Source organism: Thamnophis elegans, chromosome 2 (genome assembly GCF_009769535.1).
Source record: "Thamnophis elegans isolate rThaEle1 chromosome 2, rThaEle1.pri, whole genome shotgun sequence".
In the NCBI taxonomy this organism is placed as follows: Eukaryota; Metazoa; Chordata; class Lepidosauria; order Squamata; family Colubridae; genus Thamnophis; species Thamnophis elegans.
The window spans coordinates 9054325-9126100 of NC_045542.1; the positions used below are offsets into that span (position 1 = coordinate 9054325).

General features: G+C 45.9%; 1 protein-coding gene across 1 annotated transcript; it reads left to right on the forward strand.

The window, feature by feature from the left end:
• Window positions 1-10051: 10051 nt before the first annotated feature.
• On the forward strand, window positions 10052-49041 carry SLC6A8 (solute carrier family 6 member 8). Its single transcript, XM_032209949.1, has 13 exons — window positions 10052-10870; window positions 18714-18845; window positions 19542-19794; window positions 19941-20073; window positions 25238-25372; window positions 26407-26510; window positions 29429-29553; window positions 31024-31136; window positions 31284-31421; window positions 35679-35781; window positions 40296-40396; window positions 45476-45646; window positions 48633-49041. Exons 1-13 carry the CDS (start codon window positions 10570-10572, stop codon window positions 48768-48770), a joined length of 1947 nt encoding a protein of 648 aa, XP_032065840.1. The 5' UTR covers window positions 10052-10569; the 3' UTR covers window positions 48771-49041.
• Window positions 49042-71776: the final 22735 nt, after the last annotated feature.

The window sequence follows — 71776 nt, forward strand, 5'->3', positions numbered from 1 at the left end:
CAGCAGATAAAAAACAAAATACTTCTTTTGCAATATATTTAATTTTACAGATTACTTCCCTGAAATGTCGTAATGGCCCCTAGCTTAAAATAGTTTTTTAAAAACAGGATTGGACACATTCAGTGTGATTAAACCTATTAAAAACTGGAAGTTTTTGTATGTGGCCAAAGCTCACATAAAATAGAATTACGATCCGAATTCATCCCAAAATTTATGTTCCTAAGTGAAACATTGAAATGAGTTTTATATTTTACGACCTTTCTCGCCGTGGCTGTTAAGTGAATCACTGCAGGTATTAAGTCAGTATCACGGTTGTTAAGTGAATCTGGCTTTCCCATTGACTTGTCAGAAGGTCACAAAAAGTGATCACATGACCCCCCCCCCCCAAGCAAATGCAACCACCATAAGTATGAATCAGTGACCAAGCATCCAAATTTTGATCAGATGACCATGGGGATGGGGCAATGGTCATAAGTGTGAAAAGCGGTTGTAAGTCACTTTTCCAGTGCCATTGTAACTTCGAACAGTTACTAAACCAACCGTTGTAAGATGAGTACTACCTGTATTCAATCTGCTCCAAGAAAACTGAGTTGGAGAACATCAAAATATCTCACTTCTGCTCTTACGTAGATGGCCAACTTTCTGGAACCCAGAAGATTGCAGAGGGTGGCCCTGGACTCCTAGGCCAGGGGTGGGAAACAGAACCTGGGAAACTCCCACACAAGCAGAGCTGATGAAGATTTGAGAGGCTGCCACAAAGAGTAGGGGGCCAACTTATTCTCCAAAGCAGTGGTCTCCATCCTTGGCAACTTTAAGACCTGTGGACTTCAACTCCCAGAGTTCCTCAGCCAGCTTGTGGTCTCCATCCTTGGCAACTTTAAGACCTGTGGACTTCAACTCCCAGAGTTCCTCAGCCAGCTTTGTGGTCTCCATCCTTGGCAACTTTAAGACCTGTGGACTTCAACTCCCAGAGTTCCTCAAACAGCTTTGCTGGCTGAGAAACTCAGGGAGTTGAAGTCCACAAGTCTTAAAGTTGCCAAGGAGGGAGAACATTGCTCCAAAGCGTCAGAGGGCAGGACAAAAAAAAACAATGGATGGAATCTAATCAAGGAGAGAAGCAACTTGGAATTAAGGAGAAACTTCCTAATAGTGAGAACAATTAAATCAGTGTAACAGCTTGCCTCCAGAAGTTGTGAATGCTTCATCGCAGGAAGTTTTTAAGAAGAGACTGGACAGCCGCTTGTCTGAAATAGCGTAGGGCCGTGATGGCAAACCTAAGGCACTCATGCCAGGGGTGGTCCGCAGACCCCTCTCTGTGGGCACGCATGCTGTTGCCAGCTGCTCTTCCGGTTTCCGTCGCTCACCAACCAGCTGCTCTTCGTGTGCGCCGGAGCACTGGAAATCCAAAGACCAGCAGAATGCGCACCGGCCACCTGGTCTTTGAGTTCTGGCGCTCCGTCACATATGAAGATCAGGTGGCCGATGCGCATGTGCCCCCCCGAAACCCAAAAATTCAGCTGGTCTTCAGGTTTCTGGCACACACGCACGCATGTGAGTGTCCTGATTTGGACATTCGGTGCTGGAAAGGTTCGCCATCAGTGGCATAAGGTCTCGTGCTTGAGCAGGGGGTCGGACTAGAGCAGTGGTTCTCATCCTTCCCAATGCCACGACCCTTTAATACAGTTCCTCAACCAGTGGTGGGATTCAGCCAGTTCGCACCCATTCGGGGAGAACCAGTTGTTAACTTTCTAAGCAGTTCGGAGAACCGGTTGTTGGAAGAACAATTTTGTTTTTTTTCCCACTTTACAGGGCTAATCCTGTAAGGAAGGCAGGAAGGAAACATTCTGGTGTTGTTTCTAGCCTCATCTTTATTGCTCTGCTTACAGAAACTGCCTCTCCGGTTAACCCTTATTACCATTGTAACAACTAAGGCGAAGCGCCTATCGACATAAGTGATGTTGAGTTGGCCACGCCCACCCAATCACATGACCTACCCGGTTGGTGATTAGGGCAGAGAACCGGTTGTTAAATTATTTGAATCACACCACTGCCCCCCAACCATAAAATCGGTGTCGCGATTCCTAAAGACCATCGAAAATATGTGTTTCCCGATGGTCTTAGGAGACCCTTGTGAAAGGGTCGTTCGACCCACAAAGGGGTCCCGACCCACCGGTTGAGAACCACTGGACTAGAGGATCTCCAAAGTCCTTTCCAACTCTGTTCCGATTGATTGAAGCTGAGCCTTCGCTCAGCTTCTGTGGCTGGTCTTAGCAGATCCAGGTTAAATCTGGAATGAAGGGGGACGTCAGGGGAGGACAAATGAATGGGGGCGCATTTTCCAAAGCTCCCCAGCCACGTGATCAGGTGGTGGCTATTCCCCACCCATTTGGGTGCAGGAGGACGTGTAGGAAGGAGCATCTAAGGAAGGGTGCTTTACTATTTTTCATGCAACTTCCTGCAAAATCGTCTTGCCGTATGGGGCTGAGTAAGGCAGCCTGGTTCATTTGGAGAGGAAGTGGGAGATTGCGAAGTTCAACAGAGTAGTGAATACTGTACATTCATAACAGCCTACTGATAAAAGAAAACTGATTATGTCACCAACAATTTCATGAACTCTGTTTGCTCAGAGGCACTTTAGGCATTCAGACTGTGCCATATGTGGAAATGCTGGAACAAGTATTACCCTGAATAATTCCAACGTTACTCATAATGTTCGGTTAAAAGTTCAATTATTGTTGCTATTGCATTTTTATCAGGATTATTGTTGGTGAAGGTGATTACAAGTAGCCCTCAACTTAAAACCAGAGGTAGTATGCTGCCGGTTCGCACCGGTTCAAGTGAACCGGTCGTGGCGGCGGCGCGAGGCTCCACCCACCCACCCTGACATCATCACAGACCTTCTGCGCATGAGCAGAAGGTTCTGTGCATACCCAGATGTGCGCGCTCTCGCTACCGAACCGGTAGTGAATAGAATAACATTACTGCTTACAACCATTTGTTTATGGACCATTCAAAGTTACAACGGCACTAAAAAAAGTAACTTGTGACCAGTCCTCAGACTTACGACCATCAGAGTCCCCAAGGTCACATGATCACAATTTGGATGCTTGGAGACCACATGTAGTTACAACTTTTGCAGTACCCCAGGGTCATGTGATTGTCACTTGTGACCTTCCCAGCCAGCCTCTGAGAAGAAAAGTCAGTGGGGGAAGCCAGATTCGCTTAATGACCGTGCAAAAAAAAAAAAAGAGCCGAGGTGGCGCAGTGGTTAGGGTGCAGTACTGCAGGCCACTTCAGCTGACTGTTATCTGCAGTTCAGCGGTTCTAATCTCACTGGCTCAAGGTTGACTCAGCCTTCCATCCTTCCGAGGGGGGTGAAATGAGGACCCAGATTGTTGTTGGGGGCAATATGCTGACTCTGTAAACCGCTTAGAGAGGGCTGAAAGCCCTATGAAGCGGTATATAAGTCTAACTGCTATTGCTATTGCAATTCATTTAATAACTGCAGTGTTTCACTTAACTGTGTCAAATATCATAAAAGAATTCACTTAAAAGTTGCCTTGTTTAGCAACAGAAATTCTAGTCCTAGTTGTAGTTTAAGTCAAGGACTATCTGTATTGCTCTGTAGTAACAGGAGTTAGAAGGCAACAAATATTAAAGCATCAGAACTCAGCACAGTATACCTTAAGAGTTTAGAGAGGTTTTTTTTTCAGTGCCAGAGTTTGGATTTGGGACATAGCAAAGAAAATGCTTTGCGTATATGAAGAATGATTTTGCAGCACTATTACAAGCAGTTTCAATGATGATGTGAAAAGACTTAGCAATTCCAAGCCAGGCAATTCAAACTTGACGTGGATTTGTTTTTTGTTTTGTTTTTTTCATTCACCCAGATCCGGTTCTCAGAGACTGCCTGGACAAGCGGCTGCAATTTTCTTGGCAAGATTTTTTTAGAAATGGTCTGCCATTCCCTTCTTCTTGGGGTTGAGAAAAAGAGGCTGTCCGAAGGTCACCCAGCTGGCTTTTTGTCCAAAGTGGGACTAGAATTCATGGTCTCAATCAGAGGTGGGTTCCTACCAGTTCGCACCAGTTCGGTAGAACCGGTTCGTCAAATCTACCGAACCGGTTAGAAGAGGTTCCACCAGTGGATCCGGAAAGCAGGCCACACCTACAGAAGAGGTTCCAAAATCTTTTGAAACCGACCACTGACACACACACACACACACACACACACACACACACACACACACACACACACCCCAAACAGAGACAGACTCACAAAGAGAGAGAAAGAGAAAGAGAAAGAAAGGAAGGAAGAAAGAAAGAAATAAAAAAAGAAAAAAGAAAGAAAAAGTAAGAGAGAAATGGGGACAGAGATGGGGAAAAAGGGACAGAGACAAAAGGAAGGAGAGAGAGAGAGAGAGAGAGAAAGAAAGAAAGAAAGAAAGAAAGAAAGAAAGAAAGAAAACAAATGGCCAGCAAGCCACTCCCACCAGGTCACATGGCCAGCAAGGGACTCCCATAAAGGAGGCCATACCCACAGAGTAGGTTCGAAAATTTTTTGAAACCCACCACTGGTCTCAATCCACCTGTTGGCATCAGAAGGGTCAAATGGCTTTGGGGTGGCTAGGAGAGGGAATGCAGGGAAGTTCAACACAAGGCCTAAAGACCCACAGAAGTTGAAGGTATTGGCAATTAAGGGGAAGGGGATGGAAAGCATGGGCAAAAGAATTAAGCGTATTTTGTGTTGCTGGTATTTCCTCTCTTTTTAGCACGATAGAAGAGTAATCTGGTTAAAAATCTGCAGTCATGTGTCTTTCATTAGAGTACAGGAACAATGTCTTTCTAAATTAAATTCTAAATTGTGGTTGTGCTGCCAAAGAAATCAAGAACAGAAGTCTCTGCCTTTCGAAAGCTCTCATGCTACTTCTTGATGTCTCTCCGAATGAAGGCGTTCAGTTCGTTTTAGCATTTCAGTTCCTTTTGCTACTTAGCTCAGCCAATATTGTTAAAGGCTAGAAGTCACCACTTGCCAGCAAGCAATATTCTTGTACAGTCATAAAATATCAAACCATTTCATAATGTTTGTGCTTTCCAGCCCTCATCCGCTCATTCTATTCTCACCAAACATGAAAGGATCCAAAATTGCCACGGCCTGGAGACCTTTCTAGTGGTTAGGCTCAAATCTTGAGGAAGCTTAATGAAACTGAAGAAATAGTAAAACCACTAGCCATTTGCAAACCCTAGAAGGGAAGTTGTGCTAGTTAAGTGCAAATAACAAAACAACAGAAGGGTTTGGGGAAAACTGAAAAGACTACAGGGTCGACCTCAACTTACAACCACAATTGGGGCCCAGAATTTCCATCGCTAAGCAAGGAGGTTGTTAAGTGAGTCGTGCCCAATTTTGTGACCATTTTTGCCCTGTTTATTAATTGAATGACAGTTTATTAATTGAATGACACCGCAGTTAAGCATTGATGTTGCTTGTTGGAAGAACAGCTAGGAAGGTTTCAAATGATGATCACATGTTCTCAGGACACGGTAATCATTGTAATCACATGCCGGTTGCCAAGCACGCACATTTTAACTGTGGAGATGCTGCGATGGTCATAAGTGTGAGGACTGGTCATGTCCATTTTTTTCAGTGATGTTGTAATTTGGAGTGACTGCTAAATGAACAGTTGCAAATTGAGGACTACCTGTAATGCACCTGTAAGAGCCGAGGTGGCGCAGTGTTTAGAGTGCAGTACTGCAGCCACTTCAGCTGACTGCTAAACTGCAGTTCGGCGGTTCAAATCTCACCGGCTCAAGGTTGACTCAGCCTTCCATCCTTCCGAGGTGGGTGAAATGAGGACCCAGACTGTGGGGGCGATATGCTGACTCTATAAACCGCTTAGAGAGGGCTGGAAGCCCTATGAAGCGGTATATAAGTCTATATAAGTCTTAACTGCTAACTGCTAGTCGGAAGATTCATAAGCCACAGAGCCCATAAAGTAGCTTCTGTTAGTGTGGGTTCAACTATATATAAGCTTATGGCCATATGTGGCCTATAAATGTTTATGCCATCAAATATTGATTGTAGCACAATCTTCTGTCTGTTCACTTATTTCTCCTATCCATATGCTATCCAGTCCTACTCCGCCTTGTTTCTCCCCCTGCTAGGTTCCACCAATATTGGCTAAAAATAAGGTCCCTAAAAATTGAACAGAACAGATTTCTAGCTAAACAGATGTAGAACTGTAAACCATGTATTCAGGCAATCTTGATACAGCAGCCAGAACAGTGTTTCTCAATCTTGGCAACCTTGGCTGGCTGGGGAATTCAAGGAGTTGAAGTCCACACATTATTTAATTGGTCTAAACACCCTTATAAATATTAGTCATGTTATATAATCAACATACATATATTCTCTGGAACCAAGAAGTTAAACCAGCGGATTTGTTGTTCTGCTTGGATTAGGTATTACTAATTTAGTTTTCTATTTGTTGCATTATCTTTTGTTGCCTTAATCCGATTTGTGCTGCCCAGAGTCACAGCTTTTGAGATGGGCAAACTTATAAATTGTTTAAAAAAAAAAAAGCAAAGATTCATTTCCTTATTGCCTTTTAATCAACTATATTATCTCTCTTGAGTGTATGCTGCAGGGGTGGGGGCACAGAGATGGGGCATAGGCTGGTAACTTAGTCCATGATGGAAGGTACAAGGTGTGATAAGAGGTACAATATATCAACAAGTAATAATACAGAAGGAAGAAATGCTGGTCGTGGCCTGAGTATTTTTCCATTCACATCACTAGTAATAACCACTGTTTACTGCTGGGGCTACAGCTGTCCTCTGGTTCAGTTACTGTGAATTTACTTCAGAGGAAATATGTATAGAATATCCCACTATAGGTTGACTATGGGACAAATCCTCCGCGAGCTGCACTGGCTGCCTATTGGTCTCCGGACACGCTTCAAGGTGCTAGTCGTTACTTTTAAAGCCCTACATCAGGGGTGGGTTTCAACCGGTTCGCGGCGGTCCCCGCGAACCGGTTGGTCGGCGAACCCGGAAGTAAGTAACTTCCGGGAACGGCGAAGGGCCCCCCAGCCCCCCCGCGCTCCTTACCCGGTTTTGACGAGTTCTGCGCTTCCACGCATGCGCAGGACGCATACAGCGCCTGCACGATCCTCCAGGAGCAGCTGGAGCATCGCACAGATGCTAGTACGCATGCGTGCACTGCGCGCGTGCACGAGGACGCCGCTGGCCCCGTTCCAACCGAACCGGTTGGAACGGGGCGAGAAACCCACCCCTGCCCTACATGGTATCGGACCTGGGTACTTGAGAGACCGTCTCCTGCCAGTTACCTCCCAAAGACCTATCAGATCCCACAGACTAGGCCTCCTCCGAATTCCATCCGCCGGCCAATGTCGGCTGGCGACTCCTCGAGGGAGGGCCTTCTCTGTGGCTGCTCCGGCCCTCTGGAACGATCTCCCCATGGAGATCCGGACCCTTACTGCCCTTCCTGCCTTCCGCAAAGCGGTTAAGACCTGGCTGTTCCGGCAGGTCTGGGGCTGTTGAACTATCCAGCCCCATTCGAGGTATGGCTGTTGCAGAGTTTTAAATTGTTGTTATTTTATTTTATTTTTTGTATCCCCTCCCTTTTTATTGTGAGCCGCCCTGAGTCTCTCGGGAATAGGGCGGCATACAAACTCAATAAACTAAACTAAACTAAATCATTATAAGGATTTGCCCACTTTCTACATCTGTGTGTTTAATGCCCCAAATTCCTATAGTTGTTTACATACAATATACCTAGATAAATTCAAAAGAGAAGGAAATTGATTTTTGATTTTGATTTTATTATATTTATATGCTGCCCTTTTCCCCCCGAAGGGGAAATGTTGACAAGACACAAGTTTCAACAGACAAAGCTTCTAAATATATTCATTTAAAAGGAGCTGTACCTTAAACAGCACATCTTTCAATCCAGATGAAGAATATATCTTCAGATGTTATATTTAGCAAGAGGTATCATGTAACAAAGCAGCATTAGGCACAAAGCGGCAAAGAAAACATTTAGTCAAAGGCCTTCTCCTTCAAAACCTGACAGCGAAAGAATAAAATGTTCTGAGAAACAGTGGGTGGCTGGAAGAATATTTCTTTGGTGGGTGCCATCACCAAAAAGGCCCTCCTCCCTTTGTTCTCACCAGTTGAAACCGGAGCAAATGCAGAGGATTTTATCAAAGAAGGCGCTTTGTTGGTTGCAAAAAGTTAAGCATTTTATAAGTTAAATCCAGAATCTTGAACTCAGCTTAGAAACACCAGACACTATACAGTTTCTGGACATTTTCAAGATTATCTCTCCTTCCCTCTACCATAAATTCTACCTTACAGCTTCTGGCTTCCAAATCCAGGAATACAGGTAGTTGACTTACAGTTCATTTAGTGCAAAGTTGGAGTAGGAGAGGTGGGTTCCTACCAGTTCGCACCTGTTCGGTAGAACCGGTTCGTCAAATCTACCGAACCGGTTAGAACAGTGTTTCTCAACCTTGGCAACTTGAAGATGTCTGGACTTCAACTCCCAGAATTCCCCAGCCAGCGAATGCTCCATTGTGGTGTCTGGAGGACCACCTGCATGATAAACATATTTAAAGTTTAAAGTTTAATAACATTTATATGCCGCCCTGTGGCACGACATAACCGCGGTAGACTAAAGCGCGCCGACAACACCGCGATGTCAAAAGCGCGCCCACAACAGCGCGCCGACAACAGCGCGCCCACAGAAGCGTGATTTCACTTAAGGTAAGGTTTAGGGTTAGGTTTAGGGTTAGGATTAGGTTTAGGGTTAGCTTTAGGGTAGGTTTAGGGTAGGTTTAGCGTTAGGTTTAGGGTTAGGTTTAGGGTTATTTTTAGGATTATGTTACAGCGCGCTTCTGTCAGCGCGCTGTTGTCTGCGCGCTGTTGTCGCGCGGTTTTGACGGTGCGGTTTTGTCACCGCGGTTTAGTCACACGCGCTTTAGTCTACCGCGGTTTTGTGGTGGAACCATGCCGCCCAATCCCGTAGGACTCCGGGCGGCTGACAATACAAGAAATCAAAAAGAAGAGAAGAAAAGAAAAGATAGATTTAAAAAACATACCATGCACTCCATTCTGAGTGGGGCTGGACCATATTTAGTGGTTAAATGCAGCACTGCAGGCTACTTCAGCTGACTGCTATCTGCAGTTCGGCGGTTCAAATCTCACCGGCTCAGGGTTGACTCAGTCTTCCATCCTTCCGAGGCGGGTAAAATGAGGACCCGGATTGTTGTTGGGGGCGATATGCTGACTCTGTAAACCGCTTAGAGAGGGCTGAAAGCCCTATGAAGCGGTATATAAGTCGAACTGCTATTGCTATATTTTGGGGTCAACAGCCCCAGGCCTGCCGGAACAGCCAGGTTTTATTTGTATGTGGAGGGGGGGGGTGTCGTGTTAATTGGAGGGTGGGATGGAGATCTTCTCAGCTTGCCCCCCTCCCCAGCTGAAAACGTGACAAGAAAAACGCCCAGCGGCCGCTGACACTTCCGCCTAAGTGCGCGTCTACACAGCGGGTCACGGACCCGGGAGGCACTGCAGCCGAAAGCGGCGCTCTGACTGGAAACCGTGTGAATTGAAACGTGCTTTTTCTCATCAAACTCCGAAGTCGAGTCCAGCCAGGCAAGAGAGCGTTATTGTACAGCAGCAGCAGCACCCAGGGAGGGAACAGGTGCGGGGGGAGGTTTGGAAATTGGGGGGGGGGGAACGGCCGCTGCAATGGAGCCTCCCCCTACATTCCCCCCCCCACCCCACCCGTCTCGCTCCCCCTGCCCGTCTTTCTTTCCCTGCGGCTGGCGGTGCTGGAGCGCGAAGGAGGAGGAAGAGCGAGGGGAGGGGGCAGATGGGGGGGGGGAGCAGTCGGCGAATCCCGGCGACGGCGGCGAGGCGGAGCGGGGAGGGGAGGGAGGGGAGGGCAGGGGGCGGGGCCTGCTGACGTCACGCGGGCTCTCTCCTCCAGCAGCCTCGAAGGGGCGGCGATTGCGAGAAGAGGAGACACAGCGGCAGCACCCGAAGCGGCGAGCCACCAGAAGCGACCGGAGCAGCTCGAAGGCGGCGGACGCGAAGGGATCGGCTCGTCTTCCCCCCCCCCACCTCCGCCCCTACCCCGTGCCCTGCCGTAACTCCGGGCGGGGTGCTGTGGGGGTGTTCCCCCCCCGGCGGATCTCGCCGACCTTCGCCCTCGAGCAACCCCCTTCCCCGAGTCCACTGAACACATGAGGTTTTTCAGGTTGACCTTCAAGTGCTTCGTGGATTGTTTCTGAGTCTCCGCGAAACCCCTGCCCTCCCCTCCGAGCCGGACACCTGCCCCAGCGAGACCCAGCTCCGACTCCACTCTCCGCCGTCTCCCGCTCGCCTCTTGCCAGGGGGGCTTCTGCCTGCAAACCCACCCACCCACTCACCCACCCACCCAAGCCTTCCCCCCCCCCCCCAGCACCCCTTCTCTTCTTTTCTCTGTTGAGCATCATCTCGATCCGTCTGGAAGGGGGCGACCGGGACTCGGGAATCCCCCCAGGCACCATGGCCAAGGGGGCTTCGTCGGAGAGCGGCGGAGGCGGAGGCGGCGGCGGCGGCGGCATCTACAGCGTCTCGGTCGAACCGCAGGACAAAAAGACGGGACCCCCCGCAGCCGCCATGTGCCAAGGAGCCTCAGTCGGGAGCAAAGGGGAGGCCGTGGACTCCTGCAAGCCGAGCCCGGCGCCTCCCCGCGAGAGAGAGACCTGGACCCGGCAGATGGATTTCATCATGTCCTGCGTGGGCTTTGCCGTGGGGCTAGGCAACGTGTGGCGCTTTCCCTACCTGTGTTACAAGAACGGGGGAGGTGAGCAACCGGCGGCCGTGAGAGGCGGGGGGGGGGGGGGTCTGCAGGATCCTTCTACTCTTAAGGGAGGGGGGGCGGATTCCGTGATTGTCCAGAGCAGTGTTTGTCAACCTTGGCCACTTGAAGATGTCCGGACTTCAACTCCCAGAATTCCCCAGCCAGCGAATGCTGGCTGGGGAATTCTGGGAGTTGAAGTCCGGACATCTTCAAGTGGCCAAGGTTGACAAACACTGGTCCAGAGAGTCGGATGGGAACCCTTTTAGGATGCCTAGCTCCGGAGCCTGCACCCTGCACCTTCAGGAAGCTTCAGGATCCAGGCCCCTTGGGAAGAACAAGGCACCTGAGAAAGCCTTGAAACAGTGGCTTGTTGGGCTGACATCCTAAACTCAGGAGTAGTTTGTAAGGCAATCCAGCCTGGATTGCCTTACAAACTAGTCTAGAGTTGGCAGCCGCAAGAGCAGATGCCTAAAGATGCCCTGGAAAGGAAAGGAAAGAAAAAAACTCTAGCCTGCTCCTTTCCCAGAGTGGCATTTTGGCCTTTGGCTTAGCCTCCAGGCTCTTTCCAAAGTTAGGGCTGGGAATGGGGGGTTAATATGCTCTGCTCGGAGGGCCTCCCCTGTCTTCTTCAGTAGGCGCATTCAGTCCAAACGCCTACCTGGAATCTAAAAACCTCAGGCCCGGACCCCCACAGTTTAAAAACAAGACTCGAACGTGAGTCAGATCATCACTTAGTAGGTTGAACAGATGGGGATCCCAGTCGTGAGATTGGAAAGGGAGGGGAAATCTTGGTGGGAGATGTCCTGTGGGAGTTCCCCAAAAACCTCATCCCTCCAGGGGTATTTTTTTTAAAAAAAAATCCCCATAGGAGAAGGTTAAGCTCCTTGGAAGAGGCAAGGGATTTATCCAGACTGAATCATGAGCGAAGGTGAAGATAGGGGAGAAATCCTGCGGGATTCAGTGGGAAGGTTGAGAGGCGGAGAAGGATACAAGTCGTTGGCACCGTGTTGTCACCACACACATCTGTGGCTAGGCAGGGAGCAAAGGGCAGCTGCCAGCTTGCAGAGAGGAGTGTCGCCTGGGCAGAGGATCCTAGCAAAGGTGGGAGGGAATCGTGGCTGCTGTTCTGAAGGGGGATACAATATAAACACCTCCCCATCCTGCTACTTGTGGGTCCAAAAGTCCCTCAGGAGGGGAGCACGTTGAAGGGAAGCGGGGAAAATTTCCCAACCCACTTTGACTGTGGGGGACTCCCCTCTTTCCAGCTGTAGTGTTTTGGGGGTCTTGGACACTCCTACCATAGAGGGACTTGAGAAAACTAGCTTCTTTCCCACTGTCTCTTTCCCACTGCAACAAGTTAAGGAGGCCACACACGGTGGAATGAAGACCCAAGCCTCTTTGAGATTATTTTGGTGCTTTAGTTGACAAACTAGAAAGACGTTGTATACCTGCATATGTACACATGCATGCTTGTGCATGCACGCACACCCACGCACTGATAAGAATGAGCCACATCCACAGAGCATTTCTCCTGGGCCCATCCTGAGTTACCCTGCAGATTCCAAGGTTAGATGCTTCCAAATCTCTCGCTCACTTCCCGCTTATTACAACAACTGAGCCTCCAGAGTTGCATCCGCTTTCAGGGACACCCCAAGTCAGATGCCTCACCCCTTTTCAAAGTTGAAGTTGGGGGGGGGAATAATGACAGGGGAGGACGGGAGACCATGTGGGAACACCAGAGGGGCAAAGAGAAGGCACAGCTGGCTGAAAAGAGGGCCTTTCATGGCAATGGTAGTCCTTCCTGGATGGCAGTCTCAGTGGCAAATCTTGCCTTCCTCCAGTTTTATTCAAATAACGCAAAATAAATTTAGAACAAATTGTGAAAGGGCATTTTATGCGTGAATTGGTCAGAACAGAAACTTCTAGCACCTTTTGGTTGCTGTCCAATCCTCCCCAGGAACTGCTTTGCCCTCTTTATTTTTCTGAATATTGGAAAACATACTCGCAGAAAGCATGTACTTAATCACGTATCGCAATATAACGTATCTGGATGGCATCCAGCTTGAGGATTTAAATGTGACAGGGCAAGTTGGCTGGGGGAGGAGACATGTTGACGTGCTTGCCATCACGTTATTTCTCGCCTTCTTTCCAAATAATTCCTTGGGGCATAGGTGATTGTTGCCTTTCTCCCAATTTACCCCAACAACCCTGAAGGGTAGGACAGGCTAAGAGGAAATGCCTGGCTGAAAAGCATCCAGTGAGCCTCATGGGTGCCTGGAACCTGGATTCATTGGGCCCTCATCTGGCACTGCCCTTGAGTATCACACTTAGCTGGTTTCCTTAAAAATAAGGGCGTCATCCCCCCCTTCCTCCCCATGTTGTCTCGATAACCTCCCCGCTCCTGGAGAAAAGCATTAAGGCCATTGTGGGTTAATAAGCCATAAACATTATATGGAAAGCAGTTGTGTTCTGGCAGGAGCCAGCGTGCACTTGGTGCAGGCATGGCTGCCGAGAACTGCCGAGAAACCCAGGAAACATGATCTTTTTCACCAGACCTGTTTCTATCGTCTCGTCTCCAGGAGGGCTCCTTTTGGCATTCTCCACAGCCCATGTGAGCCATTCTGGGATCTGTCCCTTTCCAATCAATGAATCTTGAGGAAGGATGCAGAGGAGAAACTGAATGAGAAGCCAAGAGGAGCACATTCCCACTCTGATGTGTTTAACTGGTGCGCCACCAAAGGCCACGGGAAGGACAAACCTACTGGGGCCTGGATTGGAGGGAAAAAAAAAGGGAGATGCGTGTCTCCTAGGCTTAAGCTAAGTCCCTTCTCCCAAACTGGAGTTTAATCCCAGAACATAGGAAAAAGAAGAGGGGTATAATACTCTCGGTGTGTCTGTTCAGGGGCACTGCCCCCTCTGTAAGATTATCGTGGCCAATCCCTGCAAATTTAAAGTCCCCAGCTTTCTAGGTTTGCCCCAATCCTCCCCTAGTGTCTCTTTAATTAGCAATGAAATAGGGGGGAAGGGCTCTCCTTCTATTTTAGGATTTTCTGACCTTTATAAACGGGGGTTGGGATCCCACTGTGACTCCTTGTGACTCCCATTTCGATTCATTATCTGTACAGCACAGGACGAAAATTGCTATCTCATTCTCCCTTAAGGATAGGTTGGTTTTCTCCCGGCTGCTTTTAGGAGAGGAGAACAGAAGAGCAATGCTGTTAGGCCTGCCATGGGCTGATGGGATGCACATTGCGTCACGCTCACATGCTGCCTGGCTCTTGGGTAAAACAGCCAGGTCCAGCTGACGCTTCTGCAACTATTTCTCTCTGACAAGTGCTGTTAGTGATACTTGGAGTCTTGGGCTGGTGACTTGGAATACAATCTCCATTCCGATTTGGTGATCTTGGACTAGTACTTATTTTTAACCTTACCAGCTTCAAAAGTCAAGTTAGAATGTGGTGAGAATTAAGTGGGATGTTCACCGTTTCGTTCTTGTTGGAAGAAAAGCGAAGCGAAAACGTACAAAGGCAGTCTTTTAATAGCCAAGGACAAGTGTCTCAATTTAGCAAAACCTGCAAAGGACCAATAATATCTTTATTTTATTTTATTTTTTTTGCAAACCCTGCTATCCAAGGCACCTCCATCACCGATGGTACTCTGCCTTTTCCCCCTTGCATTTATTGATTCAGAATCCTTCCTTGTAATCTGCCCTTTCTGTTTAAGACTGTTGTACGTGCAAATGAAAAGGGGGGGGGGGTGGAAAGTACTTTGGCAGACTACAGAAGAAAGACAAAACTCTCAGCTGCATCCCTGGAGCCAGTTTTCATCTTATATTTGCATGGGACAAATTTAGCAGGTATCAGTCGCCATAAGCCCTAGCTGTTCCTTTTTCAAGACAGAAGAACAGAAAGTGAAAGGAAAAAGAATAAACGACTTGCTCAATCCCGACTTGAGATGAAGCAGTATTTGGTCATTAATCACAATTGAAAAGACAGGATTTCGACAACCCTACTATTTTAAATAGGCGACCTTCTGAGAAAGAGACATTTATTTCCTCTTTCTCCATTGAAAAATTCTGTTGTTCCTGAAAGTTTAGGCATTTCTGGTCAATCTTGTTATGCTAATAAAGAATGGATTCAGTTTGAGCTAACAACCAAAGAGATTGCCAAAACTTTGGACTTGGCAAGTGGGTTAGAGATGCCTGTTTTATGTGTTTTTTGGATTGGCACCTGACTTCTGTCTCCAGAGGTGAATAATCCCCACTGAGATCCAGATCTTATCCAGCAACTGATATGAGGGGTGAGTGGGGAGGAATATTGCTTTCCACCCTCTAGGCCAGTAAGGATAAGCACATAACCTGATTTCATAACCTGGATATCTTGTTTGCCTATCCTCCCTTACAGAGCAGGAGTTTAAACTGCTCTAATAAAGTTTTGAAGCTTCTAAGGAGCTCAGGAAGGATAGAAAAAGTGATCCAAACAATCAGAGGAGCTGGCTGGCCAGAAAAGTTAGATAGGAAAGAGGAAGTTGGAGAAGGCAGTGTTTGGTGATAAAGCATATTTTGAGAATGGCTGGGGGGATAGTCCAGGGTTGAAACAGAGATGCATTCTTCCAATTTCTCCAAACCTCCTGGAGTAAAATCATTTTTTTCTTCTTCTGGGGGAAAGTGCTGAGGCTGAGATAATCGCCTGCCCTCCCCTTTGAGGCCCTGAGAACTTTCCTCTTTTACTTGTCTGACAGCCGGCGAGAAATTTCTTTTGTGTAAAAGCCACAGCATGGCACAGTGCAAGCCACAGCTGCTGGGGGCAAATTCCAGGAGAAAACTCTTGCTTCATTCAGTGCTGTTGAGGGTGGAGGGGGTGGAAGCTTCCCCTATCCGAAGTTGTGTACCCAAACTGGTGCGCTCAGAGCATTGTACCTGGGTACCAGCACATCCAGAAGTGCCGGTGGTCACAGCATTTGGTAGACACGTAGCTGCAGGCCTCGCATGGGTGAGCTGAGATGGAAAGCCAGAATAAAATAAAATCTCTGGGTTTGTCAAGGGGTGTATGAGGAGATCACAAGGAATGAATGATTCAGTCTTTCTGGCTCCGTGCCCTCAAAGGCATCTCAACAGCCAATCTGAAATGGATCGGTAGCCAGGATCGGCAAAAGAAAAATGTCTGTGCTTTCCTTCAAGTGTGAAAAATTGCTGCGGACAGAACAGCGACCACTTCAATTCACGAGATTACATTTTCCCAGTTATCCCCTTGCTTCTCCTTCTAACTCACCAAGAGATTAAAGCATCTCATTCTTCAGGCAGAAGCCAATACTTTATCATTCCTATAAACGTTGGTCTATGAAAATAGGGTGATTCAGAAATGCACTTTGATCGCCTCTATTCCTACCTTGAATTGAGTTACTATATATGCATAAAGGCAACATTGGAGACATATTTATACTGCAGATATCGCTGACAATTTTCTCCAATGTGTGACTATCTTGTATATGGTCACCTGGCTGAGGAAAAGAAGAGCTGTAGCTTAATTCCTGGGGGAAGGCTGTTATATTAATTGCATCATAAATTAATTTTCAAGCCTGAGAACTGCAATTTGGAGAAGATTGCTGAGAATTCTGTCAGCAGTCTCCCTGTCTCCTTTGACAACAAATTCTAAAATTCATTGCACAAATGGAATGATTGTCCAACCAATTTATTTCATGATCTAACCCTGATATTTCCTTTACATTCACTATGCCGTATGGAGTCGATAATGAAAAAGCAGAAAGAGGGAATATGAAAACTGATAAGGAGCCATTTTAGTCTATTTGTTTAATGGAATGAGGCATACATTTTGAGTGTTCTTAGAAGCAGCCTTTACTATGGCATAATCACATATTTCAGACCTTAATTGGTCCTATAAAAGTTGTTCCAAGAAAGGGTAGTTTTTGAATCTGGGCTGATTTATAGGGATAAACGTGTGTCTAGTTGTAGGTATCCGACTGCAAGTGAGAATTTGAGACTGACATGGGTTTTTATACAAAACAAAACAAGATTATGCCAGAATCGCTTCCCATGCATTGATATCTTTTTGCGTGCAGGGATTCAAAAAAAAGAAAAGAAAATGAAATATTGAGTCATATGAAGCCTCGCCAATACTCTGAAATGAATACAATGCAGGTTTGCCATCTGAGTAAATGCTAGATTTCAGATAAATCCACGCACATCTTCACACCCAAACACCCACTTGTAGGTTTCATTCACTTGATATACTCCATCTGGTTATTGCGCTCATCCATGCCCCAAATTTGCACACTCCTTTGAACCTTTAATTAACCGAAACCCCAATATACTCACCTACCCAAATCCCAAGATTAATATTTATCAAACCAAGCCACATTCCAGGAACGCAGTTGCTGCTGTTTTTGCAAGCGATCTGGTTCAATGTGTAAATAGAGGCACAAAATCCCATATCATCTTGGAGTCAGCCTTCGCGCACGCACTCTTGCCTTGCAGCCTTGGTGTAACGTAGCTGCTCCATGCGCGGAGTCACAGATTTACCGCCATTTGCATTTCCTGGATGATAGATGTCCCCGCCTATACGCAGCAATGAATGAATTCCCCAACCATTGCCTTGCTAATCCCCATGGGAAAGAGTTTATATCCCCAAGATTATCCTTTTAACTAGGGATTGGGAGGACGAGAAGCAATACTTCGGCCTTCCCTTAACCCAGGGATCTGTACTATATATAAATAGCCTCTTTGAGATGATTCAAGCTGAGGACCACGTGAACAAATGTATTTGGGAACACACCAGGCCAGCCTGTCCGTCACAGCCATGAGACTGGCACACTTGTTAACAATGGGGGCAGGAAAGTTGAAAGCTGTTTGGGGAAAGCGGGAAACAGATCAAGATCACATGGCAGCGACCAAGTGGACAGTGCAAGGGAGGCCCACAGATCATTTCTAATCTTGGGAGCCTGAAGAAGCATCTATGACTAAATGACCAGAAGATAAAAGTCAGAAGGAAAATAATAGAGGACAACAGAGTCTGCTTTTTATCTCTCTCCTTTCAAGCTCCATAGCAGCTACCTTAGGGATCTGGTCTTCCTCTGGATATTTTGCAGACATTTGCACATGAAGACTTTTGCCAGCAAAATATCTCTAAATGGAGAGCAAGGATGCATTTCAGCTCAGCCGGCTTTCTCCAGCATAGCACCCTTAACATGTCTGTGGAACGTGATCCAGCCAGCAAGGCTGATTCTCAATTGTGCAATCTCAAAATACTTAGAATTTGACAAATTGGAAAAGGGTAAGTTAAGTGGTGGCAACAAATGAAGAAGTCTTAAAGGGGAACTGGGAAGAATTAAAATGCAATGAGTATTACAATTCCAAGTAACCACAGAAGTCACAAATTCAGATACTGATTGGGGGGGGGGGGGAACCCAGATTCTAACCCGAATTTCATTTCATTGGCTCCTCCCCGACCTGCAAAAAACCACCTGAAATTCTTGCCTATTTTAAACATGACATCTGAGGTTAATTTTCAGGGTGTGCCGGTATCTCAGAACTCCAAATCGACTGAATACAATTTCCACTTAAATGATTTCAGTTGACATCCTTGCTCTCTTCTCAAGCCACAAACTGAAACAGAATAAATTATGAAGATGGCATGACATTTTATGGGGCAGGCCTCAGCTTTTCCTAGTGCACGATTTAGATTAAATTGGATTAGATTTAGATGCTGTTTTTAAAAATGTTTTTAGTATAATAAATCTACAAACCATCTGTACTTATGGGAACAGCTGAAGTGGTCTAGAATTGAAGAATGACACTGTTGCTTACTTTGTGTTGCTCACCTGGCTACAGGTGTGTTCCTCATCCCGTACATTCTTATTGCCCTCCTTGGTGGGATTCCCATCTTCTTCTTGGAAATTGCTCTGGGGCAATTCATGAAGGCTGGAAGCATCACTGTATGGAACATAGCGCCACTTTTCAAAGGTAAGAATATCTTTTTCCAACTAATCCCCTTCTCTTTATTGCTCTTAAGGTTCGTTGTAGGAGTTTGTTCGCAGGGAAAGGTTCAGCTACCTTCTAATAGCATCTTCTCTCAACTTCCCAAGTCAGAACGTCACTTTGGGATCTTCAGTGAGAACCAAGGAGATATCAAAAGGTCCAATAGATTGATCTTTGAGATGTGCCCAAATTAGAAGAATATGTGAAGTTGGCAAAGATGGGTCAGGAGGTATTAAAGAGATGTGGATGCATAGAGAAGAATTGCTTAAATATAGACATAATTCTCTTGGTGGCATACAGTACAGAAATAATCAGGCTGAGATCACTGGCTTTTGATACCCAAAACGTTTGTAATCAATATGTCAGTGAAAATCTACTTGAGCAGACAGTATGTAGTGTAAGATTACACCCTGTAATCCCAGAAGCCAGGAAAAGAAGTCCTACTCTCTCTTTTTTTAAACTAGCGATTTGAAATGGGTCTTTTTCATCACTCTTTCATCATGCATGCAAAGCCAAATTAAATTACTGTTTGATGAAAATAGGGTTCTGTTTCCAGAATTTAAAAGATGGGACATTTAGCAAATGCAATATCACTCATTTTCGTTGTGCAACAGTGTCATATATACCCTTTAGGGAAAATAGCCCATTCTTTTTTCAAGTTAACTGAATTTCTCCAAACAGGACTGGGAATCGCTTCCATGGTGATTGTCTTCTACTGCAACACGTACTACATCATGGTACTTGCCTGGGGCTTCTACTATCTGGTGAAGTCTTTTACAGCTACCCTGCCATGGGCAACCTGTGGGAATCCCTGGAACTCCCCAGAATGCGTGGAAATCTTCCGACATGAAGACTGTGCCAATGGCACTGCCAGCAGCAATCTTACCTGTGATGAACTTTCTGACAAGCGGTCACCTGTCATCGAATTTTGGGAGTGAGTTATGGCATTGCTCCCTTTGTCCTAAGCTGACCTACCAGATTCTCTGTCCTGAACAGGGCCGTGCTCACCTGCATTGGGGGAGATCTTTGATCACAGAGCCGTCCCTTTCTGGTGATCACCCTTTCTCCCTCTGTTTGCAGGAACAAGGTGTTGAATATTTCAAAAGGCCTAGAGTATCCTGGGGCCATCAACTGGGAAGTGACCCTGTGCCTCATGTCTTGCTGGGTCCTTGTCTATTTCTGCGTTTGGAAAGGCGTCAAATCTGCAGGAAAGGTAAGAAGCTGTAGGGAGATGGTGGCCTGAGTCGACGTGGAAGGGAGGAGAAGGTGGGGAGAAATTGTGAATGAATTGTGGCAGTGGTCACATGAGATTCCAGAAGATGGGTGAATTCCTTCTCTTCAGAGCACCCACTGGCAGTCGCCTGCTTCCTGAATCCCCCCTGCTAAGCGCTCCGCTGCCCACTCTGAAGGCTCTTACCTGTGGAGATGATGTGGCTCTTGAAGAAGGGGCAAGGAGGGCCAGGTGGAGGGTGAATGGAAACAGGTATATACACAATCCCGGGGATGAGAAGAGAACGTTGAATGAAATGATGACATGAAAATAAATACATGGAGGAAAGTGCATTTTGGAAAGAACTGCGGGTGAGGGGAGGTACGGGTGACCGATGGGTGCCTGCAGCCGGAAGGATTGGATTGATCTTCGGGAAACTGTGAGGCATGCAGGAAGTGAATAAGCCTTAAGCAAAATGGAGGCAAAGTGTTTTCAATTAAGGCAAAGAGGAACGGTGGCTGCTAAGCATAGAACGACAGACCCTCGCAAAGGTCAGTCAGGAAATGGAGAAAGAGCAGCACTCAAGTTAAAATTACAGTTGGGGGGCAGGGGGGAGGTGTCCGAACAGCATTCCTTAGACTTCACTGGCTCCTGATTTACCGAGTATTATCCTTTGTAAGAGATCCTATCAGGGGTGGGTTTCAACCGGTTCGCGGCGGTCCCTGCGAACCCGTTGGTCGGCGAACCCGGAAGTAAGTAACTTCCGGGAACGGCGAAGGGCCCACCCGCTCGCCCGTGCTCCCTACCGGTCTTTGAAGGCTTCTGCGCTTCCACGCAGGCGCATGGCACATACAGCGCCTGCGTGATTCTCCGCGAGCAGCTGGATGGCACATACAGCGCCTGCGCGAGTCTCCGCAAGCAGCTGGAGCATCGCGCAGGCGCTAAGACGCATGCGTGAACTGTGCGCGTGCACGAGGACCCCGCCGGCCCCGTTCCAACCGAACCGAACCGGTTGGAACGGGATTAGCAACCCACCACTGGATCCTATCCATCATCTCACCTGAGACTTCCTGAGGGAAATCTCTACACACGTAATTGGCATCTTTTGACATTTGATTTGTACACCATCCAGAGTCCCTCTGCGAGGGAGAAAAATTAGGCACATTTCAGGGTTCCTGTTTGTGAAAAGAGCAAAACAGAATTTCTGCAAAGTGGGTGGAAACTCTCAGCTTCTAAAAGGGTAGTCATATTTGTCTGCTACAACTTGAGACATCAGCCTTGTGATTTGACTTCTTGAAATTAAAGTTAGATCCCTGCCTTTAATGTATTCCGCAGCTCTTGAGGAAAATTGTAGTGGTTGGACATATAAAACTGCCATGCCCAGTTAGGTTGTCAATAGTGTGTTCTCTGACTAGAAGCTATTCTCCCGGGGACATCTGGTGTGGCAACTACTGTACAGAGGCCTCTATTTTATCAGGTCTGCCATTGCCAAATACAAATGCAGCCAAGGAATAAATTCAGATCTCAAGACATGAATAGTGTGGCCCACGATCTATTCTTTCTGAATGTAAATAGGGGCCTTCCTTTGCACATATCAAAATTTCTCTCTGAGTCATATGTTCCACCCACCCAGATACCTAATGCTTCTCGTTTTCCCAATGCATAGCCAGTGCATCTAAAATCCCACTCGTCAGCAAGTTCCGTGCCTAAGAAAGGCTGGCATTCTCAGCAGACACAGCCCCCAGGTCTCAGCAGAGAGGCACTTGCCCATGGTGCAGCCTCTCACAGCTGGCCACCCTTGTGGCTCCTGTAGCCTTAGTGAGGAGGAACCACTGCTGAAAGTCAGCTAGGATGCCTTTTCCAGAGTAGCATTCTTCCCCTCCTGGCTGCAGAAGCTAGAGAAGGTCCCTTAGGAAGGACGGGAAAAGGTTTGAGAGGCAGCCAAAAGCTCTTAAGCGTTTCTCATGAAATGCGTTGGAAGACGGTATTTGAAGTGGTGCCTGAGCACTTTTTTTCAGGGACCAGCCGTCAGTTATGCATTCATGGGACTTCTTATGTCATTGAATAAAATTAAGTCCACTCCTTGAAGCTCTTCTCTTTATACATTCTCAATATCTGTAATTTCTTTTCCCCATTGGCAACAAAGGATGCCTTATAATCCGGATCTCGCTCAGTGGTTGAGTAGGCCTCTGTCTCTGAGCTCATAAATGTTAAGGATCCTCAGGTCAGCATCTCCGGGAACATATCTGTAGCTTTAAATTTTCTGATGCTGCAGGAGATGAGTCAGCTGCTGATTCTTTCATCTTTGTCTTCTGCTCCTCCTCTCCCCCCCCCAATAAGCAGAAACCTGGAGAGATGTGCAGCAAGTGTTGGAGACCCAGATGTTGACTAAAGGAAGAAGTAACATATATACATACCCACATGATATCTCTTTTAACCTATTTATACAACAAGGTCCCTAGGTTTAAAGACGACCCATAATTAAGAATGGGGCCTACTGTAGCAAATTTCAAGTTAATCACACAATGGTTCAAGTTAAATACACAAGGGTTCACTACACAGTACTATTGTACAATAACACTATTCCAGTTTACATAAAAATAAGACTATTCCAGTTTACATAAAAAGAGCCGAGGTGGCGCAGTGGTTAAATGCAGCACTGCAGGCTACTTCAGCTGACTGCAGTTCTGCAGTTCGGCTGTTCAAATCTCACCGGCTCAGGGTTGACTCAGCCTTCCATCCTTCCGAGGTGGGTGAAATGAGGACCCAGACTGTGGGGGTGATATGCTGACTCTGTAAACCGCTTAGAGAGGGCTGAAAGCCCTATGAAGCGGTATATAAGTCTAACTGCTATTGCTATTGCTATACTTTGTAGTAGTTTAGTTGTCACATTTTGTGGGGCTTCACAAATGAATTAGGATGCCACGTGCAATTCACAGATTGACCGCCTCTGACTTAAATCATGGAGCATGACATCCAAAGGCACTCCAGAGTATCTAGGTCAGAACTTCCCATAAGAGCCTTTCCCTTTCTTTGAATCTCCTATCAAGACGTCTAGATTCCCTGTCCGTCACTTCCTTCTCCTAACAGAAGATCTGACATTGGTTTCTCCATCCATGCACTGCAGTGGTGGGTTTCAAAAATTGTTGGAACCTACTCTGTGGATGTGGCCTCCTTTGTGGGAGTGCCTTGCCACCCATGTGACCAGATGGGAGTGGCCTGCCGCCCATGTGACCGGATATGAAATTATGAATTAGTACTTAGCTCGGTCCAAGTAGCTATTCAGAAACTCTGGCATTGAAGCATGCAAGTCTTAAAGCTTGTCAAGTTACAAGATCCTTGCCAGTGGTGGGTTTCAAAAAAATTTGGAACCTCTTCTGTAGGTGTGGCCTGCTTTCCGGGTCCACTGGTGGAAGATCTTCTAACCCAGTGTTTCTCAACCTTGGCAACTTGAAGATGTCTGGACTTCAACTCCCAGAATTCCCCAGCCAGCTGGGGAATTCTGGGAGTTGAAGTCCAGACATCTTCAAGTTGCCAAGGTTGAGAAACACTGTTCTAACCGGTTCGGTAGATTTGACGAACCGGTTCTACCGAATAGGTGCGAACTGGTAGGAACCCACCTCTCCTACTCAAACTTTCCTAGCGTTGTCAGTAGTAGGGCTAACTGGGGCAGGACTGAGTGCTCCATAAGAATAGTGGTGCTTGATGTAGAAACCAAGCTGGTTCCCAAACTTTGTGCTAATTCTATGCAATTTTCCTTCCCATTAGTCACTATTTTTTTTCTAAAGTAGCAAAGAGGGGAGATATTCCAAAATGTTCTACATCTTAGAACATATTTTACACAAAACTGTATTCAAAGGAATTGGGGGAGGGGGACTTATAAGCACAGGGCACACAGTTCCCAGAAGGTATTTGCCAGGAAGTTTGCTTAGCTAAAAGGAGAAGCGCATACCTTAGAACACACTGAATGCTCCCTTGGGGTGCACTCTAGTGTGAGAAAATCTATGGCAATTGTCCAAGGAGCAGGTCAGATGTTTCTTCAAGGAGAATTCTGTAATAAGCTTTAAAGCAGCCCAAGGCTTCCCACACTAAAGTAATGGCCCATTAACCCCCTCCTATGCCTCCATAGGGACGTGGTGGCTCAGCGGCTAAGACGCTGAGCTTGTCGATCAGAAAGGTCAGCAGTTCGAATCCCTAGTGCTGCGTAACGGAGTGAGCACCCGTTACTTGTCTCAGCTTTTTGCCAACCTAGCAGTTCAAAAGCATGTAAAAATGGAAGTAGAAAAATAGGGACCACGATAATAAGGTAACAGTGCTCCGTGCGCCTTTGGCATTTAGTCATGCCGGCCACATGACCACGGAGACATCTTTGGACAGCGCTGCCTCTTCGGCTTTGAAAACAGCCCCCTAGAGTCGGGAACGAGTAGCCCATAATGTGCAAGGGGAACCTTTACTTTTACCTATGCGTGCAAAAACAAAAATTTAAAAGTGAAAGGAAGATCTTGCTTTGCAGAGAACGTCCTATTTGTCACATGGTTTCTTGAAAAACTGATCCTCCGGATTCTTTTTCCTGGCCTTGTATCTTTTACAGGGATAGCAGGCAGGGACACGAAGCATTTCCTGGCATAAGCAAGAGGGAGTTTTGTTTAACAGTGGCATGACAAGCACACACACACAGCAAAGGTGCAGGCACGTGGCCAGTTTTCAGCTGAAGAGGCTACTACTAAAAAAATCCACCAGGGAAATTGACGAGGCTTCCTCCCTGCTTGTTTTTAAGAAGGTTGAAAGTGTTTGTATTGCCGCCTGCGTGTGCTTAATTGCTGGGCTGGGCTGCAAAAACAATTTTGGCTTCTACCGGTTTTAAATTAATGTTTTCAGTCGATAATTCGATTTGCGATTGCTGTTATTTAATTCAGTTTAACATTTTATGCAAGCTCTTTTGAGAGCAGTGTGGTTTGTAAGGGAAGTAAATATTAGAGTAAAGAAATAAACATTATTAAAAAGTTGATTTTACACTTTTTTGGGGGGTGGGGGGTGCGTTAGTGAGTCGACAGATTGCCTCTTAGTTTGGTCTTCTAAACTGAATAGAAAGCAACAAAACGAACCATTTTCCATAAAAAGCTTAATTCCTGCTCTCTTTTCTCCCTCTCCCCCCCCTGCAACATAGATTGTCTACTTCACTGCTACATTCCCTTACGTGGTGCTCATTATATTGTTGATTCGAGGGGTGATGCTGCCTGGAGCTCAGGATGGGATAATTTACTATCTCAAACCCGACTGGTCCAAACTGGCTTCCCCTCAGGTAAGTGAGAGGCATACGGTAGAGCAGTGGTTCCCAAACTTGGCAACTTTAAGACTTGTGGACTTCAACTCCCAGAATTCTCCAGCCAGCTCTGCAGAGAGCTGGCTGGAGAATTCTGGGAGTTGAAGTCCACAAGTCTTAAAGTTGCCAAGTTTGGGAGCCATTGCGGTAGAGGAAGGGTTACTATAGAGCTGCCAACTGGTTAGCCAGCTTTTGCACCGCAGTGTCATTAGGAATTAACAACACACAAACGCACAAAGGCAGAGCACTACAGCTGTGAAGTAGATGACAAGCAAGAAAGCAAGCAGGGACCAAATATAAATTGTCAAGATTTCAGCTGCAGAATCTCAGTGCAGCTCTGCAAAGAGTTCAGCTTCAGTGAATCGTGTTTTTATTTGTTTAAAGGACCTGCTGGCAGCGGTAGCTAAAAGCTCTTCACCAAATAGATATCAACCGCAACGCCCCTTGTTAATGACAGCAGTGAGTGGCTTCCCAGGGTACAAGAGTTCCACCACAAAACCGTGTTCGACTAAAGCGCGCTCGACGAAACCGCGTAGCTGGCGTCATCACAGCGCGACAACAGCGCGGAGAAAAAAGCACGCTGTAAACGCTAAAGCTAAAATTAACCCCTAAACCTAAACCTAACCCCCCCAAACCTAATCCTAAACCTAACCCTAAACCTAACCCTTAACCTAACCCTAAACCTAACCCTAAACCTAACCCTTAACCTAACGCTAAACCTAATCCTAACCCTTAACCTAACGCTAAACCTAACCCTTACCTTAACTTGAATCGGCTTGTTTTCAAAGCGCTATTTAAAGCGCCCTTTTTTCTCCGCGGTCGCTGTTGTCGCCCTGCTGATGACGTCAGCGACGCGGTTTAATCGGGCGCGCTTTAGTGGAGCGCGGTTTTGTCGTGCCACGGGGTACAAGGAGCAGTTGAAAAAAGTTGGCAGTTGTGTGCGAAGGGACGGACTTCTAGCCCATCGTATTTCAATCTCTCTTTTTTTGTTTCTTGTTCTTCTTCCCTCTCAGGTGTGGATTGATGCTGGGACCCAAATCTTTTTCTCCTATGCCATAGGACTGGGGGCACTCACTGCCCTGGGCAGCTATAACCGATTCAACAACAATTGTTATAAGTGAGACCCCATTTCCTACATCACCATAAGGGGGCATGGCAAGCAGGCAGAGCATAGGAAGAAGAGGTTATGCCGTGTAGAAGGGTTATTCCCCCTTGCCAGGGATTCTCTCTCTTTTATACTTTAAACTTTTTAATAGAATTTGTATGCCGCCCACTCCCTAGGGACTCTGGGCGGCTCACAGCAAGTAAAAGCATTTAAAACATTTAAAATTACAGAATTAAAATCAACACAACATCCATTCCACCAAATGGGGCTGGAAATTAATCAACAGCCCCAGGCCTGCCGGAACAGCCAAGTCTTGGTCGCTTTACAGAAGGCCAGGAGAGTGGTGAGGGTCCGGATCTCAGCAGGTAGCTCGTTCCACAAGGCCGGTGCAGCTACAGAGAAGGCCCTCCCTCGGGAAGCCGCCAACCAGCATTGTCCGGTCGACGGCACCCGGAGGAGGCCCAACCCGTGCGATCTTATACCTGAGCGGAACTCAGGAACTCAACTCAACAGGCAAAGCTCTGGGCATGGCTTCAGTGGGATAGGAGATATTTGCCTGATGAACCGTGATGGCCACAAAGCTGGATGTTCACACAGTGGCAGCTGCGTGGCTCTGCCAAACAGTGGGAAAGGATGCCAGCGGATTGCTGCATGCATCTCCAACAGTTGTTGGCTAGGAGGCTAAGAGCCAGGGTCCACTTTCTTGTTTTGTTCTGCTGGGTTGCCAGGATTAAGCTGTCTGCCTGGTTGATTTCTCCAGTCTGCAGATGAATGATAATCAGGAAAAGCAGGGCAGGGACAAGAAAAGCAGTGCTTGTTGTTTTTACCCTTTTCACTCTGCCCTCATCGGTTCTATCTTAAAAGATAAATAATCTCTTCCCACCCCACATACACAGAACCCTTTGGAGGCAAAACCCATTGAAGGACAACATGTATTGCCAACAATACTGTCCTGTATCAATGGGGTTTATAGTCCAAGATATCTGGGGAAGTGGCTCCAATTTTGGGGAAGCAGAGGAGAAACATTCTGGTGTGCCTTTTTCCCGTCATCTCATCACTCTGGGGATCTTCATTTCTAAGAATTATTAACTTTACTGGGTCAATGGTTATCCCCATTTCAGGGGGACATCAAGAACATCCTAAGATTTTATTCCTAGGAGTTGAGTTGTGTTTGTGAACTGTGGCCTGAAAAGCATAGGAAAAGCAGAAACACACACGCACACTGATACCTTTCTCATTAGCTGGGAGCCACAATCTCTTACTGTGCCATTGTTGTTTTTCTGGCCAGCTGTAAAGTCCAATCCTACATACCTGTGATACTGAGATCATATGCAATAAGTTGAAACTTGTAACTGTAGAAAGGAAAAAAACCTTTCTTTAAAACTCTCTTGGGTAGAATATGTAATTTATTACTTATTGGAAGCTGAAATCCCAGTGCATCTGACATTTGCAGGATGCTGGTGTATTTTTTTTCCTCCTCATGAAACTTCATATACAATTACACAATGGGTTTAGCCGTGTTGGAAAAGAATAGTTGGTAATCTGGGATTCCAAGGAAATCTCTTAATAATCTACATCAGAAAGCCATTCAGTGGGGATCTGATTTTGCCCGGGATTGCTTAAGGGCACTCACAGATTATGTCACACCGCTGACTAAGCCAAACAGTACAGTATAAGACATTACTTTAGTAGCTACTCTTCAAAGGCTGTCAAACGCTGTACATCTAAGCCAGTGTTTCCCAACCTTGGCAACTTGAAGATATCCGGGCGAATGCTGGCTGGGGAATTCTGGGAGTTGAAGTCCGGACATCTTCAAGTTGCCAAGGTTGGGAAACACTGATGTAAGCTATTGCCCTGTACACATTTGTCTGGCGATAAATCAGACTGAATGCCCAAGTTTTAAAACTTGCATTGTTAAGGGGAAAGTGTGGTGGAACTTTATCTATTTAAAGGAGAAGAATATCTCATTAAAATATGCCTCGATTGAAGAATTGCTTCATCTGTTTACTGTACATCAGAGGTGGGTTCCTACCAGTTCGCACCTATTCGGTAGAACCGGTTCGTCAAATCTACCGAACCGGTTAGAAGAGGTTCCACCAGTGGACCCGGAAAGCAGGCCACACCTACAGAAGAGGTTCCAAAAAATTTTGAAACCCACCACTGCTGTACATGCAAAGTTCGTCAAATATATAAGGAAATAGAAGAGAGAAATAGCAAGCATCTAATAATTTGGGGGAAATTCCCTCCATCTCATTGAGACAAAGAGTCAAGAGCTGCTTTGCTTGGAAGTCGCTTTCCCTTCTCCCCTTCATGGGATAACTCACTCCGTTCCTGTTGCTTGTTCTGAATGCTCTGCGGCCTCCTTACCCAACCTTTCCTGCTGCTAGTCCATAACATCTCCTCGAATCTGTCTCTTAAAGTCCATGCATGCAGTGTGAAGTGCCCTCAGCCTCCCTTTCTTTCCTCCTCAGCGGCTGCTCGTGCTGGGCTCCAAGGCACAGCCTGTCTTATAAGCGCGCTCATCCTTGCAAAAAGCAACTAATCCTCTTTCCACCTTGCCCTGCTTTCCTCCGTAGAGAAAAACACCTTTTGATTCTCTCTCTTCCTTCCCGCAACTCAGCCAAAAACTCTTTCGTAACGATGGGTGGATGCGCATAACAAACGGGCCACCGTATCTTGCTGCTGTTTCGTTAAGAGACCCGTCCCATGCAGGATAAGACATGTTTGTAGTCTGATTTCGGTGTCCAAGATTCTGTAACATTGAGCTACGCACTTGCCTCTTGTTACCTGAACGTCAGGTGTAACATAGGGAGCATCAGCTAGGAAGCTGTGCTTGGTATGGTTTATGCTGAGGGATAACCGCAACAAAGCCCCTTTTTGTTGGATCACCCTTTCATAGTTGTCGTCCTTTGTCTTTTTCTCCCCTGCAGAGATGCCATCATTCTGGCACTAATTAATAGTGGGACCAGCTTCTTCTCCGGTTTTGTAGTCTTCTCTATCCTAGGCTTCATGGCTGCAGAACAGGGAGTTGATATCTCTAAAGTGGCCGAATCTGGTGAGTGCTCATGAATTTCAGGGATGGTAAAGCAGGTTAGATGAGATGTATGGCTGTTCTCCAACACTGGGAGAAGTACAATTTTAGGAGGACGTCAACACATTGGCGGGCAGGTGCAGAACGTCGTTCGGTTGCCTGGATTCTTAAAATTGCACCTGTGCCTGCAACTACACCTTCTCCTGCTATTCCAGAATTGTTTGATATGCTCCATTTTTATCGTTCCCTCCCATCCTATCAAGAAGACGATCAAGGGGAAAGATGAACATAATTGGAACTACCCCTGTGGATCCGGTATTTCCAGATTTCAGCAAAGGCATAACACCTCACCGCAGGGACACAATTTAGAATTGGACTTGTAACACTGAACAGGGTATTCATAGAGTTGCATGTCTATACATTCTAGGAAAACTAATAGTTTTCCTATTAGCGGTGTCATTTTGCCAGAATGGGGGCAAAAACCCAACCCTTGGCTTTCATTTCGAAGCAAAATTGCATTCCTTGTTTTCTTTAATGACAGATTTTTTAATTATTTTTTCCCTTCTACAACACCTTACAGTCATTACATCAACATTGTTATGTCATCATACCTGTACATGTATATAATATTTCGCTTCTATATTTACACACCTTTATGCACAGTTCTATATATATTTATATATATTGTTTTTTGGCTTCATTAATTTTGTTCCCGTTTTGCAGCCATTTGTACCAATTGTTCCAAATTTCATGATATTCCGACTCTTCTTTATCTTTTAATTTCAGTGTTAATTTGTCCATCTCTGCACAATCCAAAGTTTTTTTTATCACTAATTCATCCGAGGGGGGTATTATTTTGTTTCCAGCATTGGGCGAATGCTATTCTAGCTGTAGTTAGCAGATGGGTTAATATGTACTTAATTTTCTTTGAATATTTCCCTTTGATTATTCCCAGTAGAAAGATTTCGGGTTTGTATTTTATCTGTTCTCCTGTAATTTCTTGCACCCATTTCCAAATTTTTGTCCAATATTTTTGTGTTTCCGGGCTGGTCCACCATATGTGATAATAAGTCCCTTGTATTTTTTTTACACTTTCAGTAGGTCGGCTTCATGTTTGGGTACATTTTAGCCAATCTTCTTGGTAATAAATGCCAACGATAAAATTGCATTCCAATATAACCGAAAGAGCTCTTGAGATTCTAAATGAAATCTTGAGACTGTCTTAGTCCTCTGTCCCGATGCAAAATAAAGTAAAAATATGCTGCCTTTGAAAGTGTGAGCCTGCAAAATTAAAGAAAGGCATGTTGCTAAGCATTTTGGGGACGTTCTATTTGAGACGGCACCATGCCTTTCGGGATAGGGGGTAAGCTGGCTAGAAATAGGTGACCATTTGATTGCTTAGTGGAAATGCAGAGGGAGCTATTCCTTCTTCTCTGAAGCAAGAGTGTCTGTGTTAAGTTAACCTTCATTTGTTTCTCTTTTTCTCTTCTGCAGGACCTGGGCTGGCTTTTATTGCCTATCCAAGAGCTGTCACTCTGATGCCAGTTGCTCCCCTCTGGGCTGCCCTCTTTTTCTTCATGCTGCTTCTTCTGGGTTTGGACAGCCAGGTGAGACTTTAAGGGGGAGGGACAATAAGCAGGAAGCGGATGAGCAGCCAACACCATAATGGCAGGAGATTCATTATCCTGCCTTCAACGTCTTCGCGTGGAGTTCTCCAGTCTCCTTACTTCGCTTCTCTTCCCCTTCCACACCAGTTTGTAGGCGTCGAAGGCTTTATAACTGGGATCCTGGACTTCTTCCCATCCAGTCATGCCTTCCGATTCCAGAGAGAGATCACCGTGGCCATATTCTGTGTCATCTGCTTCTTCATTGAGCTGTCCATGGTGACTGAGGTACGACCACCACTGAAGCACCCTTAGAGGAATTAGAAGGGGAGGGGAAGGCGGGTGAAGAGGAGAAAGGGGGAGATTTTAGACGTTCTGGCAGTTACCAACCAAGGCAGTATTGTAATGAATGGGAAAGTCATGCTAATGGGTTTGGGAAGAGGGGTTTTCCCGGTGGATCACAATGCTGTCCTTCATGGCACACCAAAGGAACTTTCCCCAGCATTGTTCAGACTGCTTAAAAAACAGAGCAGATATCTCTCTCCTCCATCCTTCCTTCTAGAACTACAATAAAAAAGCCAACTGAGAAATAATGACAATCTTTTGATTGTGGGTAGAGAGAATCTGCTCTTAGACATAGGCTTAAAACAAAAGCATGAATTAGCATCAGTGGTGAAATTCAATTTTTTTTACTACCGGCGTGGCTTGGTGGGCATGGCAGAGGAAGGATACTGCAAAATCTCCATTACCTCCCAATCTGGGGCCAGCCAGAGGTGTATTTGCTGGTTCTCCAAACTACTCAAAATTCCCGCTACCAGTTCTTCAGAACCTGCTGGATTTCACCTGTGATTAGCAAGGTTCATATTCCACTACGTACAGGCAACATATATTAAGCTTTTGTTCCTTTGATTACTCCGTTCCAATCTAGACATTCCTGTTTTCATATGATCATGTAAAACTTCAGATCCTGCTGATGGCTTAGATTTAGCATGGTTTGTCCCAGAAAACTTTCCAGAGTATTCTTTGCTGGCCATTTCTTGCAAAATTTGAAAGTGTATAAATGTATAGGGTTTCCCAAACAGCAGACATTCATCAAAGTGTAGGCTGCAAGGCCATGTACATTTATCTGCTAGAATGAGAATACCCAGACTTCTCTGAGTAAACGTATAGGATTTCATTATTAATTTGGGGAAAAAGAGAGAAAGGTTTTGTATGAAATGAACTCTGTGATCCTAAAGACCTTTCCTTTAATCCTGGCAGCAGGAGTTATTGTCAATTATTCACTGTTGCTTACACTGCACGAAATTGGCAAGTACACCCGATTATAGTTACATAATGTGTAACTATTTATATATGGTACGCACACAATGCACAAGCCAAACTACAGATAGATGAAAACAAAGCATTTGTAAGAGACGCATTTGCTAATGGAAACTTATTTGAAAAGATTTGCTCATTACTTATAGGCAGTCCTCATTTAATGACTGTCTTGTTTAGTAATCATCTGCAGTTATGACAGTGATAGAAAAAATAACTTTACAATCAATCATCTTATATATGACCTTCACCGGTCTTAAAGCAAAAGAAAGCCGAAGGAAGATCATATGCACAGATGCAGTGCTTTGCTTAACAGTGAAATTACCAGTTCCTACACAATTGTGGTCACTCAATGGGGATGACTCTATTGCTTCAAGTTGCAGTTAGGATAGTTATATACTTTTCTCTGGCTTTAGATTAAACTCTTCCTTTCGACAATTTTTGTCTTTTTGTATTCAGGGAGCTCCCATTTATATAGTACATACATAGACCCATATTTCAGGTTCTATTTGGCACCATACCTGTTGAAATATCTTAGATCAGGAGTGGGGTTTCAACTTCATTAGCAGAGCAGGCTGCTGGCAGCAATATTTGGAGGCCTTAGATTCCCCATTACTGTTTTAAATAAAATGCTACAATTTCTCTTTTGTAGATTCCCATTTTGGAGCTTTATGCCAATTAGCAACTCCTCATCTTTTTCACTTCCTTATAATGTGCCCCCCTTTATGTCCTGGCCACTGAGTTTACATTAACTAGGTGTCCTCTGCTAAATCATCCACAGAGCCGTGACTGTTGAACCTCTTCTCTCCTTTCAGTGCCAAGCTCAGGATAAATTCTCAGGATGTAGAAGCAGGTTCTATAAACAGCATTGATTGGCCTGAGGCATATGTCATAATTCTCCTTCCCCTCTTGCTTCTTGATTGGGGTCTGTGTGAATGGTTAGCATGCAAAGAATACGCTATGTGAGCTTTTAATGGGAGAATGGATATTCATTAAACCAGCCAGCAAGAAGCAGTGATTTAAGACTGATAGGGGACTTACAGCTTGAGGCAATGCAGTTTGGGTCCCTTGTGTGAAAGAAGTTGATTGGGGCAGGTTCTCTTCTGTTTAGATAAGTGCCTTTCCTGGATGATTTCCAACCAGAAATTCATTTATTGGAGGACTTTAACTAATCAGAGCACATGACTGGGCCCGAAGTGTGCCTTGAAAAGTTCATTCATCAGGGCGAATGCCACAACTGTTGTGTTTCTAGGGCAGGGAGATCTCCGCCCTTAGTGAGACTCTTCCCTCTCTGCCAGGATTTGAGCCGTGACATCATCCTGAAGAAGGGGGGAAAAAGACTCGTTGGGATTCCCAGATGCAGCAGCTGACAGGTGTAAGGGAATCCCTGAAGCTTTGCCATGGCCTAGAAAGTGCCTGAACCAATCCCTGATTGGTGGAGTGAGGAGAGAAGGGGACACAGAGAGAGACAATCTGAAGGAAGCTCCTGCTCTTCCCTGGCTGGAGAATACCTGCCCTCCCTTCAGGGAACTGACCGAGAATATGCTGTGAAATGTTATCTCTGGTTGTAAATCTGGGGAGGAGCAGCTCCTCTCTTCCAGTGCTTCTGCTATGTGGAATCTCAAACAGAAAGGGCTGTTTTTAATAACAGCGGCCATGCACCCACTGTACCCCATTTGGGGGACACTGTTTAACTTACTAGAACTTCCAGGTGATTTGTTCCTCCTATGGCTAATTCCCAGGTTTAGATACCACTACCCATAGACAGAAACTCCCACCTCTTTCCCCTTCTGCTTCGGGCATAGCACTCACATTACAATGATTGGGAAGAGCCATTCCTTAAGACTTTCAGGTGCCCGTTGGCAAAGAAGGGTATGAATGTTTGTGGTAGATGATTTCTCCTTTTTTTTGCCATTCCTTTTTGAAGCTCCATCTGTATTGGGACAAGCCTCTTTCTGCTGTTTTGAATGTGTGTCCGGGGAGTAAGAAGGATTTGGATTAGAAGCCTTGAAATACTCATGATGTGGCCTAACTTTCTCCATAGAACCTCTCCATTTTGCCCAGCAGATTGAGAAAGCATATTTGCCTTCCAGTTAGATCTTCTTTTCTTTCCACTCCTGGCATTCTCAGCAGTGGTGGGTTTCAAAAATTGTTCGAACCTACTCTGTGGGTGTGGCCTCCTTTGTGGGAGTGGTTTGCCGCTCATGTGACCGGATGGGAGTGGCTTGCTGCCCATGTGGCCAGATATGAAGATGCCAACGACACTTGTCAGAACCACCTTAAATTACCTCACACACAGCACTGGCATGCATAAGAATATGATGTAAACTTGTTTTTTAAAAGGCATCTTTGGTTTGCGTTAAAACAACTTCAACACTCGCAATGTTCTGATTGCCCCACAAACGCAGTAGTCATCCTTACCTTTCACAGAGGCACTGAGTTTTATAAATAGGAGCATGATAGTGTAGAATAAGCATATCCAAGGACCAGTGGTGGGTTTCAAAAAATGTTGGAACCTCTTCTGTAGGTGTGGCCTGCTTTCCGGGTCCACTGGTGGAACCTCTTCTAACCGGTTCGGTAGATTTGACGAACCGGTTCTACCGAATAGGTGCGAACTGGTAGGAACCCACCTCTGGTACAGTTGACAGAGCCTCTTCCCACACTCTTCACTGGAATGGAAGACCAGGAATATGTGGCAACTCCTAACCATGCTCTTTTGCCCCATTGAGCAGGTTATGGAAGGCAATGGCTAGAATGTTTGGGAGCTTTACTTCCTGAGTAGCCAGCAGCACCTGGCTAACTTTCTCGGGATGGGAAGCTATGCAGAGCGAGGCTCAGTGAAGGTCTAGTCAGTGATGTAGTTGCCACTCCCACAAAGGAGGCCACACCCACAGAGTAGGTTCGAACAGTTTTTGAAACCCACCACTGAACTGTACCCTTTCTGACGAGGAACCTCCCATCTTTCCTTCCTTCTCTTTCAAGCAGCAGAAGTGGGTTCAATAAAGCAGGTTTAAGGAAGGAATGTTGCTCCTACTGTCTCTTGGGGGGGGGGGGTGTGGATTGCTGTGCTTAGCAACTGTTTTGGGATAAGACCAACCCGAGTTAGAAGAACTAATTTTGCAGAGATGCCCTGAGTAGGAAAGAGAAGCAGCCCGGAGCCGGGCAAGGGAGGCCGTTTTGAAAGTGCCCTGTTGGATCCTGCTGTCTCACGGCCAGCCCCTCTCCTAGGGGGGCATGTATGTCTTCCAGCTCTTCGATTACTATTCAGCGAGTGGCACAACACTACTGTGGCAGGCCTTCTGGGAGTGCGTGGTCATCGCCTGGGTTTATGGTAAGAGAGAGTGGCATGATTATTAAAGAATCCCCTGGGACAAAGCCTGGCAAAACAATAGGTGTTTTGCCCCAAATGTTGACAATAGATACAGATCAACCAGCATGTCAGTGCCCTGGAACAAATCCGTACTGTGGATAAGAGCGTGGGGGATCGTTTCTCATTCTCAAAAGCACAAATGGAATCAATGTGACATTTAACCTCCTCCTGAGAGTGAATCATTTACTACATAACATTTAGTAACCAGCGTGCTTGTGCACGTATGCTTGCAGACAACAGGCAAGAGTGTAAAACAGGCAGTCCCACGTTTAGCTTTTAACAGGAAAGGTGCTTGGGTTATGCCTTGCTAAAAGTTTTCAAGGCTCCGCTCCGATCGAGACGTGTTGGGCTCGTAGCCAAGAAGCACAACCCATCGAGCGCTTCTAGTGGGCGCCACTCAGAGAAGATGGCTCTCTTGTTAATCCGAGCAGCTCAGAAGTCGCTTAGTGATTAATCGGTGGCATGAAAGAGGGACGCGCATGCCACGGAGACTTAAAAGCAGCCACCTTGCTCTGGGATTGCACCTTATGGCTTTACCCACACCACACTACTGCAACGTGCTCTACATGGGGCAGCCCTTGAAGAGCATTCAGAGACTTCAGCTTGTGCAGAATGCAGCCGCGCGAGCGATCGTGGGTGCACCTCGGTTCACCCACGTAACACCTATCCTCCGCGAGCTGCACTGGCTGCCTATTGGTCTTCGGATACGCTTCAAGGCGCTAGTCGTCACTTATAAAGCCCTTCATGGTATTGGACCTGGGTACTTGAGAGACCGCCTGCTGCCAATTACCTCCAATAGACCGATTAGATCCCACAGATTAGGCCTCTGAATTCCATCCGCCGGCCAATGCCGACTGGTGACTACCCGGAGGAGAGCCTTCTCTGTGGCTGCTCCAACCCTCTGGAACGAGCTCCCCGTGGAGATTCGAACCCTCACCATCCTCCAGGCCTTCCGCAAAGCCCTTAAAACCTGGCTGTTCCGACAGGCCTGGGGCTAAAGAGCTTTTGCCCCCCTCCTCGAATGGTATGGTTGCTGTGTGCTTTTAAATTGTGTATTGTTTTGTTCGTCTTTTTTATCCCTTATCTGTATCCCCTTCCCTGACTTGGATTGTGAGCCACCCTGAGTCCCCTTCGGGGAAAAGGGCGGCATATAAGTGCAATAAATTCAATTCAATTCAATTGCCCTTTTCACATTTAAAGTAGGATAATAGCAATAGCAATAGCAGTTAGACTTATATACCGCTTCATAGGGCTTTCAGCCCTCCCTAAGCGGTTTACAGAGTCAGCATATCGCCCCCAACAACAATCCGGGTCCTCATTTTACCCACCTCGGAAGGATGGAAGGCTGAGTCAACCCTGAGCCGGTGAGATTTGAACAGCCGAACTGCAGAACTGCAGTCAGCTGAAGTAGCCTGCAGTGCTGCATTTAACCACTGCGCCACCTCGGCTCTAAGATGACAGTTAAAAGAAATGGGGGGGTAGGGGTGTGTGGACTGAGCTCTCTTCCCTATCCTCCCCATGAAAGGTGTGGATAGAATGAGTTTAGGACCTGGGTGACAGGCAAAGGTAAGATTTGGAGATCTAAATCACACATTTGGAAATCTAAACCACACATATTTCATTGTCCTTCACAAGTTTAAAATAAAATGATCAAAGACAGAGGGCTCCCGCCCACGGAGACCTGCTTCCTTGCATTGAAAATTGGCATCCCAGGGACCGAATTTTTTTTTCCCCCTCCCTTCCAACTCAGTGTGGTGTTTTACTTGCAAGACTAATTGGGCTGCTGGTGGTATCATCTTACTTGCCAATCACTCTTTACATCACCCAATAGTAGGGCAGAGATGAATAGGATCCGGGCTCCTTGCCAGGCCCTAGCAAGTCTCCAGGGCACTCACCTTGCTAACAGCCCGAATCGCTTTGTTGGCAGCCCTACACTTAATGTAAGTATGAGTGGAATGTGGATAATAAAGAGATAAATGATAAGAGCGTCTCTTGTACCCGCCTTGATTTCTATGGAAAGGGCAAAGGGCAAGGCAATCAGAGCTCTTCTTCACAGAGACTGAAAGGTTTCCAGCTTGGTCCTTCATATGCTGCCTTGACTAGGCTGCAGGCAATAAGACACCTTCTCTGCAGATAAACCAGTAGATTCAGGTGTGTGTGATGAGTGTACACACACACACACACACACTCTTAATACTCTGTAACAGGGGTCCCCAAACTTGGCAACTTTAAGACTTGTGGACTTCAACTCCCAGAATTTTGCTTTTAATTCTGGGAGTTGAAGTCCACAAGTCTTAAAGTTGCCAAGTTTGAAGACCGCTGCTCTATAATGTCTTTTTAAAGGTTGATTACAATTTCTCTTGTCCTTGATGGTTATGAGCACTGAGCTATGGGATCATGGGACCGAGCCGAGGTGGCGCAGTGGTTAAATGCAGCACTGCAGGCTACTTCAGCTGACTGCTAGTTCTGCAGTTCGGCTGTTCAAATCTCACCGGCTCAGGGTTGACTCAACCTTCCATCCTTCCGAGGTGGGTAAAATGAGGACCCGGATTGTTGTTGGGGGGCAATATGCTGACTGTAAACCGCTTAAAGAGGGCTGAAAGCCCTATGAAGCGGTATATAAGTCTAACTGCTATTGCATATTGCTATGGGACCCATCTGGTTTATGAGCACTGGAGCCAATTTGGAAACACCTTAGTCCATGTTCTATATCTTGAGGCACTTCCTCTCGTGGCCTTGAAAGCTGCTCTGGCTTATTTGGCGTCTGGAGTGCCTGTAAAATAACTGTGTCGACCCAAATGCCCATGTTCATTACCAGTGTCTCAGTTTTTCTACTCTGCCTGTTGAAGAGACTCCAGTGCTCTTTCAACCTCACAGCAATCTGGAACTACACATTGTGTAACTGAGCAATGCATTTCATCAGCAGGCCTGAGGGACAAAGTCATTAAGCATGGATTATTTTAAGGGCATGTGCTGTGACAAAACAGCACATGGATTTGCCATTTTAAACTCCCAGCAATGCACGGAGGAATTAGGAAATTTCTCCACATTTGGAGGAAAAAAAATCTTGGTGCTTTCTGAGTTTGGTTGTCAGAGAGCACCAAGGACCCCTCATTTCAACCCTCAGCTGCAAATATTCTCCTTTATTGGAGAGAAATTCATGTGGAAAAGTAGCCCTGCCAGATTATTCTACCCTTAAGAAAAACAGGGAATTGTATTTACCACCATTCATCCATGCACATTTTTATTCTGAGGTAGGAAAGTCATGTGCCATGTGATCAGTTGCTCAGACTCCTTAAGCCGAGCATGACTTTTGGGGAATACATCCCTGGAATTTTCTTGCAACGTTAGAGAAGCAAGATGCTGTTGCCTTTTTCTGAGGCTCAGATCTCCCCTCCAAATAGCAATCAAGCATGGCTTAGCATAGCATCTGAGATCCCTGCCGCATTCACCCTCCCTCGCATGGCCAAAGAGTAATTAAGAGGTGGTTTTTCCCCCCCCTCTTTCACCCTGTCAGTACTTGTTCCAGCAGGGAGGCAAACCCTACTTAGCATGACACATGCACCTCATTTTTAATTATCACTTTCCAGCTTGGAGCTGATGATAGTAATGCAGTTTTAGATTCCACGCATAGCAGATATTGGAAGAGGCAAAAGATCTTCCCATTACGCCATTTTTTTTTAAACCTAATACAGAGGCCTTCAAACTTGACAACTTTTAAGTTGTCAACTTTGTGGACTTCAACTCCCAGAATTCTCCAGCCAGCACAGCCTCTGGCTAATAATTGAGAACATAACAGCATTTAAAAAACAACAACACTAGCCACGTTCCCTCTCTCACTGTGGTGCTCAAAGCCAACAGAAGGTGTTATTTCAGTTTAATTTGTCAGGGGCAAAAAAGAGGTGTGAACTTGTGTACGTAACTAATGTGGTCAAAGTTTGGACTTTAGACATTCTGCTCCGGGCATTCCTCAATCAAGGACACCTCTGTTTTTCGCTTCCTTTCTGGGCTGCTGAGGCACAGATGTGTCCTTGAAAGATCCCCATTTAATCTGCAGTCACTAGGCGAGGCGGAGCAGAGAGGCCGGGCTGCTGAGGTGAGGCAGAGGTATGCAGGAAGCTTCACCTAAAGACGCGAAGGACCCTTTCAGCCTTGTCTCACAGGGATTCTAGTACCTCGCTTAGCCCCAGTTGGCCACTGTCAGGAATAAGGAAGCTGGATGGATACTATACCTCTTCACACTTCCGAAATTATTCCTAAGAGTGGCTTTTCAGGGAGGACAAGCATGCAGGTTGTATTTATTAAACACCCAGGAAGTTCTCTGGTCATGCAAGATCCAAGGCACTCATGTTTCAAGCAGGCCCACTAATGTCCGAAGCAGCCTTTCTGATATCCCTCTCTGGTCTGGCCGAGCAAAGTTCCTCTTCCGTTCTCAGAAGCCTCTCACGCTTTCCCTGCTTCCCATCTCCTCCCAGGGGCTGACCGTTTCATGGATGACATTGCCTGCATGATTGGGTATCGGCCCTTTCCTTGGATGAAGTGGTGCTGGATGGTCATAACTCCTCTCATCTGCCTGGTAATTTGGCGGGGGGGGGGGGGGAAGGGTGGTACTCTTGAGGATTCTTAGGGGGGGGGGAGAAGTGGGTGGAAAAGCTAGATTTTGGTACATTATTGTTTAGTTCCTAGAATTTTCTCACCAGTGCAAGCCCTGCTTTTTTGGATCAAATAAGTGTTGATCCAATGCAGTGGTGGGATTCAGCCGGTTCGCACCTATTTGTGAGAACCGGTTGGTAACTTTCTAAGCAGTTCGGAGAACCGGTTGTTGGAAGAAATCTCCTTTTATTTTTTTCCACTTTACAGGGCTAATCCTGTAAGGAAGGTAGGAAGGATTCTGGTGTTGTTTCTAGCCTAATCTTTATTGCCCTGCTTACAGAAACTGCCTCTCCAGTTAACCCTTGTTACATTGTAACAGCTAAGGTGAAGCGCCCATCGACCTGAGTGACATTGAGTTGGCCACGCCCACATGGTCACATAGCCACTAAGCCCCGCCTACCCACCTGGTTATTAGGACAGAGAACCGGTTGTTAAATTATTTGAATCCCACCACTCATCCAATGATTGCAACAGGGATTGACTGTGTGCTGCCCAAACCTGACATCCTGGGATGGATGAGTGACTGGGCCCAAATCACCCAGCCGGCTTTCCATGCCTAAGGTGGGATGAGAACTCACGGTTTCTAGCCTGGCGCCTTAATCATTGGACCAAATTGTCTCTCAAAGCTAGTTTTCTCCACAAGCCCAGAAAAAAAAAAGAAAAAAAAGGAAAACTGTTCACGCTCTTAATTCCATCCGGGTATGTAACAGGCAGAAATTCATTAGGGGAAAATCTGCTCGGTCTCTGGGGCGGTGGCAGGGGGGGAAAGAACCAGGAAGGACCAGCATAAAGAACTAGAATTATCCAGTCGAAGCCTTTCCAGCTTTGGATGGGGGGCTGCCTGTGAGCCTTCCAAGGTAGATCAAGTTGAGAAATTGGCAGGGATTGGTTATCATTATTGTAGTGAGGTGGAATAAGAGAATCTCACAATTGAGATTCTGTCTCAAGTTTCTCTCTGTCCCGTCATATATATATATATATATATATATATATATATATATATATATATATATATATATATATATATATGTGTGTGTGTGTGTGTGTGTGTGTGTGTGTGTGTGTGTGTGTGTGTGTGTGTGTGTGTGTGTTTGTTTTATTTGTGCTTATATGTAACAAATATAACAAAGGCAACAGTAAAAATATTGGGTTTCTGTCGTGATGGTCTCTTGTGACGAGCCGATTGACAGAGAATGGAAGCAGTTAGCTTCCTCCCATAATTGGGGCATACCAGGGGTTGTGACTTTAAATATGTGTGTGTGTGTGTGTGTGTGTGTTGTATTTGTGCTGATAAATAAATAAAGGGAGACTAGTATAGATCTATTTCAAGCTATTCAGCTCTCATCAGCTCTCATCAGCTAGCCATACCCTTACTGGGATTCGAACTAGCTGATGAGAGCTAAATAGCTTGAAATAGATCTATACTAGTCTCCCTTTATTTATTTATCAGCACAAATACAACACATTTGTAACAAAAGGCAACAGTAAAATATTGGGCTTTCTGTCTGGATGGTCTTTTGTGACGAGCCGATGGACAGAGAATGGAAGCAATTAGCTTCCTCCCATAATTGGGGCATACCAGGGGTTGTGACACTAAATGTATGTATGTATGTATGTATGTATGTATGTATGTATATAAAACAAAATCAGGGCAAAGTTACTTATAATTCCACCCCCTGCTTCCAGTTATTTATTTATTTATTTAGGACTTGCAAAAGGCCATTCAAGTCAAGATCCCTGGGCAGCACCCAAAAGCATGAAAAATAACACATACTCCTGAAATAAACTAACACCATTAAATGGTAATCAGGACAAAGTTGGGTTGCTCCCAGTTCAGCCCGGTTCAGCCAAACCAGTAGTGGTGATGGCAGGAGGCTCTGTCCACCCACCCAGATGCTTCTCCGCGTGAGCACAAGCAAACTGGTAGTAAGCTGGCTAGCAAGGTTCACCGACAAATGCACGCTCGACAAAAGCGCGCCAACAAAACCACGGTGAGAAAACCGCGAGGTCGAAATCACGCCGACGAATGTGTGCAGAAGCGCGCCGACAACAGCGTGCCGACAAAAGCGCGCCTTCAACAAACAAGTAATAACAACCTAATAACCCTAATCCTAACCCTAAACCTAACCCTGAACCTAACCCTGAACCTAAACCTAACCCTTACCTTAACTTAAATCGCCCTTTTGTGGGCGCGGTTTTGTCGGCGCGGTGTTGTGGGCGCGTTTATGACATCGCGGTGTTCTCACCACGGTTTTGGCGGCGCGCTTTTGTCGTGCGTGCATTTGTCGGGTCACGGGCTAGCAACCCACCACTGGATCGGGACTATGGTTATGCGCGGCCCAAAATTAATTTTGGTGAGATGGCCACCTATATAAATAGGTCGATAAAGAAATCAAGACTAAAATATACCACTTTTCAACAAGTGGGAATCTACTCGTCTGACCCCAGATCCTAGGGAAAGAGCCATTTCTTTTATACTTTTATAATAAAGAGCCGAGGTGGCGCAGTGGTTAGAGTGCAGCACTGCAGGCTACTTCAGCTGACTGCAATTCAGCAATTCAGCTGTTCAAATCTCACCGGCTCAGGGTTGACTCAGCCTTCCATCCTTCCGAGGTGGGTAAAATGAGGACCCGGATTGTTGTTGGGCAATATGCTGACTCTGTAAACCGCTTAGAGAGGGCTGAAAGCCTTATGAAGCGGTATATAAGTCTAACTGCTATTGCTATTGCTGTTGCTATTATACTACTTTACGCCTTCCTGAAAGTCCTCAGGGTTGGGCCCAGTCCTCTGTCCCAGGATTGTGTAATCTCTTCTCCAAACCCCCACCTCACCCCCTTTAATTACTCATTCCTTCCTTTCCCCTTTAATGGCTCTCTGATATCTTTCCCAAGATCACTCTAAATTCCTTTACATGGCCTTTCTTTAATGACTACCTTCATGCCCCTTTAAAGCTCCTTCCCTTCCTTTGATTTTCTTTCTTTTTTTTTTAAAGTAATCAAACCAGCTGTGCCAGCTCAATGGTATATGGTGCCCCTAGGCTACTTTGACTGAGGTTTCCACTTCTCTCCGATGTGAAAATTTGCTTTTTTTAGAACCAATCAGAAGGAATGGCAGCATTGGCATCCCAGCCGAGTGCCCACGCAGTCTGCAGAGCTGCAAATCAGGCATAAGGCCCATTGCTTTCCCCCAGAAATATCAACGTGGGCCTAACACGTTGCCTAACGCAACTCTCATTCAAAATGCCAAGCACACATAAACTGCTACCCTCTCCAGGGAGCATCTGCCAGCATCTTGTTCCTCCCTTGTTTCCGAAAGATGCTGCTGCTGTCAGAAGCAGCTGCCGAGGTAGAGATACAGTGGTGGGTTTCAAAAATTGTTCGAACCTACTCTGTGGGTGTGGCCTCCTTTGTGGGAGTGGCTTGCCGCCCATGTGACCGGATGGGAGTGGCTTTCCGCCCATGTGACCGGATATGAAGATGCCGACGACCCTTGTCAGAACCACCTTAAATTGCATCATACACAGCACTGGCATGCATAAGAATAGGATGTAAACTTGTTTTTTAAAAGGCATCTTTGGTTTGCGTTAAAACAACTTCAACACACGCAATGTTCTGATTGCACCACAAACGCAGTAGTTATCCTTCCCTTTCACAGAGGCACTGAGTTTTATAAATATGAGCATGATAGTGTAGAATAATCCTATCCAAGGACCAGTGGTGGGTTTCAAAAAAGTTTGGAACCTCTTCTGTAGGTGTGGCCTGCTTTCCGGGTCCACTGGTGGAACCTCTTCTAACCGGTTCGGTAGATTTGACGAACCGGCTCTACCGAATAGGTGCGAACTGGTAGGAACCCACCTCTGTAGAGATAGCTGTGAGGACGGCAAGGCAGCATTGCCTGTAAAATAAAGAAGTCAAACAGTGTTGAGTATTGACAGGCTTACTAGGAGTTCAAGGTGCTAGTCGTTACTTTTAAAGCCCTACATGGTTTATGACCTGGCTACCTGAGAGACCGCCTCCTGCCACTTACCTCCCAAAGACCGATAAGATCGCACAGATTGGGCCTCCTCCGGGTGCCATCGGCCAGTCAATGTCAGTTGGCGACTCCCCGGGGAGGGCCTTCTCTGTAGCGGCTCCGGCCCTATGGAATGAACTCCCCATTGAGATCCGGACCCTCACTACTCTTCCGGCCTTCCGTAAAGCTACGAAGACCTGGCTGTTCCGGCAGGCCTGGGGCTGTTGATTATTATCCAGCCCCACTCTAAACAGTTTGCATGATGTGTAGTTTTTAAAAATTGTATGTTTATTTTTAAATTTATATGTCCCCTTATCTTCTCTGTAAGGCGCCCAGAGTCCCTAGGGAGTGGGCGGCATACAAATGACAATAAATTGAATTGAATTGAATTTTATTATTTGTATGCCACCCTTCTCCGGGAGGGACTCAGGGCGGCGAACAACTCAAAAGGGGAAAAGGGGGAAACATAGAACAGAATACAGATAATTAAAATAAGCAAGAATCACGCAACCACACAAGTCGAGAGGGGAGGGGAACTCATCAACCCCAGGCCTGCCGGCAAAGCCAGGTTTTGACAGCTTTTCGGAAGGCCTTGGAGAGAGGTGAGGGTCCGAATCCCTGCGGGGAGTTCGTTCCAGAGGGCCGGAGCTGCCACAGAGAAGGCCCTCCCCCCGGGTAGATGACATTTATAAATGACAATAAATGACAATAAACCTTGAGTTCTGGGGATTGGAGTTCAGCTCACTTGGGGAAAGACAGCTGTAGAAAGATTGTTTCTCTGAAAATGCTTAAGATGTCCCCCCCAAAAAAGGACCAAAGACAGTGGTTCTGTCTCTTTAAAGGAAGCAAAAAAAGAAAAAGAGGTTAAGCAAGTATAAGTAATGTTGTCATATCTGGGACGCACTAGAAGGATATCAACTGCTGTAGGGCTGCAAAGTGGGTAGAGGAGGAAGACCTGGCATGTTTTAACCCATTGGTAATTCATTTGCAGGGTATTTTTTTCTTCAACGTTGCCTACTACAAGCCATTGATCTACAACAACTCCTACGTTTACCCCTGGTGGGGAGAAGCCATTGGCTGGGGCTTTGCACTTTCTTCCATGTTGTGTGTCCCTCTTTTTGCTCTCTACAAATTCATCCGTGCCAAGGGAACGCTGGCTGAGGTGAGGCTCTCTTTCTCTCACATTACAAGATCAGAAGGGTGGGTTGCAGATCCTGGGACTGAAACCTCTACGCATGGCAGTGGTGGGTTTCAAAAATTGTTGGAACCTACTCTGTGGGTGTGGCCTCCTTTGTGGGAGTGGCTTGCCACCCATGTGACCGGATGGGAGTGGCTTGCCACCCATGTGACCGGATGGGAGTGGCTTGCCACCCATGTGACCGGATGGGAGTGGCTTGCCGCCCATGTGACCGGATGGGAGTGGCTTGCTGCCCATGTGACCGGATATGAAATTATGAATTAGTACTTAGGTCGGTCCAAGTAGCTATTCAGAAACTCTGGCATTGAAGCGTGCAAGTCTTAAAGCTGTCAAGTTACAAGATCCTTGCCAGTGGTCGGTTTCAAAAGATTTTGGAACCTCTTCTGTAGGTGTGGCCTGCTTTCCGGGTCCACTGGTGGAACCTCTTCTAACCGGTTCGGTAGATTTGACGAACCGGTTCTACCAAATAGGTGCGAACTGGTAGGAACCCACCTCTGACGCACGGCTGGGGGAGACCCTTTCCAGCTCAAAGGGTCTTCCGGGAAACAACAGCAGGAAGCAGAGTTTGCTACTGCCACCTTCTGGCCGTCATCTGCACCAAACATAGATAGGAGCATTAAGAATATCAAGATTGTAGCCATGTGCTGAAACCGCACCTAGGACCCTAAGCCTTGGCATTCCCACCTGCCAGAGCTGAGAACATGGCATGCATGGCAATGCCTATGCTAGCATTTGCCCAAGGAAGCCAGGGAGCAACCCATCTCTTCTCTCCTTTGGCCGGAGACCCTTATGCCCTGACACCCTTTGGCTGTTGCAGCTGTTGTTGGTTGCGCTGTGCTGGTGCCTTGTTCCTGGGTGTGAGAGCCTTCCAGGCCATCTTTTACAGCTAGCCCTCAACTTACAACCACAATTAATTAAGCCATTAAGCAAACCTGGCTTCCCCCATTGACTTGGCTTGGCTTGTTGGAAGCTGACCGGGAAGGTTACAAATGGTGATCACGTGACCCAGTGATGGGATTCAGCCAGTCCGCACCTATTCGGGAGAACCGGTTGTTAACTTTCTAAGTAATTTGGAGAACCGGTTGTTGGAAGAAATCTCCTTTTGTTTTTCCCCACTTTACAGGGCTAATCCTGTAAGGAAGGCAGGAAGGAAACATTCTGGTGTTGTTTCTAGCCTGATCTTTATTGACCTGCTTACAGAAACTGCCTCTCCGGTTAACCCTTATTCCATTGTAACAGCTAAGGCGATGCGCCCATCGACCTGAGTGACTTTGAGTTGGCCACGCCCATCCAGTCACATGACCACCGAGCCCCACCTACCCAGATGGTTCTTAGGGCAGAGAACCGATTGTTAAATTATTTGAATCCCACCACCGACGTGACCCTAAGGACAGTGCAGCTGTCATAAATACATGACAGTTGCCAAGCGCATGAATTTTGATCAAATGACCATGGGGATGGCTGCAACGCTCATAACTGAAAACCTAACTAACTTTTTCCCAAGATTGTTTTAACTTTTGTCACTAAATGAATGGTTGTAAGTTAAGGACTACCTATACTTGTTCTATGGATGGAGTGTGTGTGTGTGTGTGTGTGTGTGATATTTCTGCCCTGCGGAAATATTGGTTACCCTTTCCCTTTCCCCCACTAAAATTGCTTGTCCCAGGACTGAAGAATAGGGAGGAAGTGATCTGGAGAAAGAGTCCAATGTTGTCATCCATCCCATTCTTGACGGGGTGGAAAATCTCTTTGAGTTGACAAGAATGCTTTTCCTCTCACTTCTCTCTATCGGTAGAAATGAGGGAACCTTCGGTGACCCCCCCCCCCCCCAACAACTGGCTGGGTGTTGTCCTTTCCCTCCCGACCATGTGATTTGGATCCATCACAGGTTCTGAGAAGATGAGTAGGATTGCCTTGCCAGAAATTTATCAATGGGGCATGTAAAAATAATAATAATGGGCTACTATATGGGGGGAGGCATGAAACGTAAAAAGATATCAACAATAGAGCTGAAAATATTTAATCCTTCAGTATGTTTGAAAAAGGGACGCAGTGGCTCAGTGGCTAAGATGCTGAGCTTGTCAATCAGAAAGGTTGGCAGTTTGGCGGTTCAAATCCCTAGCGCCACGTAATGGAGGGAGCTCCCATTACGTGTCCCAGCTTCTGCCAACCTAGCACTTCGAAAGCATGTAAAAATGCAAGTAGAAAAATAGAAACTTTTGTGGGAAGGTAACAGCGTTCCGTGCGCCTTCAGCGTTTAGTCATGCCGGCCACATGACCACGGAGACGTCTTCGGACAGCGCTGGCTCTTCGGCTTTGAAACGAAGATGAGCATGGCCCCCTAGAGTCAGGAACAACTAACACCAGTGGTGGGATTCAGCCAGTTCGCACCTATTCGGGAGAACCGCTTGGTAACTTTCTAAGCAGTTCAGAGAACCGGTTGTTGGAAGAAATCTCCTTTTGTTTTTTCCCCACTTTACAGAGCTAATCCTGTAAGGAAGGCAGGAAGGAAACATTCTGGTGTTGTTTCCAGCCTAATCTTTATTGTCCTGCTTACAGAAACTGCCTCTCTGGTTCACCCTTATTCCGTTATAACAGCTAAGGCGAAACACCCATCGACATGAGTGACATTGAGTTGGCCACACCCACCCAGTCACAAGACCACCAAGCCACATCTACCCAGCTGGTCATTAGGGCAGAGGACCGGTTCTTAAATTATTTGAATCCCCACCACTGACTAACACATATGTGCGAGGGGAACCTTTACCTTTATGTTTGAAAAAGAGAGAAGGAGAGAGAGAAGGTGGGGTTGATATGAATGAATCACAAGGATGAGATGTGTCTCTCCGTGGGAGGCTGGGAGGAGGGGAAAGCAAATCACAACCGGAGGGGAAACGGGGTTTCTGGAGTTTGGTCTGATCCCCACCTCTCTTCCTCTGCTTCTTTGCAGCGCTGGCGCCATCTCACCCAGCCAGTCTGGGCTTTGCATCATCTAGAGTACAAGGTGACCGAGACAGATGCTCTGACCACCCTCTCCCCTGTCCTGGATGGGGGCTCCAAAGTGGTCATCTTGGAGAGCGTCATGTGACCAACGCTCCCCCGCTGCAAGAGAGGCCCTGTCTCCATGCCGCTCTGCCCTGGTCCGCCAATGGAGGAGGCGGGGAAAGGATTCCATCTTTGACGTTGGCGGGGGGGGGAGTGCTCCCTACCTGTGGGGAAGAGGTATTAGGGATTCTTTATCCATCTCCACCTTTCCCTCTCAAGCATCAGAACGGCTGAGAGGTGGATTCATTAGTTCCCTCCGATCTTTGATCAGAAGGTGGAGTATTAAAGGCCATAGGGGTGGGGGGGGGGGAGGGAAGGGGGGAGGGGAAGAGAGCCTTAGATTTACATTTTTTTAAAACAAAGAAGTTATTTTTTAAAAGATGAAATATTTTAAATTTCTATATACATTATAAATATATATATATATATATATACAAATACACACACAACCAGATATATATATATATATATATCTTTAGCCAAATGCATGGAACACAGATTCGTTCCCATTCAGTGGATGACTGCTTTGGGATACAGAGCACTGCACTTTTATTCCTTGCTTAAGGTGGGGGGGGGGGGTGTTGATCAGGTTAGAGGGGGCTGTATAGCTGGCCCCCGTCTCTGGTTTTGTCAAGGAAGCAGAGTCTGGCACTTAGCAGAAGCACGAAGGCTTCGAAAGGAAGCTGCTGAGAACCCAGGTCCCCGGGCGCCTACTACTACAGACAGCAGGGAGACATAAAGAGCCATTGCAATTAGCATTGGGGACTTTATTCTCCGTTCTGTCCCACTTACACTAAAGCAGCGTCTCTCGTTTTTTTTTCGTGCCCTCTCCCCGTATCTAGGAGGGTGACGCTCCCCTCATGCCAAAATGGCAGCCCTCTTGGCCTGTCTTTATCAATAATGGGCCCTAAAAGCCTTTCTCTCCCCAACCCTCCCATCAGGGGTGAAATGCTCTGAAGTCTGCTACCGGTTCGCTTTGCCAGCATGTGCGCCATTTGGCCGAATTAGTAGTAAAAAAAATGCTACCTGTTCGGAGAAACCAGTATTTCCAACGATCAGCTGCGCCACACAGCTGATCTTCGGAACTACCAATTCAGGCGAATGGGTAGCATTTTTTACTAAGTCCAGGCGAACCTGTAGCAGACTTTTTTTTTTAACCGGTCCAGGCGAACCGGTCCAAACCGGTAAGCATTCCACCCCCTGCCTCCCACCCCTTGCCAAACTAGGTGTCAAACCAACCAAATAACTTGAATCATGGGAACCCTCTGTAATAAGGCTACATAATGCATTTCACAGTATTAACGAATTTCATAGTATTACAAATTTGCCCAAAATGAGAATTGGGGGGGGGGGGTGCCCTTCCCTGAAATGTCTTGCATTTTACAGATCCTCTCTCCCCCTCCCCACCGAGGTGGACAACACAATGTTTCAAGTGCCTCCTATGTTGCCATTGTGCTGCCTCATCAACCCCTGGCTTCCGAAAGCATTAAACCCAACTTTGTGAAATGGTGTAGCAGTGTTTTCTGCGATTAGCAGGAATTAACCCTTCTGGGTTGGGGGGCATTGGGGAGAGAAGGCGCATGACAATTCTCCGTAGAAGTATTAGGAAAAGAGTCCAGGGGGTTCTGTAGGATTTGTAGCCAGAATTAGAATCCAACCCCCCCCCCCAATCTTCCTGAATAAATCTTGCCAAAGTCTGCTTCCATGTCAAAGGCAGAACAGCCGTTGGATATGCAGGTGTTATTAGACTACAGTTCCCATCATCCTTGGCCATATATCGTGAAAACGATGGAATTTGAAGTCTAAGAACATTTGAAAGGCCACGGATCCCCCCACCTCTACTTGGCATCAATTCACTGGTGCCCCCTATGCCAGTGTTTCTCAAATTTGCCCATTTTAGGAGGTGACTATGACCCATGCTGACTCTGGAATTCTGGGAGTTGAAGTCCACACCTCTTAAGGTGGCCAAGTTTGAAAACATTGCTTTATGCCATTCTTTGTCAACCTGGTGCCCTTTGACAGATGTGATGGACATCACCCAGGTTTCTTAGCCAGTGCAATTAATAATTGTGCTGGCTGGGAATAGCCTCTTTGTTGAAAGCACCAAATTCAGGAAGGCTGCTGTAATGCTTTTTATGCAACTCCCGGTAAATCTTCACTAGTTTTTTTATTTGCACATTTTCTAAGGAAGAAGAAGTGTGTTGTGTAAATATACAATTATTCGCATATCTAAATATCCAAGAGAAACTGATCCTTAACTGTCGTAGAGAGCTTCATACTTGTCTATTTTTAAAAAGAAGCACTTATACAAGAAATAGAAATATTTAATTTTCTTACATTTCTGCAGATTGTACAAAAAAGGGTGAATAGGGAAGAAATTACAGAATTTTATTTTGTGACAAAAGTTATAAATATTTTGTCTATATTTGTTTAAAATAACAATCCAACCTCATGAAATAGGGAACTGGATGTTTTTGAAATTTTAGGATTAGTGTGTAGGATGATCATGTAACCAATAAGCAGCGATTTGGGGGGGAAACGAGCAAGATCTGGCAGAGGGAGGGTTGAACTGATCTGCATTAACTAAGAATTATGTGATTCATTTCATCTGCTGCATGTAATTTGTATTGTCTGTACCTAATACTGTTTTCTGGTGTGGTCGGTTTTAAGGCTTCTGACGTGTTTAACTGCTGCTTCACAGAACAACTGTCAATCACCAAGCCAGGCATGACAAAATGCCTGCCTGAAAAGCTAAATAGAGCCTCCATAGCCAGTTATTGTGTACCTTTGAACATCAGCTGCTGTGGAAAACCTATGGTGTGGGAGGGGGAGAGAGAGAGAGACTCTCTTGCTTGATTTGTGAATCCCTTGAAAGCTTCAGAGCTGGTTGCCACTACAAACAAAATCCTCGGGTTGCATGGATACCAGATCAAATTCAGCAGAACTCCTTAAATTAATTATGTTTATTTGCAAGTCAGAAACACTATGCAAGATGCCAATACAGCATCATACCTAATAAACAAACCTATTTTTCATAATGCTCAGTTCAGAGTGTCCACGTGCAGTTGTTAAATATGACAATCTGCAAGCGAGCTGCATGCGTTTCACGTTGTTTTCTTTTTTAAAAAAAATGCATTGTAGAGGTTTTTATGCTGCTTTGGTCATTTTTGGCTGTATGCAGCTAATGTTCCATCTGAATTCTTCCTCAGTTTATCTCTTCGGGGAAAATGGGCATTTTCATTGGAGTTCTTGCCCACATTTCTTCCAGCTGCTTCCAACAGATCCCTGACTCTTTTGATTTATTCAGTTTAACTGTTAGCGTGCATATTACCAAGATCTCCATATAGGTGTCATTTTTTGGGAACCGCATTACCTTGTAAGCAAAAATAAATTTGTGACTCAGTATTAAGACTGAAAGGCCATCTTTCAGTATGTTTTTCTTCCATTTCCTACTGATGCAGAACACAGTAACTAAAATCCCCTTTAGGGAGCGTGTTGTTTTCAGCCGCAGCTTCACATCCCTCCCCGAAGTTAACCTTTGCAGGGCTATTCCTCCTCCTGCTTGTGGCTACTCCTCAGTAACAAAGGCCCCCTTTCATCCTTTTGCACACAAGAGCTACTGTCTTCTTTCTTTTCGAGAATTTGCCTTCGCCCTTAAAACACACCAAAAACATTTTTAAAATATTGATGACCACAAGCAGGCACATTGGGCTAAAGAAAACCTTAATTAACGAAGGGGCTCTGCAGGAAAGAAACGATAGGAAAACCCATGAAATGGCCACCAGGTGAGGAGGCCATGTTGCCTCGACAGAAATAATAATAATAATCAGTGTCCAAGGGCAGCTGTCCACACCTTAGCTTCTTCCTTGGATATTTATGCCCTGCAGACTCTATTCCCATTGTAGATGTGTCAGCTCCATGGCAGAGATTGCCAAGTGCCATAGTTCACAAATCTTTGCCCTTTCTAACGCCTTTACTGCCTACTCAGTGACTAAGAGTTTTTAGGAAAGGAGGGTGGGAAGTAGGAAGAGGAAAGCGATGGCTGCTGCTTGATGATTTTGACCTGTGCCTGTCCAGAAAGCTTTTAATTTCATTGCAGGGTTTCTCCCACCATCACCTTTTCCTGCTTCATTTTATCATCTCTCCATCCAGTTGTGTTAGCAGTGAGGCTCTAGATTGTGAGGCTCAGATTTTTTGCTGGGTTTCTCACACCTTTAACCAGCCCTTTCCTCCTCCCTCACCTCTTCCCCACATTTGCCTCCTTAAGTAGCACTGCCAGGCCTTCTCACGCTCTGAGGCAGTCAGTTCCCACGCCTCATCCCAAACACACAAGCCACAAATCAGAATGGTGTCCTAGGTCAGTGGTCTCCAACCTTGGCAACTTTAAGACTGTGGACTTCAACTCCCAGAACTCTTAAAGTTGCCAAGGTTGGAGACCACTGTCCTAGGTTATGCTACTGATAGAGTGCTGGAAGCCAACATGATTTCCATTGGTTTGTTGAAGGCCATTGGCTACTGACAGTTTGCCAAAATAAGGCCATGGAGGTTTTGTCCCAGAGCAAAACAAACCCTGATGAGATGATACTCTTAGTTGCCTTCTTCAACTAACAATTGACAAGGAATTTACAGGTCTCGGTCAGTCTTCGGTAGTCTTCTGTTTGTTGCTTTTGCCTGGGAAATTCCTGCCCTGCTGTTCTGACCCAGATCCATCTTGGTACAGATTTTTTTTACACCCGTTTCATCTTCCTTGTATTAATTTGCCAGCCAGGGCTGGGAAATGTAACCAAGAATCCATTACCGTCGAATCTTAAATGTGGATACAAGCAATGAAACAGCATTAGAGCATTCCGATGAAAGACACTCAATGAATATGAGTTCCAGGAGTAAAATAAAATGTAGATTTCTGACCACTTCCACCAGCATCCGTGTGCAAAAGTGTGAGACCTGCCCCATAGTCTGGTCCAAAGCAAAGGATTTCCAGACCATCAGCTGCTGCCATTCAAGCACTCCCAGCCCTTGCAAATGCCATACCCTGTTTTCCATTTTGCAAGCGGAGGGAGAAATGGCAATCATCAGCCTCTGCTCAAGGCCAACTATGCTCTGGGAGATGACATTCATCACAGACACACACATCAGGGCGCGTACATGCATGCACACACACGCACACACGCACACCTTGTGTCCCGGTCTTCCAACATTGCAGCTTTAATCCCAATTGCCAGTATTAGCTCAGTGCCAGGCATATTGCAAAACGTCTTCAAATCCCATTCCTCTGTAATCAAGTGCGGGTTATATATATATATTGTCTGTAATTATTTTCTGTGTACAGTATGTATGCGTGTGTGTGGGGGGGGTATGCTTGCTCTGTCATGGAACATAGCAATAAAAGGAGCCATCTTGACCTTCCACCCAGATGAATGTGTCTTTGTTTATGGAGCGTGGCTGGGCTGAGGGAAGGGCAGGAGGAAGGGAAATTGGCTTCTCTTCCTCCCAAGCTTGGCAACACAGCTTGGCTGGGGAATGCTGGGAGTTGCAGTCCACATACCTTAAAAGTCACCAAGGTTGAAAAACACGTTTCTAAAGCAATAGTTCATCGATTACGAAATTGAACGTGTGCAAAGATGAGCAAGCCCGGACCCACACCCATCACAACATTTCCTGGAAGGATCCTGGAAGTGTTAGCAATAGCAATAGCAGTTAGACTTATATACCGCTTCATAGGGCTTTCAGCCCTCTCTAAGCGGTTTACAGAGTCAGCATATCGCCCCCCACAGTCTGGGTCCTCATTTCACCCACCTCGGAAGGATGGAAGGCTGAGTCAACCTTGAGCCGGTGAGATTTGAACCGCTGAACTGCAGATGGCAGTTCAGCTGAAGTGGCCTGCAGTACTGCACTCTAACCACTGCGCCACCTCGGCTCTATATGTGTTGAAAATGAAACCCGCATATTATTGAGAAGGGGCGGCGTGGCTAACTTAAGGTGCAGCGAATATTTTAACTACACAACCTTTCTATGCAGTAGGCATGAGAGGTCCACGTTTTGGATTTGGATTGGATTGGATTTTATTACATTTATATGCCGCCCTTTTCCCCGAAGGGGACTCGGGGCGGCTCACAATTCAAATCAGGGAAGGGGGGTACAAACAGGAAATAAAAAAGACAAAACATAACAATACATAATTTAAAAACACACAGCAGTCATACCAATTCGAGATGGGGGCAAAAGCTCTTTAGCCCCAGGCCTGTCGGAACAGCCAGGTTTTAAGGGCTTTGCGGAAGGCCTGGAGGGTGGTGAGGGTTCGAATCTCCACGGGGAGCTCGTTCCAGAGGGTCGGAGCAGCCACAGAGAAGGCTCTCCTCCGGGTAGTCGCCAGTCGGCATTGGCCGGCGGATGGAATTCGGAGGAGGCCTAATCTGTGGGATCTGATCGGTCTATTGGAGGTAATTGGTTTTCCTGTTTCTTTTTCTGGATTGACAATTGTCACAGAAATAATAACTTCCAAATACTTGCTCACCGTTGCGATTTACCTGACAATGACAGGAAGCATCTGAGATGCCTTTTGCAGCTGCAAACTACAGACGTTTGATTAACATGTGATGCTTCGCCAGTAACTCAGCTGAGCGAAGGACCCCTGTTGGAAAGCCATCTCAGCTCTTAACACCAAATATTATACAACTAAAATTGCATCACGGTTTCCATGGTGAAATCAGGCTACCATGAGAAGTAAGCGTTTTCACTACTGACCTGCAGATTTCAAGGCTGCTGCTATACGCCATGAACTCACTTTTATATTTTTCACAGTTTAATTAATATTCTTCTATTCAGAAGTAGCTTTCGCTAACCACGCCTTGAAATTGTCTTGACGATCGGTGCTCCCTTTCTTTGGCTCTTAAAAGTAACGGGCAGTAGACACACAATTGAGGGTAGAGGTACAACCTTTAGCCACACACCCACTTTAACTCGTGGCACGACAAAACCGCGGTCCACTAAAGCACACCCGATTAAAGCGCGTACCTGACCTCATCAGCAGCGCGACAAATACGACCGCGGAGAAAAAAGGGCGCTTTAAAAAGCACTTTTAAAGCAAGCCGATTCACGTAAAGGTAAGGGTTAGGTTTAGGGTTAGGGTTAGGTTAAGGGTTAGGGTTAGGTTTAGGGTTACGTTAAGCGTTAGGGTTAGGGTTAGGGTTAGGTTAAGGGTTAGCGTTAGGTTTAGCGTTAGGTTAAGGGTTAGGGTTAGGTTTAGGGTTAGGTTAAGGGTTAGGTTTAGGGTTAGGTTAAGGGTTAGGTTTAGGTTTAGGGTTAGGTTTGGGGGGGTTAGGTTTAGATTTACGCATTAATTTTAACTTTACCGCTCACAGCGTGCTGTTTTCGTCACGCTGTGATGATGTCACGTACGCGCTTTCGTCGAGCGCGCTTTAGTCTACCGCGGTTTTGTGGTGGAACCCTTTAACTGCCCCTGTTTCTGAGAGATGCAGCGAGATACTAATACAGAGAGAAGCCAGTGGTGCAATTCAAAAAAAAAAAAATCTGCTACTGGTTCTCCAGAACCTGTCAGAACCTGTTGGATTTCACCCAGTGGTGGGATTCAGCCAGTTTGCACCTAATCGGGAGAACCGGTTGTTAACTTTCTAAGCAGTTCAGAGAACCGGTTGTTGGAAGAAATCTCATTTTATTTTTTCCCACCTTACAGGGCTAATCCTGTAAGGAAGGAAGGAAGGAAAAATTCTGGTGTTGTTTCTAGCCTAATCTTTATTGCCCTGCTTACAGAAACTGCCTCTCCGGTTAACCCTGATGACACTGTCACAGCGAAGGCAAAGCGCGCCCATTGACGTGCGTGACATTGAGTTGGCCACGCCCACCCAGTCACATGACCACTGAGCCCCCGCCTACTCGGCTGGTCATTAGGGCAGAGAACCGGTTGTTAAATTATTTGAATCCCACCACTGATTTCACCCCTGAGAGAAGGGGAACTTATCCCCAGGGCGGAGAAGTACTCTATGCTAGAGGTCAGCTGACAGGAACTTGCTCTCCTTTTCTCTGCAAAGCCAGCAAAACAGTCCTGCCGTCTGATCCCAAGGCAAGGTGAAAACCTGAAAAAATTAAGTACCTGTCAGGATGAGAAAAGGAATGTTGCCCCCCCAAAGGATCATCTCTGGAATACAAGTAGGTCTCGGCGCCGTTAATGAATCCCGTGAAAGGGTTGCATTATTCTAATTAAAGCTGTTCAGAGTGATATTTCGATGGAAAATAGGGCAATTGGTTCCAGCTTAAGAGAAATAAGACAATGAAAAATTTTAAACATGTCTTTTCTTTATTAAATATTGCAGTAAGGATTAAAAAAAAAAAGGAATATAAATGTCTGGTTAACGAAGTCACAGAGAGCAAAATAAAACAAAACAAAATCTACCATAGACTCAGGCAATCCTACACCTCCTGTCCTCGTGTTGCCATGACCACGTTCCTGTCGTTCAGTAACCACAACTTTTTGCTCTAATGTAATAATAAGTATCTTCTATTTTGAACTTGTTCTATTTTCCTCTGATGGAATCTTTCTTTTCTCCGTTTTGCACACACAAAGATTAGAAGCATTTTAGACCGAGAATAGGACTAGGAAATAAAATAAAATAATAATAGAATAGAAAATAGAATAGAATAGAAAATAATAGAATAGAAAATAGAATAGAAAATAGAATAGAAAATAGAATAGAATAGAATAGAATAGAGAATAGAAAATAGAATAGAATAGAGAATAGAAAATAGAATAGAATAGAAGATTTATTTGTTTGTTTGTTTGTTTGTTTGTCTTGTATGCCGCCCACTCCCGGAGGACTCCGGGCGGCTCACAAAAGACAAGGGAAAGAGGGGAACGAGACAAAGACAACATATTAAAAACAAAACCAACATTCACAATTTCCGTGGAGGTAGATGCTTCTCAGCTCCCCCCCAGCCTGCTGGAACAGCCAGGACTTGGTGACTTTGCGGAAGGCCGGGAGGGTAGTAAGGGTCCGGATCTCCACAGGGAGCTCGTTCCAGAGGGCCGGAGCTGCAACAGAGAAGGCTCTCCCCCGGGGAGTCGCCAGCCGACATTGGCTGGCAGATGGAATCCGGAGGAGACCCAACCTGTGCGATCTAATTGGTCTGAGAGAGGTAATCGGCAGGAGGCGGTCTCTCAGGTACCCAGGTCCGATGCCATGTAGGGCTTTATAGGTAGCGACCAGCACCTTGAAGCGGGTTCGGAGACTAATAGGTAGCCAGTGCAGCTCGCGGAGGATAGGTGTAACGTGGGTGTACCTTGGTGCACCCACAATCGCTCGCGCGGCTACATTCTGGACTAATTGGAGTCTTCGAACACTCTTCAAGGGCAGCCCCATGTAGAGAATAGAATAGAATAGAATAGAAGCTGGAAGACTTTGGAGGTCTTCTAGTCCAGCCCCTTGCTCAAGCATGAGACCCTATACCATTTCAGACAAGTGAAAAAAATCTCCAGTGATGAAACATCTACACTTTCTGAAAACAAGCTGTTCCACTGATTTAATTGTTCTCGCTGTTAGGAAGTTTCTCCTTTGTTTTAGGTTGCTTCTCTCCTTGATTAGTGTTCCAACCATTGTTTCTTGCCCTGCCCTCCGGTCCTTTGGAGAATAATTTTCTTCTTTGTGGCAGCCCTTCAAATATTGGAATACTGCTATCATGTCACCCCTAAGCAGTGGTGGGATTCAAATAATTTACCAACCTGTTCTCTGCCCTAATGACCAGCTGGATAGGCGGGGCTCGGTGGACATGTGATCATGTGGGCGTGGCCAAGTCAATATCACTCAGGTCGATGGGCATTTCGCCTTAGTTGTTACAATGGTAATAAGGGTTAACCGGAGAGGCAGTTTCTGTAAGCAGGGCAATAAAGATTAGGCTAGAAACAACACCAGAATGTTTCCTTCCTGCCTTCCTTATAGGATTAGCCCTGTAAAGTAGGAAAAAACAAAAGGAGATTTCTTCCAACAACCAATTCTCCGAACTGCTTAGAAAGTTACCAACCAGTTCTCCCGAATAGGTGTGAACCGGCTGAATCCCACCACTGCCCCTAGGTCTTCTTTTCTCTAGACTAGCCAAACCCAAATCCTGCAACTGTTCTTCATGTTTTAGTCTCCAGGCCTTTCTTCAATAGCACACACACACACACACACACACACTAGCCTCATGTTAACTGAATTTGGGGTCACATTAAACATGACCTGGAATCAATTTACAATCTAACAGAGGTGGCGCAGTGGTTAAATGCAGCACTGCAGGCTACTTCAGCTGACTGCAGTTCTGTAGTTCGGCTGTTCAAATCTCACCGGCTCAGGGTTGACTCAGCCTTCCATCCTTCCGAGGTGGGTAAAATGAGGACCCAGATTGTTGTTGGGGGCAATATGCTGACTCTGTGAACCGCTTAGAGAGGGCTGAAAGCCCTATGAAGCGGTATATAAGTCTAACTGCTATTGCTATTGCACTAAATCAAATATTATATTATTTGAACTTGCACTAATTGCAACCCACCTGTATATAAATAACTAACAAACGAGGATCATTCCACAGCATGCTTATTGTTACCAATACATAATATCAGATGCATTTACTTTAGAAACTGGGTGGTCCTATTACATGGGTAACATATATAAACCTCAGGACTGGCACTTTTGCTCCTACATAAAAATTTGAATGCTGGTATTTATTTATTTATTTTATTTGCAAAATTTATAGGCCGCCCAATCCCGAAGGACTCCGGTATTACTTTCAGAGGAGTACAGGGGCTTACCAAACGGCATGCTTGGTGGGAGCTGGTGCAAAATTAGTAAAATCGGATGGCTTTGCACGAAAGGAAGCTGACTAGCTGGTGGCTCACTGACTTCAGTCAGTGGAGTTAAATTTATGGCTCAGCATGGAGTGAGAAAAAGCAAACAGAGATCAGGTCACTTCTAGTTCTGAATGACCGAGTCTGTTCTGAAAACAAAGGCGCAGAGTGTCAGAGCAGATCCCTATACATTGGTGCCTTCATTGAGAGGAAATAGAACTAAGGAACAGAAGAACAATGTGCACATGGGTATGTGCAGAGTACATCTGAGTATGTGGATTTTTTTTTTTTTTTTGCTGCGGCCCAAATAATATCCCCCTAGAGCAAATTGAGATTGAGATTTGTTTTATTTATATGCCGCCCTTTTCCGGGAGGGACTCAGGGCGGCGAACAACTCAAAGGGGGGAAAAGGGAACATAGAAAACAATACAAGTAATTAAAAATAGCCAAGAATCACACAACCACACAGGTCGAGAGGGGAGGGGAACTCATCAACCCCAGGCCTGCCGGCACAGCCAGGTTTTGACGGCTTTCCGGAAGGCCTGGAGAGAGGTGAGGGTCCGAATCTCTGCGGGGAGTTCGTTCCACAGGGCCGGAGCTGCCACAGAGAAGGCCCTCCCCCGGGTAGTAGCCAGACGGAACCTGGAGGAGGCCGACCCTGTGTGATCTAACGGGTCTTTGGGAGGTAATTGGCAGCAGGCAGTCTCTCAAGTATATATATATGACATATATATGTCAATGCCTTGCAAAGCCAGACAAAACCACCTTGGGTTTTCACTTCAGAATTTAGCAGAACCTCAAGGAAGATAAAAAAAACATCCCCAAATGCCAGAGAAGACAAACTTTCTAGACAAACATGACTAGTGACAAACCATCGATCTCCAACAAGCCGCATTCCTGGAATGACTAGACATCTAAAATGTTTGTTTATTAGTTAATTATGTAATGTATATGCCCCCATCTCATTATCTGTGTGGCTCAATGCTAGGATAGGATGGCACTGGCCCAGTGGTGGGTTTCAAAAATAGTTCGAACCTACTCTGTGGGTGTGGCCTCCTTTGTGGGAGTGGCTTGCCGCCCACGTGATGGGATGGGAGTGGCTTGCCACCCATGTGACCGGATATGAAGATGCCGACGACACTTGTCAGAACCACCGTAAATTACCTCACACACAGCACTGGCATGCATAAGAATATGATGTACACTTGTTTTTTTAAAGGCATCTTTGGTTTGCGTTAAAACAACTTGAACACACGCAATGTTCTGATTGCACCACAAACGCAGTAGTCATCCTCACCTTTCACAGAGGCACTGAGTTTTATAAATATGAGCATGATAGTGTAGAATAATCATATCCAAGGACCAGTGGTGGGTTTCAAAAAAATTTGGAACCTCTTCTGTAGGTTCGGTAGATTTGACGAACCAGTTTTACCGAATAGGTGCGAAGTGGTAGGAACCCACCTCTGCACTGGCCAGATTTATAAGATAGCTTTGACCTTTGACCACAATTGAAAGTGACAATTATAAGAGTATGAAAAAAGTGGGCAGCAAAGTGAATAAAAATATAAATACTATAAAGTATTTTACAGCAAGGTCTTGTTGTTCTGTGTCACTGCCAAGGCTTGTAAATTCTACAAGCCAGTTTGGGAAATTTCTAACCATTGCTCAGGAGAGTCAAAGGGAGGGCAGGACCAGAGGGTGATTTCAAGCTGGGAACAGAGCAAGCTTCATCTGCCAGTGACTTGTCCTTGTTCCTGCCTCTTCTCCTTTGCCAAGATTGACAGCTTAACTACAACTGACCGATCCAAGAAAGCCAGGTTGAAAGAAAAGTCAGTCTCAGGAAAAGCAAGAGATCAGTTCCTTGAACCTGCAAAGATATGTGATTGCCACTGTCCTTTGCTTTATTAAGTTGCAATAGTGCTCCATTGTCAAACGCCAGAGGTGGGTTCCTACCAGTTCGCACCAGTTCGGTAGAACCGGTTTCATCAAATCTACCGAACTGGTTAGAAGAGGTTCCACCAGTGGATACGGAAAGCAGGCCACACCTACAGAAGAGGTTCCAAAAATTTTTGAAACCCACCACTGACACACACACACACAGACACACACACACACACACAGAGAAAGACAGACTCACACAGAGAGAGAAAGAGAAAGGAAGAAAGAAATAAAGAAAAAAAGAAAAAAGGAAAGAAAAAGTGAGAGATGAAAGAAAAAAAGGAAAAAGGGACAGAGAGACAAAAGGAACGAAAGAGAGAGAGAGAGAGAGAGAACACATGGCCGGCAAGCCACTCCCGCCAGGTCACATGGCCAGCAAGCCACTCCCACAAAGGAGGCCACACCCACAGAGTAGGTTCAAAAAATTTTTGAAACCCACCACTGTCAAACGCCCAAACGCTGCATTGGGGAATTTTGTCACAGGTGGCTCAGGGAAACAGAAGAAAGGACGAAAGACAAGAAATGGCAACCTTTTAATAGTGAAATCTTCAAACCTGAAATACAATTGGGACCTTCTTTAAATATTCAGTTATGCAACCTACAGTGATGCTGGGGAAACCAGTAAACTTAGTCCCAAACAGGACTGTTCAACTTCCAGTCAACCACTATGCCTTCTCCCAGCATCTAACAAACTATAGGTGAATGCTGATCTTCTAACTTCGGCAGCTGCTGGTGAACAACATTGAGATTTGCATCAGGGGTGAGATACAATTTCCTTTCCTATGAAATATCAAAGATTCAGGATTCTTATTTTTCACTTTTATTTTGAAGGCAGCCCTCAATATGGTGTGATTTTTGGAGGCAACGAAAGATGCTCTGCTTAGATGGAGCTTTGAGAGTTTTGATTTCTTTCTTTTTTTAAAATTTTTTGCATACCTTGGGACTCAGAACATAAAGCACAAAATGAAAAAGCTAGTGTTTTAATCATAAATATGCAACAAGGCATTTTAAAATTTGGAACAATTAAATGTTTTGAGAGCCATTCAACACCATCCAGGGTGACTCATATTTTTGTTTGAGTAATCCATTTTCTACATAATAGAAACTCGGCAACATAAATGGCAAACAGTGCATTTGCCCGATTCTGGAGGTCTCATCTTGAAACATCTCTGCTCCAAAGCGGTGGAAAGGAGATGCCATTGAATGTGAATGTATGTACGAAAAACAGTGTATGTAAAAGCTAATCCACCATGATAGCAACCAATTTTTTGTTCTTCTTTAGCTAGCGGTCAAGTGAAACTGTCCTAGTGCCTAGAGGCTATGTGGGCCTGGCTAGGAGGAATCCCACCTATCCTACCAAGCAGTGGTGGGTTTCAAATTTTTTTTGAACCTACTCTGTGGGTGTGGCCTCCTTAGTGGGAGTGGCTTGCTGGCCATGTGACCTGGTGGGAGTGGCTTGTCAGCCATGTGTTCTCTCTCTCTCTTTCTCTCTCCCCTTCCTTTTGTCTCTGTCCTTTTCCTTTTCTTTCATCTCTCTCACTTTTTCTCTTTTTTATTTATTTCTTTCTTCCTTTCTTTTTCTTTCTCTCTCTGTGTGAGTCTGTCTGTGTGTGTGTGTGTGTGTATCAGTGGTGGGTTTCAAATTTTTTTGGAACCTCTTCTGTAGGTGTGGCCTGCTTTCCGGGTCCACTGGTGGAACCTCTTCTAACCGGTTCGGTAGATTTGATGAACCGGTTCTACCGAACTGGTGTGAACTGGTAGGAACCCACCTCTGCTACCAAGATTGAGTGGCTTTGAGTTTTGGGACAGCCTGGTTCTGAGGATATTCCATCTTTGACACTGGATGGGATTGAATTTCCCATTCAAGGTTGATGTACAGTCTAGGAATCTTCCTGGGCTCATTCTTCCTACTTAATGAACAAGGGGCAGCCATGGCCAGGACAGCCTTCTCACAGCTTATTCTGGTGCACAATTTTTCTGGATCAGGCGGCCTTTTGGTCACTCATGTCCTGGTTACCAGTGGTGGGATTCAAATAATTTAACAACCGTTTGTGGTGCAATCAGAACATTGCGTGTGTTGAAGTTGTTTTAACGCAAACCAAAGATGCCTTTTAAAAAACAAGTTTACATCATATTCTTATGCATGCCAGTGCTGTGTGTGAGGTAATTTAAGGTGGTTCTGACAAGTGTCGTCGGCATCTTCATATCCGGTCACATGGGCGGAAAGCCACTCCCACAAAGGAGGCCACACCCACAGAGTAGGTTCGAACAATTTTTGAAACCCACCATGATGTGAAATATAAGAAATACGTTTGTGTTAAATCTTTTTTTGGGACAAGGCAACAGAGCCCTAATTCCTTGATTTGCTTCTTCTTTTCTCTCTTTATAACCAAAGTGAGTTGCTATAGCCAGCCAGATTTCTTTATAAAACAGCACTGAATACCCTCTCCGTTATAACCCTAACATTTCTAACACCTTAGCTTAGCACGGCAAATGAATGTGCTTTATAAAATGGTGGAGAGATAAAATTATCTAATACTTGGCAACAGCCTATGACATACAGTTCAGAAGGATCGATACTATCAAAGGGCAAAAGTCACTTGGCATACCATTAAGTTGTAAAACTGTTAAGATACGATAGGCACTACTTTGGATTTTAAAAATATTATCCATACATACAGAGATAATAAATGTGTTGAAGGCTGATGATTAGATTAGATATTAAACAATGGCTCTTGGTGACTGTACACGGGCTGCAACGTAGGTAACTCTTGTTCATTCCTCCTATATTTTACCTAGGACATTTCAGGTTAGAAGAAGAACCAACGCTCATCATCCATCATGTCTTGGAATATTCATAGGTTAAGAGTTCCACCACAAATCCGCGAAGTCCTTATCTGCGGAGACATAAGCGCGAAGACTAATTCGCGCCGTTCGAAGCGCTAAGGAAAAACGCGACCCTACCGCGATGATATAATCGCGGAGGGCAAATTCACGCATTCCCAAGCACTCAGTACCCTAAACCTAACCCTAAACCTAACCCTAAACCTAACCCTAAACCTAACCCTAAACCTAACCCTAACCCTAACCCTAACCCTAAACCTAAACCTAACCCTAAAACAAACCCCTAAACCTAATCCTAACCCTTACCTTAATTGAAATTGGCTTTCTGCCGCGGCGGCGTTTTAAAGCGCCCTTCTGTTGCCACGCTGTTGTCGTGGCGGTGATGACGCGCGGTGATGACGTCGCAGCTTTAGCGACACGATTTTATCACCGCTATTTTGACAAGCATGGTTTTGTCGTGCCACGTAGGTTAAGCTGTTCAGAATGTTGAGCAGGCAGAGTTCGGCCAGATGCTTCAGATGTCCTGGACTTCAACTTCCACAGACCGTGGAGTTGGAATCCCCAAGATATTTGCAAGTATCATGTTTGGACAGGATGGTCCAGACTTGTGATGGCGAACTTATAGCATGCATGCCACAGGTTGCATGCAGAGCCATATCAGCCGGCATGTGAGCCGTTGCCCTACTTGGCTCCAGCGCGCATGTATGCGCTGGCCAGCTGGTTTTTGACTGGCCCATTCATGCTGCCCTTCCCTTCCCAGGAATCTCCACACAACGCCAGGTAAGTACAGGACTCGCATGGAGGCTCCGGGAGGGCATTTTCAGCCTCTGGAGGTCCTCCGGGAGGGCGGTGGAGACTGTTTTCGCCCTTCCCAGACTCCAAAAAAGCCATGCATGCATGCACAGGGGGAGGGGTTACACACATATGCACAGGGTGCACAGCACTGGGGGGGGGATTAAATTATGGGTGTGGGACCATGTACGTGCATGATAACTTTTGCCACCCGAGGGAAAAAAGGTTCACCATCACTGATCTAGACTCTAGAGACTTCTGGTTTTGGAGTGAGTGTTGGGGACAGGAATATAAATCCCTTTATGAAATAGAAACAAAATTTGTGGAATGCTTACTTTTTTGAAAAAAAGGTTTAAAAACCTTTGAAATTCTGCAATGATTTTTTCACCGTGTCAGTTATTTTGAGTCTCCAAGAAGCATCAATGCCAGTACCCAAGGAACTACCAATCCCAGAGTCTCCCCGTCTTCCTTTCCTTACTCCAGCTTCCAAGGAATATGTTTGACTCATAGAAACATTCAGAGTGATCCTCCATTTGTTCAGTAAGAGACTCTCTTGTTTAGTTTTGATCCTATTCACTCGTTTTCAGGGGTGGGTTTCAACCGGTTTGCGGCGGTCCCTGCGAACCGGTTGGTCAGCGAACCCGGAAGTAAGTAACTTCCGGGAACGGCGAAGGGTGCGCCCGCCCGCCCGCGGTCCTTACCCGGTTTTGATGAGTTCTGCGCTTCTACGCATGCGCAGGACGCATACAGCGCCTGCGCGATCCTCCAGGAGCAGCTGGAGCGTCACGCAGACGCTAGTACGCATGCGTGCACCGCGCGCGTGCACGAGGACGCCGCCGGCCTCATTCCAACCGAACTGGTTGGAACGGGGCGAGAAACCCACCCCTGCTCGTTTTCCTTCAGATCAGGCAAGGGGAGGGGAAAAAACCTTCAGAGAAATCCAAGATATTGCCAGAACTGTTAAGAGGCAGCAGCAAATCCATGCATGTAGAATGTGTGTTCTCAAGGCTTATGTCACATGGAGTGTGACTTCATAGCCATTTAAGAATTATCCTCCCAACTCTTAACATAATCTGTTTATGCAAGACTCTAAATGCAAGTTCTAATAATAGCCCTGACATACAGCCTGCTAATATTACAGGTGGAAAACAACGGAGGCTAGTTTGGATTTCCAGCAAAACTTCCACATCTGGAACAGTTCTTGGGCGGCAAACATTCGTTCCTCCCCTTTGATTCGTTCGCCTTTACCCAAGTCTTGGTTTGGCTTCAATGGCTTGACTTCAAGGGCATCCTTCATTTTCAAGTCCTGAAACAGGAGTTGGCATCACGGTGCTCCTCTATTTCTGAATGCACCTCCTAGAGAATTTTTTTTCTTGTCTGTGTCTAACCAGGTTTATAAATCAGCACCACCATCTTAGCTGAAGACCCAGAAGCATGACAAGTTTGAATTCTAGTTTGCTGCAAGGTTGGAACCTTTATTTATTTATTTTATTTATTTATTTATAAAATTTATATGCCGCCCAATCCCGAAGGACTCCGGGCGGCTTACAAAAAAAGAAAAAGAAAAAAAAAGACACATAATGAACACATAACAAAAGAAAACGGTTTAAAATAGCAACACCTCATACATTCATTCTAATCGGGGCTGGAGCTCAACAGTGAGGTCAACAGCCCCAGGCCTGCTGGAACAGCCAAGTTTTTATAGCTTTCCTGAAGGCCATGAGAGTGGGTATGGTCCGGATCTCTGGGGGTAGCTGGTTCCAAAGAGTCGGAGCAGCCACAGAGAAGGCTCTCCTCCGGGGGCCCGCCAGCCGACACTGTCTGGCTGACGGCATCTGAAGGAGGCCCAATCTGTGGGATCTTACTGGCCGCTGGGAGGTATGTGGCAGTAGGCGGTCTCGAAGGTACTCTGGCCCTAAGCCATGTAGGGCTTTAAAGGTGATAACCAGCTTGGTCAAGACACTAGCATATTCTAATCACTACTCCTTGAAGTCCTCCAACTTGTTTTTGTCAATGAAACTCCTGCAGTTTTCCGGTTTTCAATTTTCCATTTTAGCTTTGGCTTCTTGATCATGTGGGATTTAGCCCGGTGTTTGGATCTTTGGATGCAGTGCCTCAATGGCTAAGACGCTGACCTTGTCGATCAGAAAGGTCGGCAGTTCAGCGGTTCGAATCCCTAGCGTTGCGTAAAGGAGTGAGCTCCTGTTACTTATCCCAGCCTCTACCAACCTAGCCGTTCAAAAGCATGTAAAAATGCAAGTAGAAAAATAGGGACCACCTTTGGTGGGAAGGTAACAAGAGTTCCGTGTGCCTTCAGCATTTAGTCATGCCGGCCACATGACCACGGAGACGTCTTTGGACAGTGCTGGCTCTTCGGCTTTGAAATGGAGATGAGCACTGCCCCCTAGAGTTGGGAATGACTAACACATATGTGCGAGGGGAACCTTTATCTTTGATCTTGTATTTTAGTCCATCATTTTGTTTAGAATCATTACATGCCCAGATCATGTTAAAGAGACTTACAATTTCCTCCTGCAAGGCAATCAGCTGCACATGGAAACTTAAGGTCCATTGCCTTGCCTACTACTGGGATGACTATCTTAAACCGGAGACCTTCTACCTTTTCCTCCAACATAGAGCACTTTAATTTTAACTGTTAATAGATTTATATGCCACCCAATCCCGTAGGACTCCGGGCGGCTTACAGCAAAAGTTAATATAGGAGTTAAAATAAAGAACAATTTTAAAAGAAATAATTTTAAAAGAAAGAACGCACCATACATTCAATCTGGGTGGGGCTGGACCTCATTCCTGAAGTCAGCAGCCCCAGGCCTGCCGGAATAGCCAGGTTTTAATGGCTGTTCGGAAGGCTGAGAGAGTGGGGAGGGTCCGGATCTCTACGGGTAGGTCGTTCCACAGGGTCGGAGCAGCTACAGAGAAGGCCCTCCTCCGAGGAGCCGCCAGCCGGCATTGTCCGGTCGACGGCACCCAGAGAAGGCCCAGTCTGTGCGTTCTTATCGGCCGTTGGGAGGTATGTGGCAGGAGGCGGTCTCCCAGATATCCAGGTCCTAGGCCATGTAGGGCTTTAAAGGTGATGACCAGCACCTTGAAGTGTGTGCAGAGACCAATCAGTAGCCAGTGCAGCTCGCGGAGGGTAGGTGTAATATGGGTGTATCTAGGTACACCCATAATTGTTCGCACGGCTGCGTTCTGGACTAACTGTAGTCTTCGAACACTTTTCAAGGGCAGCCCCATGTAAAGCACATTACAGGAATCGAGCAGTCTTAGGTATGAACATAACATTCCCATAAAGGTTGTATTTTTCTCCATTGTTTCTCCATTGCTTCCTAGGGGTAGCCAATTCTTTAACTTTTATAGCAGATCCTTTCCACAAAAGCTACATCTCCCAGCTTTGCATTGTGCCACTCTTTGATGCCTGGGGTCACTACACAAGGTCACCCACCACCTACCAACCAGGGAGAGCACAACAGAAGCCTGCAGATATTCTTGCTGAAGGCCAAGGGAGCTGCCAGTGCTAGGAGATCTGCAGCTGCTGACCCAGGCGGGTATCGATCCCCAACCCCTTTGCTCTTTGCAGTCTTTGTGCCAGGCACAAGCTGTTCCAACAGAAAGACAACTTCTCCAGTTCTTTTAACACACAATGAGGCAGGGTTGAATAATCTCCTGGCCTTAAGAGCCGAGGTGGCGCAGTGGTTAAATGCAGCACTGCAGGCTACTTCAGCTGACTGCAGTTCTGCAGTTCAGCTGTTCAAATCTCACCGGCTCAGGGTTGACTCAGCCTTCCATCCTTCTGAGGTGGGTAAAATGAGGACCCGGATTGTTGTTGGGGGCAATATGCTGACTCTGTAAACCGCTTAGAGAGAGCTGAAAGCCCTATGAAGCGGTATATAAGTCTAACTGCTATTGCTATTGCTATTCCGGGAGTTGCAGATGTGGAGCCCCTTCTCCTACTTCTAAAATTGGGACAAAGAAGCTGGACTGATCAGTTTGTTCTTTGGCGTGTTCTTGCATTAAACATGATGGTTTATATCTGTGAAAAGAGGTAACTGCAGAACAAATGGAAAGAGCAGCAAAGAGGGTGGAGGAAGAGGCAGGCTAAGGTCACCTTTATGGATGCCAATGAGGAGACAAAAAGAATGAAGAGAGCTCGGAAGCCATAATTGCAAACCAGAATTTTGAGGGCAGGAAGGGCCAAAGATAAACAGAAACAGGATTATTTTTTAAATATCCACTCCCATAGAATATGTTCCTTGATACGTCCATTTCTCAGAGAGGGGAAAACACACCTCCTGCGGTGTGAAAAAGCAGAGTGAGTCTCCTTGCTCCCAGGGCGGCGGGCCAGGATCCTCCTCTTAAGGGAGAGAAAGAACAAGCATGCAATTGAGAATACTCTCCTGCCTCGCCAGGAAGAGATTTTTTTAAGATTTGTGACTTCTGGCTGGGCTATTGCTTGTGCCGTGATAAATCACCTGGCAGAGCCTGCGAAAACAGATCAACTTGCACACAGATAGAGTCAGAACAAGCAGAGAGTCTCTCTAAAACTTTCCACTGGAGTTGTGTGCTTTGGAAGTCTAGGTAGCTCTCCAACAGTGCTGCGGTGCTCAGCCTTAGGGCTACCACCTCCTGCAAGTAGAAGTTACTCGTTAAACCAACCCTGAATTTGCAAGAGGGTGAATTGGAACAGTGTCCTTGGGGCACTTCGTATTACGCAGCAAAGGTAGGAAAATTCCCTTCTGCTGAAACTCCTCCTGCGATTGATGTTTGACAGCAGAAAACAAAGAGGATGAAGACTATCAACTCGGGAATCCTGATCAGCTGTTCTCGGTTCCACCACACATCCGCGAAGCCCTTATCCGCGGAGACATAAGCGCGAAGACTAATTTGCGCCGTTCGAAGCGCTAAGGAAAAACGCGACCCTACCGCGATGACATAATTGCGGAGGGCAAATCCGCACATTCCCAAGCACTCAGCTTCCTAAACCTAACCCTAAACCTAACCCAAAACAAACCCCTAAACCTAATCCTAACCCTTACCTTAATTTAAAACCGCTTTCTGCCGCCGCGCTGTTTTAAAGCGCCCTTCTGTCGCCGCGCTGTTCTCGCGGCGGTGATGACGTCGCGGCTTTAGCGACACAATTTTATCACCACTATTTTGATGAGCGCGGTTTTGTCGTGCCACGCTGCTCTCAAGTTAAGTTCAGATCAAGTCTAGGAGATACCAGCACACCTGTTATAAGTCAACACAGTTAATGCTTGGCTTCTAAGTATAGGTAGAATAATACCCCTTTAAAGAAGACAAGTCAAATTAACCCTATCACTTGTTTCAGACATCAACTAATATCAAGAACAACACCCCCCTCCTTAAAGTCAAGGGCAACTCTTTGACTTCTTATATCTTAATCCTTAACTTCAGCCTTACTGAAACTCCAGATGTATTAGGGACCTACATACCTCCAAATCCCCAGGCAGTACAGCTGTTGCCTTACATATTTGCTATGAGTAAATGCACCCAATCTACTGATTTTTTTAAATAGTCTCAAATATTTCAGAATGAGGTATGCCAATCATAGCTCTAGAACTTCTGTAGAAGTAGAAACTCTATAGGAGAGGGTGTTTTTTTTTTCCCCAAGACGCAACTGAAGGCTTCATTACTTTTAAAGTCATCCCAAAAGCTCAGAGAGCACCAAGGACCCCTCATCATACAAGCTTCCAGAATTGGATGGGGCAAAAATATTATCATTCATCTTGCAGGAGATACGGGTATTTTATCTCCTTATACTTTGGGCTTCAAGCTGCCTGGGTAGAGCCATAAATGCAGAAGGGAAACTCTTTTTTGGGGTAGGAGAAATCTGGCACACGACAACCCAAGTGATTCATCAGGGCAAGTAGTGGAGCCATCACTCTCATCTGAAACAAAAGTGGGCAACCTTTTGGTAGCCCTTGGAAGTTGTCTTATAGTATCTTCAATAGAAGTCTCTGGAGGGCACAGCATTAGCCGAGGTGGCGCAGTGGTTAAATGCAGCACTGCAGGCTACTTCAGCTGACTGCAGTTCGGCTGTTCAAATCTCACCGGCTCAGGGTTGACTCAGCCTTCCATCCTTCCGAGGTGGGTAAAAAGAGGGCCCGGATTGTTGTTGTTGGGGGCGATATGCTGACTCTGTAAACCGCTTAGAGAGGGCTGAAAGCCCTATGAAGCGGTATATAAGTCTAACTGCTATTGCTATTGCTACTCAGCCTTATACTGTTGGGAACTCTGGAAGAGTAAATCTTACAGTGTTATTACTTTTATTTCATGTGTTTGCTGAAAATAGTTGGAAAAGCAGGTTGCCTTTATTCAGGGATTAGCCACTAAATTTTAGCAGCATGGCCTTATACTTGTTCCAGGAGACTTTTCATTTCCCATTTCATTCACACTGTCACCAGTTATTTCTCGAGTCTTAACCCTACTGGTATTTATTTATTTATTTATAATCTCTGAACCAGCTGGAGAATGAGACTCAGTTCAGGTCCCTCTTACAATATACTTCTTATATTAGATAATTTAGGTAGGGTTTGTCTCTCAGGATATAAAGAGAAAATATCTGCTGCGAACTGCAGGCAGGCATCAGGAAAATCATCTGGCCA

What these genes read in the sequence shown, in the direction of transcription:
- SLC6A8 (XM_032209949.1), top strand. Translation starts at nt 10,570, where the DNA reads ATGGCCAAGGGGGCTTCGTCGGAGAGCGGCGGAGGCGGAGGCGGCGGC. An exon ending in GTGTTACAAGAACGGGGGAG is followed by an intron (nt 10,871 to 18,713) that starts GTGAGCAACCGG and finishes ACCTGGCTACAG; the next exon opens with GTGTGTTCCTCATCCCGTAC. An exon ending in CCAAGGGAACGCTGGCTGAG is followed by an intron (nt 45,647 to 48,632) that starts GTGAGGCTCTCT and finishes GCTTCTTTGCAG; the next exon opens with CGCTGGCGCCATCTCACCCA.